A 72,089-nucleotide genomic window follows, 5' to 3' on the forward strand; every position below is an offset into this window, starting at 1 on the left:
CTCGCACTTTTCCAAATTTACCTACTTTCCCTTTTGGTAAAAATAAAAAAAAAATTCCGCTAATTCCATTCCTCAACCCCAAAAACGTATTCTTTCCATCCTTACTCTCGCACAATACCCTGCGCATCATTTGCATTATGGCTGCTAAAACAAGTAAAAAAACAAACACAGTTACACATCACATCAGTGGCGCCAGCAAGAGGAAGCGGACGACCGCGGTAATGGCGCAGGCACACAAAATCTAGCGAAGTCCACAACCATCTGTGCGATCCTTCTGCCAGAAAAGTGTGAGACACAGATGGCGCTCCAAACAGTAAGAAGGTGTTGTTCCCAAGCAACCACAGGTGGGCATTCCCACTACTTAGGACTGGTAGCGGCAGGCTAACCACCTACCTACCCTATCAGAAATCAAAACAGGTTAACGAAACCAAGTCAAGACTGAGTCACTCCCGAGAGACATGAACAAGGAAAAAAAAAACAAAAACTTGTCTAATTTTTTTTGTTATGATGGTACACTTTTCGTATCAACGCGTGAGAAGTTTCATTTCAATCTGTCAATTCATTCTTTGTTTACAAGCTATTTAGAACCGACGTGTCACAGGATAGTATTTTCTACAGTGGAAAAAATCAAATATCGTGCATTGATGGAATATTTATTTCTAGAAGTTTTAAACGCAAAGAAATTTTAAGAACGATTGTCGAAAGTGTATGAGGACCTTTCGCCACCAATTATAATAGTACAGTAGAAATATTGGTTGCTAAATTTAAACGTCGTCGTGCAAGCCTTAAAGACGATTCACGTAGGTCGTCCAAAAACAGCCACAACACCAGAAATCGTAGAAAATACGGGTTATCGTATTAGAAAATCCTCGAGTGAAAGATATTAAGTAGAATCCCTAGGCATCCCATAGGGATGTTTTGACTGAAGTATTGTGTGAAAGCTATGTGCAAAATGGTCACTCAAGCATCCTCAGAAACTTTGAGTTCATCCCCTCGTCGACGGACCAGTGTGTGCCTTCGCTAAGTCCAAGCGGAACTTTTTCCACCTATATTCCACCAAGGGAGGAGTGGAGCGAGGGCAACACCTGGGGACAGGGCGTCGTTAGCCTGTTCACGGATGGCTCGAAGTTGGATGGTAGAGTTGGAGGAGGAGTATTCTGCAAAGAGCTCCCCATCAAACTCAAATTCAGGCTACCGGATCACTGTAGTGTGTTCCAAGCAGAGGTGGCCGCAATTAAAGAAGCAGCTGACTGGTTACTTACTTGCGTAATAACTGCAAAAAAGGTAAATATTTACTCCGATAGCCAAGCGGCCATTAGGGCTCTAGGCTCTATTATGGTGCACTCGAAGCTGGTCAGGGAATGCCTGGTCTCACTCTCGATTGCATCAGAATTCTTCGATATTAAGATAATTTGGGTACCTGGTCACAGTGACATTGCAGGAAACTGCGAAGCCGACGAGCTGGCCAGACAGGGGACCTGTGAGGCAATGTGTCCGCGAAAGGAGAGGATCGGGATCCCCTTGACAACCTGCGCTCTACTCCTGGACGGATGGGCTATGCACCAACTCAGCGAACGCTGGGCAAGTACACGAACGTGTAGGGTCGCGAAGTCCTTCTGGCCACGTTTGGATAGGAGGCGCTCGAGGGATATCCTGGGGATGACAAGATGTCATCTCTCAAATTTCGTGGGCATCATCACGGGGCACTGTCCGCGAGGTACCCATGCCGTGAGACTCGGAATTACTTCGAGTCCTTTTTGCGTCAGCTGTATGGAGGATGAGGTCAGCAGCATAATGAGGTTAACACAACCGCGGACTAGTCACCGTTCGTAGTCCACAAGCACTCACCACTCCCCATCCCTTCCCTTCCTCCCCCCTCCTTGTCCTTCAATGGTAACACAAAGGACGAACCAAACTATTTCGTCCAAGTGGGCCCTATTGGGCAACCATTACAACCTAACCTAACCTATGTGCAAAATGGGCGCCGCATACGCCAACAATGGAACAAAAACACATTCGAAAGCTACTTTTTAGCAGCATTTAGAGCGTTTTCGAGAAGAAAAGAAGTGAATTTTGTGCAACGGATCATCACTATGGATAGGTCTACGGTCTATCACTATAATCCCAAATCAAATCATGACGCTAAAGAATGGTGTGAACCTGGTTCTTCGGCTCCGAAACGAGTTCGTGTCCAGAAATCGGCCAAGCAGGTGTTAGCATCAGTTTTTTGGGATGCAAAAATAATTTTGTTTCTGGATTGCTTGCAAATTGGTGAAATAATAACTTCTGAATATTATTGTAACTTTTTAGAAGAAAAACCAGCTGAAGGAAAAAATCCGTGAAAAAAGACCCAGTTTGCAAAAGAAGAAAATTATTTTTCATCAGAACATTGCACCATGCCACGGGAAAACTTTGACTATGGCTAATATCCCTGAATTAAAGTTATATTTGTTGGAACATCTCTTAGCGACTTCCATCTGCTTCCAGACCTGAAAAATTGCATGCGTGGAAAGCGTTTTTCAACAAATGATGAGGTCATAGCAGCTGCGGAAGCGTATTTTGCAGCCCTTCCAGATTCTCACTTCAGGGATGGAATTCATATTTTGGAATCTCTCTTTCTGGAAGACTATACTGAATAACCAAGTATATTTCGAATGGCGCTAAAGTAATCCTCCTATCAGAAAATGCTATACATTTTGCGATTGGCCCCTAATGTCAGTTCTGTTTTGACATTTGTGTAGTAAACACATGCGAAATACACGTTAATAAACAATGTTACGCTACACTGCTCCAGAACGCGGAATATTGCTGACTATTTATTTGACCAACAACGTGAATTTCGTCGCAGATTTCCTCGCCGTACAACGCCTACTGGTGAAACACTGCGACGTTTAGCCGCTCGCCTCGAAGAGACTGGCACAACACGAGATGCTGCCAGGCGTGGCAGACCCCGGAGTAGCCGTTCTGCAGAGAATATTGCTGCTGTAGCCGAGGATGTCATGGAAGCGCCGTCGACATCGACCAGACGACGTGCCACGCAAATGGGTATCAGTCGACGGTCTTTACAGCGAATTTTGGTACAAGATTTGAAGATGTTTCCGTACAAAGTCCAGACGGTGCATCAGCTGTTAGCTGCTGACCCCCAATCGCGTCTAACATACGCTCAAGCCATCCTTAATCACCACCAAGAGGAAGATGATTTTTCATCAAAAATAATCATGAGTGATGAGGCCCATTTCCATCTTAGCGGGTACGTAAATAAGCAAAATTTAAGCTTCTGCGGCACTGAAAATCCGCGTGTAACCCACGAAGAGCCATTACACCTGCTCAGAGTCACTGTATGGTGTGCTGTTTTCGCTGAAGGAGTCATCGGACCTTTTTTCTTCGAAGACGTCGAGGGCCAAACGGTTACTGTGAATGGTGAGCGCTACAGAGCAATGATCAACGAGTTCTTTTTGCCGCAACTTGATGGATTGGCATTGGAAAACATGTGGTTCCAACAGAACGGTGCAACGGCACACACTGCACGTGCCACAACCGATATGCTGAAGGATGCATTTCCCGGGCGCCTAATCTCCCGTTTTGGCGATTTGCACTGGCCAGCAAGATTGCCTGATTTGACCGCTCCTGACTTCTTTTTGTGGGGCTTTTTGAAGTCGTGAGTTTATGTCAACAAGCCTTAGACTCTTGCAGCTCTTAAAGACAATATCCGTCAAGAATGTGAGGACCTATCGCCGGAAGTTTTAACCAAAGTGATGAAAAATGCCATAAAAAGGGCTGAAATGGCAATCAACTGTGGCGGCGTCCATTTACATGACATCATATTCTCGACTTGATATAAAAAAAAAACTAAAAGACCAAATAAAAATAATCCACAAGAAGAATCAAAGTTTTTCATTTTTTTTTTTAATAACGGCCAAAAAACATCGCAAGGTTACTTTTGCGCCACCTTGTATTTGCAAAAAAATTTTCATTTATTTTCCACTCACCTTAAACGCAGCTATCATTTTTCCTCTGTGTATCTACCGACTGCATTGAGTGTTGTTAGTTACTTGCCGCTAGCATTAAGCCATACTCGAGCCCCAACTCTTTGCTTTTAACTCCTTTCCTTATCCTGTAGCTGCGCTGCTTTGTTTTTAAGCTTCAATGCAGGTTAAGGGAGGTGATGAAGTGGCGCACTTTATCATTTGCATTTATTAAAGTGGAAATAAACACACACACACACACATGCGTTTATGCAAATCACAGTAAAGTGATTGAAGCGAATGCAATGAAACGTGTCGTTAAACGTTTCAGATACATGTAAAGGAGTAAGGAAAGAAAAATAAAACTGTCATATGCAAGTAAATATGCAGCGCAATAAAATTCAAAGATTTTTTTAATGCTGCCGTAGACGCATACGTGAGAAATGAGTCGAATTGAAATGGATTTGAAAGTAACCTTTTGTTGAAGGTTGTGCGGCATTAGGGACCTGCAAGATTTCATGATTTTTGCTCAGCATATTTATTCATATTTTAGCACTAAAAGGCATGTATTGCATTGATTAGTTCATGACATATTTTGATGTAAGCTACTATTGTAGTAATATTTTTTAGTTCATGTTTATATTAGTTCTTGGAATTCATGGAACCTTCTCATATTTATTTCTAAAGTTTGTGGAAACAGACCTTTAAGAATTGGACACTCGCAAAAGCTTTCGCTATTTTTGCTTTTGATATAAACTAGCGCAAAAGGGACTATACGAGTACAACTCGGTTTTGTAGTTGAATAATTTTCCATAGTTAGGAAAATATAATAAAAACTAAATTTACCAGATCACTTATTAGTCGAAAATAACGGACAGTAACCGGTACTCCACCGCATCTGTAGCTACATATAACTGAGACTCTCTTCCTTACGCGGCTGCTGCCTGAGTTAATATTTATTCCGCTCCCACCGGCTTAAACAACAGGTTGAGCTCTGTGATTGCGCCAGTTATGAGTATTAGTTCCATACAAATGCCTAATGCTGCTTCTTCTTTTTTCAAATCCGTGACTAGTGCTACCGCTTCTCATTCTCTCGCTCAGCCATAGTGGGAAAGTGCAAAGTATTTTTATTTTTTTATTTTATTAAATTTATATAACAAAACTAATTTTATTACATAAATATCTAAACGCAGCACTGGCTACGAGTCCTTCAGCCGCCACTTTAATTAAAGTTACATATGAGTAAAAACTATTTACTAAGTGTTAGTGCAAGTGTTAGTATCTTAAATATATTTTAACAAGTCATTGTTTTTCAAGAAGTTGTATATTGTCATAATATTTTCATCCGAGGGTGTTTTAAGCAGTTTTATGATATCAAGGTTGTCATAGCTGACTGATGAATTGTGCAGAATCGGGCAGAGAGTAAGCAAATGTTTGATAGTGACGGTGTGGTCACAAAGAAAACATTTGGAAGGACTATCCGCTGACAGTAAGTGGGCATGTGTTATGATAGTGTGTCCAATTCTTAATCTGGTAAATGCCCTTATGGCACTTGTGTGTAAATATGATGTATAAGTCTTTTTGTCTTCATTAATTTCTGTGTAATGGTGTTTGTATGTCTTCCAATCGCTTGCATCTTCTTGGTACCTTATATGTTTGACTAGGTTGAGAATGTCGGATTTGGTTAGAATGTCTTAGACTAAAGCAGGTGTCCTTATAACGTTTTTCGCAGCAGCGTCTGCAAGGTAGTTTCCTTTTATTCCAGCGTGACCCGGAATCCAAGTAAGCTTAATTTTTCGAGGAGCACCGATGACCATGTCTCTAATTGATTCAATTATTGGATTGTGGTTGGACGGAGACGTTATTGCTGACATACATGATTTACTATCCGTGCATATTAGAGAAATTTTCCTTTAGTTTTCCTAGCGTAGTGGACTGAATTTAGAATTGCAGCCGCTTCAACGGTAAAGATAGAACACATTGTAGGAAGAAGCCAGGTACAGATTAATTCGCCAATGTCAGTAACAACTGCAAACGAGGTAAATTCTGCAAACTTGGAGCCATCCGTGAACAGTAACTTCCAGCCATTACTTAGGTATTTGGATTTTAGTTCAGTAAAGGTTTGTTGAAAAACTTCGTTTGGTGTGTTTTGTTTAGATAACATCAACAGTTTGTTAGGAGGAAGTATGTCATTGATCTTCCAAGGTGGATGGCTTTTTATAGTCTTCAGCTTTATGTTGGATAAAATATTGTTTTTTGTAGCAAAATTTAAGCACCTCATAATGGCTGAATGCATTCTAGGTATTTTCGTTTTGCGTATGGCACGTGTGAAAGTTCTGTAAACTAGTGGATTAGTGTTGTCGACCGCTTTCGCAAAAAGTTGGCGCGTGAGATCAATAATTCTATTTGGAACGCTGGGTAGTCCTGATTCAGCAAGAATGGTGTTGGTAGATGAGGTTAGAAATGCCCTGAGACTCCGTCGTATTGCGCAATGGTATGGTGCATTCAATATTTTGATATTAGATTTTGAGCAGTTTCCGTATATAGGGAGCCCGTAGTCAATTTTCGAAAAAAGCAGAGCTCTGACAACATTGATGAGTGTATTCAGATGAATATGTGATTGCTTACATGAAATAGGTATATTTTACAATGTTTAACCTAGTCATTAAAGAACTTTTAATGTAGTTACAATGTGAGTTGAAGTTGTACTTAGAGTCAAAGGTTAAACCTAGTATTTTTAACTGTATTTCACATTTGATGTTAGTGTTGTTATGTGTTAGAATTATCCCAGTGCACTTGTGTTTCCTACAAATATGAAGCACATGGGTTTTTTCTAAAGAAAGTGAGGCACCAGACTCCAGCGACCATGTATCAATATCGGCAAGAATATTTTAAAATAGAGATTGAGCTAAAGGAACGTCGGAAACTTTCGAGTACATTAAAACATCATCTGCATAGATCTGGTGCTCAATTCCTTTATATTTTTCTACTCATTGTAGTTATTAGAGAAGCCGTTTAGATTCCATTGCAAAATTGAGATCATATGAAATAAGATTGAAAGGAAGAAATAATAAAATAAAAAAAATAAATAATTGGCGCGTACACTTCTGTTAGGTGCTTGGCTGAGCTCCTCCTTCTATTTGTGGTGTGCGTGTTGATGTTGTTCCACAAATGAAGAAAACTGGAGAGAAAATGGAGAGATAGAAAACTAGAGAATCAACTTGTGTGAGCAGTCAGATGAGCAGAGTGTCACCAGTTGAGAACTATGTTAAAGGAGAATGAGAGTAAGCTATGGTTGTAGAAGAAAGTTGTTTTGTGGAAAATTTGGCGTCAATTTCGTTAAGCTTAGTAGAATTATATGCGATATTAGAGCTTCGGGAGTAAGAAGGGAACTTGTATTCATTAGTATTTATTACTGAGGGAACATTTATGAGTGAGGAGGGATTTGTTGTTGGGTAGTTTCCAAAGTTAGTACGATCAGTAAGAGAGGAAATGTTAGAAGAGTTATTGGAATTTTCAGTTGTTTTTGCTAAGTTATTAGATGTGTTGTATGTAGTGTCTTTGTTATTGTTATTTTGAGTTAGAGTGAAGGCAGCATTATTGCCGTTATTTGAAACCGTTGATATTGTATTTTTATTGCTTTCATTTGAATTGAAAGCTATGGCAGCGTATGAGCTATTAGAAGAATTTATAATGGCTTGCTGTTGCTTATGAAGTTTGATGGCTTCGCGCATTGAACATTTATTTATAGTTTTAATTTTTACGATTTCTTTAGCCTGTAAGAATTTAGTACATTCTATGGAGGAGGAGGGATGTTCTTGGGAACAATTAGCACAAAAAATGCGACTACAATCAGATGGTGAATGGGGGGGGGGAAGGGCGCAATTATCGCAAAGGGGAGTACGATTACACTGTTTCGTTGCATGCCCTAAAAGTTGGCACGATTTGCAGCGCATGGGGAGTGGAATATATTGCCGGACTAACACTTTGCACCAAGCAATGTCAATTTTTACTGGGCAAATTATATAGATTGAAAGTTAGCAATAGAACTCCGGAGGGGCGAAAATTTCCGTCTATTTTTTTTGGAATTTATAGGCTGCTACAACTCCTTGAGAGCTAAGTTCACTAACAATTTCGTCTTCCGGGACGTTATTTAGAAATGGAGCGAATATTGTGCCTTTCATGTGGTTGAGTGATTCGTGTAGGGTTGCTGATATGGGACATACATATATTCCCTAGTTGCTTTACATTTCTGAATTTGTTGGCGATTATACTATTCTTTACTAGAAGGAGTAAAGGTAGCAAACATAAAATTAAGAGTGCGTTTACACGAATATATTGTGCTGTACTTCAAGGTTTATTGTCTTAAAGTAAAGTTAAAAGAAATGAAAAGAGAGAAAATAAGAATTAAAGTAAAAAAGTGAAATAAGTGCATGTGTACATAGGTAGATGCTAGACTACCGCTATTCACCTCAGATCTGACATGCAATATTTTTAATACAGTATAGTTCCTCTTAACCCGTCACCTCGGGACTGCATACCTGGCCGGTTAATCCGAAGTGTACTTGTTTAATATATTGTACATATACATATAAAAAAATGGAGAAGCATTTTTTACATATTTATGTATTTCATATTTACATATATTAATGTGTTACATCAATAAAATATAAGTGTAATAATTATTTTTTGAAAAAGTCTGTGATTTTTTTCTGTTTTTTAACCTTCAGTGAATTTCGACATCCCTCCATTTTCTAATCACCAAAACGTCTAATGCTGTTCACTCATATTGCTGCTCAATGTATTTCAATGCAATTTCCATCACATTTTTGGCTTCTTCATGAGAAACTGTTTTCTCCTCTTCAACGTCACTACTCTCATCATCTTCCTCTTGTTATTTGTTTGCTAAATCTATGATTTCGTAATCATTCAAAAATTCATTTTCAAGGTGCTCGTCACAGTTTATCATCCAATTTTCCACATCTTCTGCCTGTAGTGATTCGTTACCCTATAACTTTTGAAGGTCTTGTAAAGTAGATTTGTTTTCTTAGATTCTCAACATCTGGCCAAAGTTTTCTCCAAGACTTAACAAACGTTGAAGAGGGCATTTCTTGAAATGCTGTAGCTAACATATAGATAACGTCCTTGATATTGATCTTTTTGATGACTTCTAAAAGACCTTTGTCTTCACTCTCCGAATGTTGCAGAATTTCAGAAACAAGTTTACGCCTGTATCGTCTTTTTAAGCTTTCGATCACTCCTTGGTCCATTGGTTGCACTAAGCTTGTCACATTAGGAGGAAGATAAACTAATTTTATGTCATCTACAGCGCAGTCATGAGGATGGGTTGGATCATTATCTGACACAAGAATTGCTTTAATAGGCAAGTTTACACTTTTTAAATGTTTTTTAACTTTTGGAACAAACTCCAAATTAAACCACTCTTTAAACAAGTCTGAATTCATCCACGCTGATTTTTGTGACTTATAATAAACTAGAAGGGAAGATGGATTCAAGTTTTTGAATGCCCGTGGTTTAGCAGACTTGCCAAAAACGGAAAGAGGAATTTTATGAGTCCCTGCTGCATTCGAATAAACGGCCACTGTAATACGTTCTATGCTCTTTTTGAAGCCAGAGGCAGACTGTTCATGACTGCCTAGAAAAGTTATTTCTGGTAACATTTTAATGTTTAGCCCGGTCTCGTCCATATTATAGACTTGTTCTGGAGATAATTCCTCTGTTTTAACCATTTCACCAAACTTAGTCTTGAATTCTGTCACACCAGAAGTATCAGCAGACATTTTTTCTCCACTTACATGTGCGAAATGAATTCCGTGTTGCTTCTTCCATCGATTAAGCCAACCATCACTTGTCACAAAGTCACCTCCAATATGAATCTTCTGGTGGATAGCCAAAGCTGTTTCTTTCAAAATTCGGCCGCCAATCGGTACCTCTTCGACGTTCCTGAAGAAACCAGATCCACAAAGCTTCATCGACGACCTCGCAAATCGGTTTTTTTTCTCATACAACGGCTACCCAGATTTCTATCAGATTCCATTTTCGAGCAAAACTCCTCAATGGAACGCCTATCTCTTTGCCAGTCATTTACAGTGCTTTTTGCAACATTAAATTCTGCACATATTTTCGCTACGGATTCACCATTATCAATCCGCCTTAGCACTTTTAAACGTGTATCCATCGAAACCACAATTCGTTTGCGCTTTGCACTCATTTTTAAGGAAAGAACTATGTTATGTCCGTACCCACAGCAAAAACAAACCAAATTGATCAAAACGACAAACGACAAAATCCTATCTAACATCGTTTATAGTTTACTTCACCGGGATCTCCCCGTAATATCGGGGGAATCCCAGCCGCATCGCCTCGCCGGTGAATTTCTTGGAAATTATTGCATTGCGCTCGGCTGTTGTAAACAGGCCGGTTAATCCGTCGACCGGTTAATGCGAAGCCGGTTAAGAGGAATTATACTGTTAGTAATTATTATTGAGAGCGGCTAAAAACAATAGGAAGACGAAATTCCCATCTATCCATCTGATGCTAAAAGCCATAATCAGTTTGTTTATTCCAAAAATTAACACCTAGTCTAAATTTTTACTATTTTACTAAAACGTGCGCGGGTATAGAAATTTACTTATTTTTATCAAACTGTGAATTATAAATGCATAGAGGATAATGAAATTTCCATAATATCGAATGTGATCTTCGTGCACATTCAAACTGTAAATAAAACGCCAGCCACACGTTCGCCCCATAACTAATTAGTGCTAGAGTTGATTTTGGGAAATTCGCGCGGTAAATAAACAGAAGGGGTTTTCAGGGGTAATATCAGACGCTGATATCAGTAAACCTGATGCACTATTTCGATGTGACTAAATTTGGAAATCTGTTGGAAATGCCCATTGAAACTGGTTGTCAACTGAATCTGAATTTTGTTTAAAGGATTTCAAAGTTTCCAGATTTAATAAATAAGTTAAAATCTTAAAAGAATCTGATGTAGATAAATAGGTATGGAACGGAATTGAAAAAGGGAGGAGGGAAAATATAAAATGAGTTTTGTTCAAAATGCATTTCGATGCAATGTGCAAGCCGTTAGTTGTGGAATTCGATATTGTACTCCTTGGACCACCACACGCAAGTTGCCACAAATCGAAGCTTAAATTACAGTTTTTCACCACTCTTCTAGATGGTCATAAGCCAAGGATGATAGATTACTAGATTTGGCCAATAACTAGGGTGAAAAACCAAATTGCATGTGGAACTTCCCCAGCCGAATTCTGCCCATGTATTTACAAACTCGTCCAATCAGTCGTTGTTCAGACGGCAACGAAGTGACGTCGACTTAATTTTTTTCGTAGATCACTAACGCATTCTTAGTTTTATCGTAAACAACCAGAATCAGTCCATCAACGAATTCTGTCAAATTCGCCGGTTAACGGTCTGATAATGGTTACACCATTAACAAATTTTCACCATGAGCTGTGGCCTTGAGCTATGGTGAAAAACGAAATTGAGCGAGTAACGTCACCAGCAGCCACATGCTGCCCGCTCATATCACAGATATTCCGGCCAGATGGCCAATTAGCTTTGTTAAAATTAATGTATGACCGATGATCCGCGGAAACAAAGTCGGCAGGTTTCACGATCGAAATGATAATGGGCAAGTGGTCTGATAGAAGCGATTAGGTCGTCAGGTTATGCTATTTATCAGACCAGCGTTGGCAATTGTTATGTCAGGTGAGCTGCTGAAATTGCCCACTATCCTGGTGGCGTCAGCAGCGCTGAATGTCGAATCGTCTTTCTGCTCTGACAGTAGTTGCCCCCTACGATCATTTGGCAGGCTTGAATACCAAAGATCGTGATGCGCATTGAAGTCACCTACAACCAATCGGTTTTCACCTCTGAAGAGTGCACTTATATCAGGGTGATATTCTGCTGGGCCGAAGTTGACAGGGTGTATGTATCATACATATTAAAGATTTCGAGCTTGGCATCGCCTGACCGGACAGCTATCCCTTAACATTCTAAGGTGCTGTCCTGCGGTCGATGCCTTCATTAATGAGACGATACTGACCATGAATGCTAGGCCACCACCATTGTCTCGGTCGCGATCATGTCTGTGCACATTATAGCCATCTCTGGCGATCAGAGAGTAGCTAGCGTGCAGCTTGGTTTCTTGGACCGCAGATATTGGGATACTGTGTCGGCTCATAAAGTCAACAATCTCGTCGACCTTACTCGTGAGTCCATTGCAGCTGTATTGTAGAAGCTTAAAGCTTCTTGGTAAGGCTGTTGTAAAACGGGGAGTGAAGGACGCGTGTGCTTGCCTAAGTTGGGCCTGCTGTGCATTACGCTGTTGTTGTTGCGGTCTGATGGTGGTGGGCGGCCGCGCTACGGGGGGCGATTGTGGGTGCAGAGCTCTGCAGCAAGTGGCAAAGTAGTCAGTTGTCCACTCACGGGTGGTGCGCAGGCCGGAACATCTCCGAAAGTGGCACCAGCCATTGCAAAAATTGCATTTAACTGATGCCAGATTCCGAGGTATTCTGGTCTGACACACGGAACAGACTGTGCGGGGCACCAAGAGCTGCTGATTTGTCCCCGCACTGGAGTTGGAGCAGGAGGAAAGGGGATGGGCTAAGTCGGGGTAGTTGTATAGGCTCCTTTCTGTGGAGATATGGGTTGTGGTGGCGGTTGGAAGTGCCGGCCTATCAGGGGTAGTAGCAGCCGTTGAGGGATAAGATGCCTGCTGGCGGGAGCAACACGTGGCCACATGCTGTGTAGACCACTCCCTATGTGACTTAAGGCATGAACAGGTCTTAAGGTGGCTCCACCCGTTGCAAATGTTGCACCTAACCGAGGTGGAGTTCGGGTGAAGCCGTTTATGGCATACGCAGCAATAGAATACTTCTGGCCCAGGGTTGGATTCAATACCAGCCCTAAAGAGAAGTATTTGGAGCAAAATTGCTGCGAGGAGTTGCTCCTGTGACGTAAAGGGTGGGATGATAAACTGTTCACTAGACAGGGCTAGTTAACCTGGGCCGCAGCCCTTTGTCGGGAAACACCCGAGTCATTCCGGTACCGTAGAACCGGCTGCTATGGGAATGGCTGATTTTGTCTTATCGATTCGTATTATGGAACGGATTTTCGAATCTAAAACATTGTGTAACATCGTGAATAGCGTTGAAATATGTAAGTGAACCCCACCACAGATCTACTTGAACCCCACGGGGAAATGTATTGAGAAGGTGCTTTCAATAGCCGTTATTCGGCTCTGAGGGCTGACGTAACAGGGCATGTTTTACAAAAAACTAAGCCTGTGTTACTGATATACGAAACAAATCAACACAATGCCACTTCGTTGCCGTGTAAACAATGGCTGGTTGGACGACTGTGTGAAGATGTGTGAAACTATCTTGGAAACTTTGACTGGCGATAACATTCTGTTACTGATGTACGAAAAACAATGCGACGCGACACTTCCTTCATGCCGATTTCTTTTGGTGTATACGAGCAAAGACATCGTTGCTCTCCTCTACAACTCGTCGCAATGATTTTCCTTCCCTTTCCGTTTCTTTTCATACTTCACACTTCACTTTTGTCAATCTTTTCAAAAATCACTACCCGTACACAAAATATTTTTATAATTTCCTCAAAGATTCACGCCACCTAGACCTACAACCTTTTCAAGTGGCTTTACAGTAGGCCATTCGATCAACCCAATTTTTAAGCACATTTTCTAGATTGTTTGGGCTCCAATTTCATGAATGGCAACTTCGATTTCGTGTTTTAAAGCACCAATCGTCTCTGGATGGTTCGCATAGCATTTGTCCTTAAGGGCTCCTCACAAAAAATAGTCCAACGGGCTTAAATCACAGCTCCGAGGCGGCCAATTGATATCGGAATTCAAAAAGGGTAGCCAAAAGTTCGAATGTAACTTTGGCAGTGTGACAAGTTGTACCGTCCTATTGAAACCAAATGTCATCCATGTCATCCTCTTCAATTTTTTGAAACAACTCGTTGAGCATGTCGCTGTAACGCTCGCCATTTACTGTAACCGCGGCTCCTCGTTCATTTTCGAAAAAAATGGCCCGATGATGCCGCCAGACCAAAAACCGCACCAAACAGTGGCTCGTTGTGGATGCATTTGCTTCTCTACAGTAACGTGTGGATTTTCTGAGCCCCAAATCCGACAATTTTGCTTATTGACGTAGCCACCGATGTGAAAATGAGCTTCATCAGAAAAGAAGAAGAAGACTCACCACTTTGGAAATAGGTTTTCAATATTTCCCAATTTTGTTCAAGCGTATAGCGTGACATTTCGTAAATGTCAAACCTTTAAGGAAATTATAAGCACATTTGACATGTCATTTGTGTTACCATTCTCAAAAAAATAGGTGATTTAAAAAGCAAACACTATATGGCCCACCCTGTACTTCGGCTTCACCGATTAAAAAAAAATCGTGAATTTTCCGTTTGTCTAATGTTGGCTGAGTTTGCCTTCATTCCGCGAAGGTTTTGGATATGGCGTGGATGTTTTGATGGCAATTGCTATGCCATCCGCCCATGCGAATAATTGGGTAGTTCTGTGTAAAATGCATCCAGTCCTTTTTGCGTCACTTCCTTCATCGATGGCACAGCACAGCAAAAAGTTGAAGAATGTTGATGGCAGCGTATCCCCTTGTCTTACTCCAGTTTTAGTTCTGACGGACTTAGATTTATTGTATTGTATCATCACTTTAAATACGGTTTCTTTCAAATTCATCATCACTATTCTGGTTAGTTCATCTGGGATTTTATATTTATGAAATATTGTGTGGATAGCCATTCTAATGATGCTATTGAAAGCTTACTTAAAATCAATTTTCCTTGTGAATGGAAAGTATTATTGCTGTGTTCCAGTCCCCTGACAGTATTTCATTGTGCCATATCAGTGCAGTCAGGTGATGATGCATCCCACGCAGGGCCACGATACCCATTTCACACTTTGCAAGTTCCGCCGCAAATTTCATTCATTTTGCCAGGTTGAAGCGTGGACCCCATATTCCAAGAGCCGTGTTTGCATTCCCTTTTCCTTTTTCGATTTATTCGGGTAGTTATCGTTTTGCGTTATTTTGGGTAGTTATACGAGGCTTTTGTGCAGCTTTGAAATTCAGCCATATGGTTATAGAATTATACTGCCCAAACTGGGTCCTTAGTGCCTTGTTTGTTATCGACAGGATGTACCAACGTGTAGGTGATGTTGGCAGTAGAACAGGGGAGGCTTTATCGTCCGCGTCACTATCGCATGAACTATCCCCGACAAGGGATATACTAGCAAATGCTTTCCAACAAGTCAATAACGTTGATAGCTAAAAATCTAACACCAAGCGCGGTGCCATGAACGCATACGCACGTCCTCAAATGCTTGCTTACACACCAGAAAATCGATACTTTTGAGTGGCATATTTCAGACGCACTTGTCATTTGGATTGTGTGCCGAAACTCATTTTTCATTATTACGTTTATGAAACTGTGCACGGATTATATTGAAAAAAAAAAAAAAACTTTTATTCTTTATTTCAAATTGCCATCCCACATTTCCTAAAAAGCACCCTTACCTACGCACATATTTGCCTGTATTTTTTAAGTAATTTCGCTATTTCTTAAATAGCCAGGTTTAAGCTCTATTGAAATTATTTGCTCTGCTTCAACAATACTTTTAAGTAATCACCGTTAAATCATTAAACAATTCCAGCATCATAAATTATGCTACAGCTGCTGTCTTCTTGCTTTCCCCTTGGACTCTTATCTCTCTCGAATATTCTCTTAATGGTTATTTTCATTACAACATAAAGTGCATAGTTGTAGGTTTTTTTGTTTGTTTGTTGTTGTTGTTATTTTATGTATTTTCATGCCTGCCACATCGAACGCAGCGATCATCTGTCATTCGCCACCTCTACGCACCCATCCTTACAGTTATAATACAAGTCATTTAGTTGGTCCTCCACACGCACACACACCCGTTCCTTTTTCACCTCACGCGCCCATAACAAAAGCAACATTATTTATTTTTGTAGTACATATATTTACATCCATACTTCCACACATACATACAAATGCATTTACACTGGTGAGGCAAATATCACTGAGCTCCCCTTCTTTGATTTGTTGTAAAATGTTCACACGCCTGTGCTCATTGTTTGCATGCCGTTACTCTCGTTGCTGTTTGTTGCAATTGTTTTTGCTGTTAACATTTCAAGTAACTACACGTTTGCGCGCGTTGGCCCATACATTATTACTACGGTCTCTCGGCTACTTTTTCAGACTTTGAATTATCGCAGCGGCAAGATTTATTTTTATTACAACGAATGGAAGGTACGTGGAAAGGGGTCGCGAGGCATGGCATGAAATGTATGCGGTAATGACTGGTAAGTGAGCTTTTTGGTCACACCACAGCTTGCAAGTAACGCAACTCACTCACCTGTAAGTGTGGGGGAGTGCGTGGTAGGCCTGCTCAAGCATCGAACCTTTGCGTAGGCACATTTACGCACATACCGTTTTATATATATACATATTTATACACAGATATATAATAGTATATGTGTTATGATTTTTAACCAACTATAAGCTGCTTAAAGGCCTACCGTGGCTTTGTGTTTGAGGTGCTTACTTTTCGTATTGCCTTGCATGTGTGTGTGTCACTTGCTTTTATTTCCATATTATTTTTTCGGCAACAACCTTATTCGGCTTCAAGCTTGATGTACAAGTATTTATATATATATGTATTTGTGTGCAGAAAATTTGGGCGTATCCCAGCAAAGAACCCTTGAGTAATTTTGGCTTCAAAGGTAAAACAAAGTTTTCGTACTAAAATGATCGACATCCAATGACAGGACTCGCAACACGAATGACTTTATTTTAGATAAATTTATTGACTGTTCACTAAGGGTTTATTTTTTATTACACATTTGCGAGGTCACTTCCGCACTTTGTAGCTTTTTTCTGGTTTTGGGTGATTTGTTATTCGACAACATATAGTACATACAATACCAATATGTGGGTCCGGGTTCGAAGCAAACCGTCGACGTAAAATATCAAATGTTGGAAATAATACGCCCTAATAGTAGTCCCCTTTCAGCAGGCTGTAAAAAATCTCAGCTGGTATTTCCCACATGAAAAGTATTCTCCTAAAAATCATGGATCGTTCGGAGGCGGCACATAACTCCAGATTCCTTCTTTAGCAGAGCAACATCGAAACGTATAGCCCTCGTGCAAGCATCTTCATATACTAGGTTGTTCAATAAGTTTGCAATTCGATAAAAGAGGACGTTGCTATTAACCAAATTTTGTCTATGTCATGGTGGGATATTCTTTCTTTAAACGTATTCAAAGCTTCATTGCAATCTGGCAATTCATTCTTTGTTTACAAGTCATTTAGTATCGATGTGTCAAAGTATTTTCTACAATGGAAAAAATCAAATATCGATCAGTTATTGAATTTTTATTTCAGGAAGGTTTAAAAGCAATGGAAATTTATCAACGAATGTTGAAAGTGGGAAGAATAAGGACCTTTTGCCATCAATTAGTAGAGTAGCCGTCAAAGACGTCCAAAAACTGCAACTGCACAGCACCAGAAATCGTAGAAAAAGTACAGGATATCGTTATGAAAAATCTTCGAACGGAAGAGCCCTTTTTTATCCCTAGGCATCTCACTGGGCAGTGTAAGCAATATTTTGACGGTGGTATTGGATTTCAGAAAGCTGTGTGCGCAATGGGTGCCGCATTCGTTTTCAATGTAAAAAAACATATGCGATCGAATGCGACTCTCTCCGCAATTCTTAGAACGTTTTCGAAAGGACAAAATCAATTTTGCGCGTCGATTCATCACTATGGAGGAGATTTGGGCCTATTACCATGATCCTAAATCAAAAAAGAGGCTAAAGAGTACCTGGTTTCTTGGCTCCGAAATGTTCGTGTCAGAAATCGGCCAAGAAGATGTTAGCATCAGTTTTCTGGGATGCGAAAAGAATTTTATTTGTTTTACTTGCAAGCTGGTGAAATAATAACTTCTGAATATTATTGTAACTTTTAGAAGGAAAACCAGTTGAAGGAAAAAATTCGAGAAAAAATGTCCAGTTTGCAAAAGAAAATATTTATTTTTCATCGGGACGGTGCACCGAGTCATTTTGTCAATGTCAAGAGCATTTTCTCAATGGCTCAAACCCATGGATTAAATTTCGAACTGTTGGAGCATCCACCGTATTCACCAGATTTAGCCCCAAGCGGTTTCCATCTGTTTCCAGATTTAAGAAATTCATAAAAAATGCTTGAAAGTGTTTTTCATCAAATGATGAGGTCATAGCAGCTGTGAAGCGTGTTTTGCAGCCCCTCCCGATTCTCACTTCAGGGATATAATTCACTGCTTTAATTTCTATGGCATCTGCTGGAAAATAGCATAGTATTTGAATAGAATAAAAGCAAGGCTACTGTTGATTTTCAGTTAACTACCAAAGTGGTTGAACGCCTTTCCGTCAACTCATAAAACTCCAGATATTTAATCTTAGTTTTTGTTTTTATCTAAAAAAACAAATATAGACAGGAGAAAGGAGCTCACATTTTTATGTGACCAAGGTTCTATAACTTAATTTTAAGGATTTTCTGAGAGATAAATTGGAAATTGGGTTCCCCATGAACTGAAGCCGAGAGACGTTGAAAGGCGAAAATGCATGGCCGAATTGCTGCTGGAACGCCACAAATTGAAGTCGCAAAATATCATACGTGAAGCCCGGGCAACCAGCGAAACCGAAGCCGAAGAGGAAGATTCATTGCGCCAAGGTAATGCTCTGTATTTGGTGGGATCAGAAAGATGTGATCTATTATGAGCTGTTGAAATCAGCCCAGACAATCACAGGGGGCCTCTACCGAACACAATTGATTGGTTTGAAGAGAGCAATCGCCAAAAACGGCCGGAATATGCGACCAGACACGAGGCCATAATTTTACAACATGATAACGCTCGGCCGCATGTTGCTCAACCGGCCAAAACATATTTGGAAAACAGTGGATGGGAAATTTTACCTCACCCGCCTTATAGCCCAGACATTGCCCCGTCCGATTACCATTTGTTCCGGTCGATGCAGAACGCACTCACTGGAATACGATTCACTTCAGCTGTGGGTATCAAAAATTGGCTCGATTCCTTCTTGACAGCCAAACCGGCGCAATTCTTTTGGGACGGTATCCACAAATTACCAGAGAGATGGGAAAAAGTAGTGGCTAACGATGGACAATACTTTTAATAAAATATATTGTACTAAATTTTTATAATAAAGCTTCAAATTCACTCAGAAAATCCTTAAAATTAAGTTATAGAACAATAAAATACGACAAAATTAAACTAAAAGAAATCCTTCGTAGACCCTCAAGAATTAACTGATAAAGAATCAAAATAAGATTAATTAAGAACTCCCTAGACTAGGTACTTCGGAGAAAGTATCATATATAAATATTCGCGTATTTCAGAAATTGAATCCCAAACTTCAATCGCAATTTCCCAAAAAATGTAACAAAAAACTTTAATTTACGATTCATTTACAATGATATGTATTGGTGATGTCCCGGGATTACGATATTTACATATTTTTTAAGTCCCGAAAATTTAGGAATTTTTTTTGGTGGGTGAGGTAGGGCTTAAAATGCTATCGCGCTCACAGTGACCGTCGTCAACTGTGTCGAATGGTGCTGCCTGCACTCCACGCGTTGCAGGTGTAGCATTATGATCTTTGCTAATCTTTTAACTGCGTTCCAACAGTTCATTTGCTCAGCTGTTCACCCAAGAATAAAATATCATTAAAAATCATTAAAACGATCGCAGAAAAATAATGCAATAAAACTAGTGTCATCTATGTGTTAGGCGCGGAACTTTTCAGCCCATCTGTTATGAGAATGTTGTCAGATTGAAATGAAATGGAAGACGAATATCTCACTACGTATATCACCATGAAAGCGTTTAAGGTGACGCAAAAGCAGATTTACAGCTTTGAAACATGCCTACATAATTTGGTTTGTTGGGTGGTAGGTTTAGTGTGAACGTGCTCGTATAGGAAACGTGATTTTTTTTGCTCTTAAATATGAACAATTGCAATTCATGTTATTAATGCCTCCTATGATTTTATTGCATTTTTTACGCTACTTTGACTGTTTTTGCACGACGAGCGATGAATTCACAATCACATTGCAGTCCGGATTTGATTTAAGCCGAAATACAATTAAACATTTCAATTTGCCATTTGTGTCACGAATCTGTAAATTGTGTTGATAAACGATGGAACTGGCGTATCAAATGGGTTAATTGAAAACCGATAAAAAAATGAACAGTTTTACGGCCTTGTGAATACAGGGGTTATTTAAATGGCAACTGTGGTTAAAAATAGTGATATCGAGGCATTAAAGGTGCGGGAATACGCGTGTGTAGAAAAGTTTATGTAAATTTTGAAAAAAATTCATATTAGGATAAGTGTTAGCATTTTGTAACAATGTCAATATTGAATTTTAAGCAAATAACAGGGATATTTACAAATTAAAATCAAATGATAAAATTCAAGAGATGTGTCATTTGATTTTGGAGTGCAGGAAAAATAGGCATTGGCAAATTTTCGCGCTTGCTAAGGCCGAAATTAGACGAACAAATACAAAAATACAACTTAGCATTACTTTAGCAAAGAACCAAGAAACGTGAATTGAGACGTAAACAACAACACATACATTAGGCCGGGTCGATTTGTGGGGGTGCCAAAAAATCGCCCATTGCTCTGTGAAAATCATATTCTAGGGATCAGAATAAGAAACTTTGCCGAAGGAACCATACGTCTAAAACGAATTCTGATGTCCCCCAATTTGGGTCGAACTTTTTAGCTTGTTTTCTCATGTAAAGGCCAAAAATGGTGATATTTTGAAATTATTGTATGGGGAACCCCCCAGGGGAGTTTCAGGGGGTGTGCCACTGGCATGGGTGGATCGGCCGTCCAAAGTTAGTGGGGGTCGGTCATATATTTGGACTCGATTGGAGCACTCTAAATGGGTCAAAGTGGGATTTTTCGTTCGACCCAAATTGGGGGACATCAGAATTCGTTTTAGAGGTATGGTTCCTTCGGCAAAGTTTCTTATTTTGATCCCTAGAATATGATTTTCACAGAGCAATGAGCGATTTTTAAATCGACCCGCCCTAATATACATATATGATACTTATGTCAAATTTTTGCTAAAATGAATCATGAATCAATAAACAACAGTTATAAGATAAAACAGCAGCAGTGTTGGTCTTCACACTTCCATATAAGTAGAGACCATGATGGAAAGAATAATGAGATGGCGCCTATCGTTACGTCGTTTTAGCACCGGTATGGCCAGATTACCATTTTCGTAACTTGATTTAGCATTTTTTTCTGTTATTAGGCTCGCAGTTTTAGTTCTTTCTTCATGACATTTGTCCAGCCTGTTCTAATTAAAATGTACTGTTTATAATTTTGTAAAGTATACATTTTTTTTAAATTAGTTCAATAATTCACTCAGTTTTATTTAACTTTACTTTTTTTTCAACATCTGGTAGCATTGCCCGTGATTGCAGTTGTTTTTGGTGTTCTTCTACTTTCAGCAGTCAAATCTCTCTCTCGCTTCTGCAGTGTTGCCTAGCTTTGGATATAAAAACGCACCAAAATGCCCGTTAGAAGAAAATGAAACACCACATTTTTATTGAATTACTTTAACAACTTTGTATGAGTGACAAATTGTCTTTAAAATGTGTGTCTTTTCAAATAAATGTGTTGTGTTATGTGCAATTTAATTTAAGAGTTTTTTTGTTAAAAGAAACGCTTTTGTTAAGGGAACAACTTTTTTGCTATATTTGAGGTTATGTGACTAGATAAGGTACTCTTTTTTGTAAAAATGTCATTATGGTTTTTTCAGTATTTTTTGGTATTTTGTTGCCTATTTTTACTGTGAATACACCTCTTGATGCCCTATGTCCCACTAAGGTTTGATGACCGGACGAAACGATTACACCTCTATGGTTTTAATCCGCATTCAGTAAATTCAAGCGCTTTTAAAAATGTGTAAAAGGGTTTTCAATCTTAAGAAGAGTTGAGAGAAGAATATTTGATATTCTTGCATAACCTTAAAAGAAACAAAAAATTAAATTTGCACTTTCAAAATATCAAATTTTATAAGATCAACAAATTTTGATTAGTACTAAGATGAATTCTTCTCAGAGTGGAATTTTTTAACCTTCTTTTGTATAATAATACAGTTTCTTTTAACTTAAAGTTTCGGTAGCTTTGAATTAAAAAAAAACGAAACAAAAACGAAGCCTAAAATTTTCGCATTTGGGGTATAAAATAGCACTCAATTTATTCCGAAAAGTAAATGGTTGGTAACACTGCACAACTCGGAAAGCGTTACGTCACGCACTCTCTGGTGGGCGCAATCTTGTTTCTATCATTCTTGAGTAGATACTTATATTCTATCACTCACATATGTAGATAGAGTAGTCACTGTTGACGTACGTGACAGCACGTGAGAGTGAGCAGAAAGTGAGAGAGAGCGCATTATTTAAATTACACAAACCAGTTATTTTAGCAAATGCAATTAATACAATTAAAACAACAAACGTAAGGAAATAACTTAGTGAAATCAGAAGCAATCATCTCTGTTAATGTGCGGTTAAAAGACATTGGATGTTAAGTTAAATAGTTTAAAATTAAGTTAATTAAATAAAAGAAATTGAATTAAAAAAAAAACTAAACCGAATTAAACTAAAATAAAATGAATTAACAAAATAAAGAAATAAAAAAAATTATTAATTTGAGGAATATACCAGCATAAATTAAAGTAAAATAAGTTAAATGAAAATATAAAAATTGAAATAAAAAAACCTAATTAAAATGAAATAATACAAACTAACGCAAATTAAAATAACTTAACAAGGAGCACTAAATTAAATTAAACTAATATAAAGCAAAAAACAATTTAAATTAATTAATTAAAAATAAAAATTTAAATAATAGAAACTTAATTAAATTAAAATAATATAAGGCAACACAAATAAATTAAAACAGAAAAGAAATTAAAATAAATAAAAATAAAAAATAAAAATTTAAATAAACAAATAAACCAAATAAATTGAAATGAAATAAGATAACATACCAAAAACAAAAAAAAAAAAAACGAAAAAGTAGAAACAAAAAGATTAAAATACAAATAATAATTTTTTAAAATAATAAAACAAAAAAAAAAGAAAATAAAATAAGTTAAAATAAAATTGAAATAATTTGAACTAACATAAATTAAAATAATATAAATTAAAAAACAAAACAAATATTAAAAAAAATAAACTTAATTAAAAATTAAATGAATTAAGATAAAATAAGTTAAAATAAAAAATCAAAATTTAAATAAAAAAATTTATTAAACTAAAATAAATAAAATTAAAGAAATAATAATTGAAATCAATTTAAATAAATTAAGTTTAAAAAAAAACTATAAAGTGAAATAAAAGAAACGTAATTAATATAAAATAAGTTAAAATAATAAAAAACCTGAAAAAATTAAATTAAAATAATATAAATTAACATAAATGAAAAGAAGATGAAATAAATCAAAATTAAAAATAAAAATTTACGTAAAAAAATAAAATAGAATGGAACAAAAGAAAATAAAATAAGTTAAAATAAAAATGAAAAATTGGATAGAAAAATTTAAATAACATACATTTTAATAAGTTAAAATAAAACAAGTTGAAATGAAAAATAAAAATGATTTAAACAAAAATTGTTTTAATTAAATTAATATAAAGAAACACAAATAAAAATAAAGAGAATCAAAATTAAATTCAAATAATAAAAAGCAACATAAATTAAAATAAGATTAAATTTTTTAGAAAAAACTAAAATAAATTAAAGTAATATAAATGGAATGAAAAAAAATTAAGTTAAAAATAACGTGAACCAACATAACTTAAAATGCGTTAAAATAATAAAAAAAACAAATGGTGAAAAAACGTAATTTACAATAATAAAATAATATAAAAAAACAACAAATTAAAATAAAAAAAGTTAAAATACAAAAAAGTGGTTCACAAAACTAAATTAAATAAAGTAAAATTAAAATAAAAATTTAAATGAAGTATTTTGCTTGTTTAAAAGTTAATTTTAACAAAAGCGAAATAAAATAAAGGAAAATGCAATAATATGGAATAAAATAAGAAAATGTAAAATTAAGAAAAAATGTTATTTAGTTTGTATATATGCAGTTTGTTTGAATCAAATATTTAGATCAGCCAAAAACATTAAATAAAATAAGGTTATACAAAATTAAAATAATAAATATAAATAATAAAATGAAATCAAACAAAACTTAGCAGAACCAAAACAACGAAAAAGAAGAAAGCCAAAATTTTAGGTTAACATCATCAATGAAATTACGCCGAAATTATAAATATTTCTGCCGCGCTATCAGAATAATACACATTTGTTTATCATTTTGCCTAAAAATACCAATCAAAGCAAACATCGTTCTTCTAAATACGCCCACATTAATTATACGGATCTATGTTATTATATAATAAGAAATACAACAAATAGTGAACCGCCCTAATGTGTTGGCAATGCACCTGTTGGTATGGAAATGCTTTGAAATATGCAAAAATGACGGCATACTTATCATCAGCGTTTTCATCCAGCCACTTCATTTCATGCGATCTCTCAACGATCGTGGGTAACAACACTAAGTGATAGCCGTTTTCAACTCAGTCCACTGACGGTTGTAGACAACAAAAGAAGCACAGATTGCGATAAAAATGTGCGCGTGCACCGCATTAGACACATCGGCGGCAAGAAGTAAAACAACAACATTACTCGTGAAACAATTATCGCGTTTTATTTTGAATATTTCTATTTTGTTCACGGTTTTCATTTATGTTGTTGGCGAAGAAGCAGTGCTGGTGCCAGATGGCATTGAGGCACGTGAAGCGGTGTCGACAACCGATGGTGAGCTAGTGAAACGTTATCGTGTATGCGCATAGATACTTACACACATACACACCAATGTAAAAGAGTGAAAGCGAGCTTGTTTATTTAGTTGATCAGCTTTTGTTGGTTAGGCTGTAATGCCATAACCTTAATCTTAATGAAAATTCTTAAGCAGATAATTTCGGATGATACAGACATATATAAATAATTATACATGTATGAAAAAATGGAAATTTAGTAAATGTTTTCAATGGAATATAATAAAGCTTGTCACTCAAGGCAATTGGATTGGGTTGAGAAATAGTTTTGAGAGATAAGAAAATATTTATCTTTAATAAACGTTAAAATGCAAAAAATAAAAATAACTTAAACTTGAATATGTAATTTAAAAAAATATTAAAATTAAAATATTAATTCTTTGACTGGCGACCATATAATCCTGCAAGTAAAGTGTTTTTCAAAACATGCGCCTAATTATTGTTTTAAATTAGAAATAAGAGTAATTGAGATTAGTTCGGGCTTCACTTTTTCTATTCTGAACAGAATATATTATATATATAAAGGGTGGTGCAAAATTAATCGGGTGGCGCAAAATAACCATTCAACTTTTTACTAAAAAAAAAAATTATTTTGAATGACGGAAATCTTTCTTTTGACCCTTACGTGCTCCATTGCTTGTCTGTTTGTATGCTGCAACTGTCTAGCTCACAAGTGTCAAATATGATTGCCGTAGGGCGATATTTGCAAATATTATATTATAAATCTTTCCTTAATTGATTAATTTTGCGCCACCTGTTATATAGAAGCCTGAACTAACATCAATTACTTTTTTTTAGTTTATAGTTTATATATATATATATATAGTTCATTTATATATATATATGTATATATATAGTATATATAAACTCAACAGAAGGTCCAGCTTTTGGTCTGCCAGTCCTTTTTTCTTCCTTCTTCTTCCATTCTTTGAACTGTCAACTCATTCGTATTATTATTTCTACCAAAAAAATCACGAAATTTGCTGAAATTTGTTCTTAAAGATCGACAATTTTCATAATAAGTTTGAATAATTTTAACGTAGTAGTCCGGTAACTTACACGTTTTTTGAGGCCATGTTTGGGACATTTTTTGGAAGGGAAAATAAAATTCAATGTTATTAAAGATATCAGAAGGTGTACAAAAAAATTTTTTTTTTTTTAATGTTTTGATACTATTTTAGTACACTGCAGCAAGCGGCAAAAAAAGAGGTACAGTGGCTGGCCGGCGTGATTTCATCACTTGTGGTCATCTGAAACAGAAAAAACAAATTGCTTATTAATTAGTGTGCTTGTCGTTCTGGCGGGTAGTAAGATCAAATGAGTTTGACAAAAAATAACAAAATGGCGGACTTCGTAAGAAAATTGCCTTTTTTTAAAGTGGAAATCGGACTAAAAAATGGAAAGTTAGGGACGAAATAAATTAAATCTACTACCCGCCAGAACTGTTGTTGTGTAGAAAAACATATCTAAATTTCAGCTCAATCCGTTAGATAGAAAATTTGTTTTCACGACGGCCATCCGGAAAAACGTTGTTTTGAGAAAAACGCGTTTAAAGTTTTAGCGGCTTAGCGCGTGCAAGTACGAGCCGCTCTCATGTATGTGCTATAATTTCGTCAATATTTCGAATTTCGGTCTAAAATTTGTACAGTATATTACCAATATATCGCACTTTCAAAATATGTAAAAAACCGAAATTCGAAATTTTCAAAATAAGTTACCACACTACTACCTTAAAGCACTGTTCTGTGGTGCAAAATTTTACATCTACTTGACACATGTGACATAAAAATAAGTACAGTCTAGGAATCATTCACTACTAACATCTAGGCGTCACTTTTTAAAGACCCTTTGTCTTAGTTAACCATGCAGTAAGTAATTTTAACATTTCAGATTGATGACAACTTTATTAAAACAAAGAATCTTAGGTAACTAGGGATTAAAATATTCAAGATCGTGCGCGTATTAGACAGAAAAGTTGTGCCTAAGTTTGAAGCCCATAGCCGAGTCTTGCATCCTGTCTATGAGTTTGCAAGGACGTAAACAAATTAATTCCATAAATACGACTTTTATGAAGACCTTGACGTCACAACTTCATACAGCGCTAATTTTGTTTCAAAAAACATTTAACCTCTTGTGCTGGAAATTAGTTTCCAAGAGCCGGTGGCTGTATCGAGTAAGCCAATTTATAACGAGCTCTTGGTTGGAATAGCTCCTATTAAAGCTTTTAGCAGAGTGTGCTTAACAAAGCATATAGTCACAATATTTAGTTGATTATAAATAAAATTAATAATATTTTACAGAACTTGATTAATAATTTTGAACAGCCTGATATATTTCAAAACAATCTGGGATGTGCAGTGCAACAAGACATATCTTTCATTCCACTTCACTGCGTTTATGCTGTTTCGCGCAGAACTTGTTAAGGTTTTTGATCACTTTGAATAAGAGGACTTTTTCTTGCGAAATGTCCCCACTGTTTTCCTTGCAAACGCAATGCTGAGTTATCTAAAAAAGTCCTTCGAAGTGTTGGGTATTCAGGAATATTAACATTTTGTGGAACTTCGTCTGTAATTTACATCCGAAATTAATATTTCTTAGAATTTGGTATTTGTTTTGCTTTTCGCAATAAACAACATGTTTTTTGACAGTTATTTCCGCTGGCGTACATTGCACGTCACTGTCAGTCTATAGCAAATAGCAAGTCGACCTGCATTGCACGCCTTTCCAGCACTAGAGGTTGATTTCTTCTAATGTATATTCTGAATATAAAAGCAATTGGACTCTAAACACATTTAAAAAAAAGGTTGCAATATTTTTCACTATTTTGGTTTGTTCTTAAATCCTCTGCATTGAAAAGCTAAATCACTCAGCAATCATTATTGCTCATGAACTGTTATTTAATGCAGAAAGTCATACGAAAGAAATATTTTTTTAAATTGTTTACTGTTTTCACACTTGTTACTTGTTACAGAAATCGAGAAGTCAATGTATAATAAAGAATTCACACTGGTAGCCTTTCTAGATATCGAGGGCGCATTCAACAACATCCTACCGGATACCATAATAAAGGCACTGACGGATTTCGGGATCTCTGGCGCTCTGGTTGAGTTCATCAAAAACATGCTTTTGAGCAGATTTGTGATTGCAACCCTAGGGCCTCAGAGATCAATAAAAAAGTTAGCAGAGGAACACCTCAAGACGGTGTGCTGTCCCCTCTCCTATGGGTGCTGGCATTAAATTCCTTGCTAAAGCGCCTAGAGGAGAGAGGACCACACGTGGTAGCATACGCGGACGATATTGCAATGGTAGTAAGAGGGAAATTTCCCAATACACTTAGAGAAGTCATGCAAAATTTACTAAACATGGTTGAAAACTGGTCAAAAGCAAATGGGCTAAGCGTCAACCCCAATAAAACTGAACTCATCCTATTTACCAGGAAACACAAAATTCCAAATATAGCTCCTCCGACTCTAGGTGGAACGGCACTGTCATTTAGTGATGAGGCCCGCTACTTAGGTCTAATACTACACCGAAAGCTAACTTGGAAGGCAAATGGTGAAGATAGAGTAAAAAAGGCGACAATAGCACTATACTCTTGTAAACAGCTGATAGGACTAAGTTGGGGTCTCTCCCCATCTATCGTATATTGGCTCTACACAGCAATTGGCAGACCAATCCTAACATACGGCATATTAGTATGATGGCCAGCTCTAGATTAATGGTACATTAAAAGAACCATGGCACACGTACAAAGAATGGCCAGTCTTTGCATCTGCGGGGCCCTCAGAACCACACCCACAGATGCACTAAATATTATGCTTAACATTTTACCAATAGAGCAGTACGGTAAGCAAACAGCTGCCAAAGCAACTCTCAGACTAAGAGAAATCGGCCTACTCAGAACGAACCAAAGAATACACTTTTCAATTTTAGAACAATTCCCCTGCATTCCCAGCACAATGGATTTCTGTAAGACCAAGGACATCAATTTTAATAAATCCTTTGTCACAGTATTTCCTTCCAAAGAGGAATGGGATATCGGGCTCATTGTTAAGAAAAATGACTTAAACATCTACACAGATGGCTCAAAACTGGACAACAAAGTAGGTGGAGGGGTCTACTCCGACAAACTCGGAGTATGCCAATCATTTCGCTTACCCGATCATTGCAGTGTATTTCAGGCGGAAGTCACTGCCATAAAAGAGGGACTTAAAGAAATAAAAACGAGAATATTATCCACAAATGAAGCGCTTGAATCAAAAACGCCCTCGTCAAAAACAGTTCTAGAATGTTTTAAACTACTAGATGACGTATCTAAGAGCTAAAAGGTGTACTTTATCTGGGTACTAGGCCACAGGAACATTGCAGGAAACTGCAAGGCGGATGAACTTGCACGAACCGGTACAACGCTCGATCTCAAACCGGATAAGGCGCTGATACCCATGCCCATAGCCACTTGTAAATTACTTATAGACAAAGAAACCATCAAAAAGGTAAATACAATCTGGCAAAACCTCACAACATGCGAACTAAGCAGACAGACATGGCCGAACTGGAACAGCGGTCGATCGAAGATCTTGCTAAGATTCAACAGAGAATCTATAAGAAAATTGATAGGTGTATTAACTGGTCATTGTTTAATAGGCAGCCACGCTAGAAGGTTAGGACTCCCGTACTTCGATTTCTGTAGAAGCTGTCTTAATACAGAAGAAGAGGAAACAGTCAGACACCTTTTATGTGAGTGTGAAAGCCTAGCTATGAGAAGGCTGCGCACTCTTGATACAGCATTTCTAACCGATCTTAAACTAACGAAGCTCTGCTCGTTTATTAAAGCTACCGGATGGTTTGAAAAGGAACACGTAGAGTAAGTATAAGCTCCAGTGGGATCACAATGGACCTGCGAAAGGTCTTATGCCAACCATCCTACCTCCTACCTTACTGTTTTTAAGTTTAATTTATTTGAAGTTGCTACCATTTAGTTTCAGAATTAAAAAAATTCGAAAAACATTTTCATTTTTTAAAATAAAATAATATTAAATAACAAAAAATTTAAATATGAAAAGAAATTTCATGTTTAACTTCACTTCATTATGATATATTTTTAAACTTTAATTTATCAATTTTTATCTGCTCTTTGCAACCGTCGAAAACTGGTGATTTTCGTCATAAATTAGACTAGTCTCTTGTTTGTCTATTATGAACTACTTCTAGTTCGTTAGTTCGTTAGTATGATGCTGATGCTTAAGCTGACAACTAATATTTCATAGCGATGTATTAAAAATTTCCATTAAATATCTCGCATTAAAGCAAAGCAAACCGTTCCACAGTGTTCAAAATGACCGATCTATCCGGATTTTATTAAAATTTAAAGTTGTGAAATGGCATCAAAATTGTTTTTTCTTTCAGGGATTAGCACTATCTATTTTATCTTGCTTTGCATATTCGACCAGTTGCGAACTTTCAGACATAATAAGTGTTGTGTCAAGGCCTTTTTATATTGCATAATGAAGCTCGCTACATTAGTAAATAAATTCAATTTTAATTTAATTGAAGTGTTTCAGTTTAAAGTAAAAAGAACGAAAAACTAAAAGACGTGCTTTTTGATATGTGAGCATTTTTTTAATTATAAATTGTAGTCAAAGTTTCCACTTTTAATAACCTTGTAAAATTACTTAATGCTAGTCTGTCGGATAATGGAAATTACGAAATACGACCGTATTTAAGCTAACCTTTATTTTTTCATTAATGCTATTCGCTGTGATCGTAAAAGTGGAACATTAGCTGGAAACTTTTGGAAACAATGTCGGCTACCAAACAAGACTTATTTGTGATATGGCATGAGTCCTTTATATTTGCTAATATTGTCGGTACGATTAAATATAATGAGAACCAATGCCGAAATATAGTATGAGAATATGAAATTCCAACAAAAACATTGTAGAGAAGAGAAAAAGTAGCCATAGAAGTATTAAAAAATTTTATGAAAAAACGAGTAGATTAGGTAGCCCTCTTTTGTTAGTTGATTTGACATTTAGTCCTAGTCGACAGGAAAAGGAGTTCACACGTTGCATATTCAAAACAAGTTTTTCCAATATTAACCAAGCCTCTACTGATGAGTTCGCTGTAGCAGCGAACTCTCTTCTATATACTACTATGGGCAAAAAGTAAGGTGAATGCGGTTGTAAAATGAAAAATCTTTATTTATTCTTGTAAATCAATTTCATCCCCTTTAAAATAATCCCCTCTCGATGAAATACACTTATGCCAACGATTTTTCCAATCTCCGAAACCTGCCAAATATTCCATTTCCGGTATAGCCATCAGCACCTTCCTCGATTCAGCTTTTATCTCCTCAATCGACTCGAAACGCGTTCCCCGGAGTGGTCTCTTGAGTTTTGGGAATAGCCAGAAGTCACACGGAGCCAAATCAGGCGAATACGGTGGTTGCGGAACGATATGCGTGGAATTTTTGGCGAAATGGTCACGAAGAACGAGTGCAGTGTGAGACGGTGCATTATCGTGATTCAAAAACCAAGAGTTGTTGGCCCATAATTCTGGTCTTTTTAGACGAATTGCTTCACGTAAACGACGTATAACGCTGAAATAATATTCCTTATTAACAGTTTGGCCAAGTGGAAGGAATTTATAGTGCACCACACCACGAAAATCGAAAAAAACTGTCATCATGACCTTAATTTTTGAACGACTTTGACGTGCTCTTTTCGGTCTGGCCTCGCCTTTAGCACGATATTCGCTTGATTGGTCGGTTGTTTCAGGGTAGTAAGCATAAATCCAAGTCTCATCTCCCGTAATGATGCATTTGAGCTTGTCCTGATAGTCTGAAAGCATTGTTTCACACACATCAACGCGACGACTTTTTTCCAAAAAATTAAGAGTTTTCGTTATCAAACGAGATTTGACTTTTCGTAGGCCCAAATGGTCTTTCAAAATGGTTTTCAGAGATCCTTCTGATATTCCGATCATATCAGTAAGGTCTTTACCAGTCAACCGGCGATTTTTGAGCACTAACTCCTTCACTTTATTGACGTGTTGGTCATCTGTTGACGTCGATGGTCGTCCGGAGCGCTCCAAGTCATCAACACGTTCTCGACCCTCTTTGAAGTCTTTGTACCACTTATAAACATTTTTCTGCGACATGGTCGAATCACCAATTGCCTTCTGTAACATGCTAACCGTTTCCGCAGCCGAAATTTCATTCCGCAAACAAAATTTGATGGCACTTCTCTGCTCAATCAAATCAGACATTGTAAAAATCGAAAAATGCACTCTTGGTCGTTTGGTAAGCACAAGCGTAAATAAATATATTACAGATAACGACATTCACATGAAAGTTGGCCCAGATGTTATTAACAGTGCTGCCAACTCATGAAAAAAATAACTAGAGCGAAATTTTAATCCCGCGAAGTTTGACAAATAAATTCACCTTACTTTTTGACCACAGGTATAACTGGTAAACGAAATATGCCTAAGGTTCTATCGAAGATGTCTAGTAAAGGTAAATTTAGACTTGTCTTTGTTCAGATGTCCAAGTTCCCATTATGTAGGTATACACAGAAGTCTAACTAAACTAACAGTGGCAATATAGTCAGTTACTTATTGCATCAACCAGAACTAGCATCCCAATTAACGGGAAGGACTGACTTATAGAGTCACCTTAATTTTACGATCCATTTCCTGTGGATATCAAATTAATATTGATTTTTTCGACAAGACGCAAAAATAGCGGAACCCTTTCTTACAAAATACTCATAGTTCCATATGCCAAGCTCTGCATATAAAATTTTAACTCACGAAGCTGACATTATAAATGCTGTTCCACTTCCAATCGGGCAAATGTCAGCAGAAGTACTGGAAGCTAAAAACAAAGACTTCTGAAATTATCTCGGGAAGGAAAATTATTAAGACTACTTCCTAAATTACGAGTTGGTGGTTAAAACTTAAGCCCTTTGTGTGCCGCAAAAATAAATGGTTAACGGTACTCACTAGTATTTTTGATTCAGCTAAGCAGAAAATCGGACAATGTTTACTAGAAGATTATGTGGCAGTGACACATTGCACGGAGCGTAGTACGAGATGTGCAAATACTTTAGTTCAAAATGAAAAAAATCAATCAATTTACAAATCAAACCAATGCAAATGTCTCAATGCTCTTTATCTCTTTTATCGAAGACAGTGCATAAGAGGAGCTCGGGAATAATATTCAAAACGAAATTATCAATTTTACGGCCATCAATTGGGGTGGAGTAGTCGAAAAATCCAATCAATTGCTTTACACGTTCTTATGGTGGGCATTTCAGACATATACCTAGGACCCATAAGTGTACTACATGTGGCTTACTTTTCAACCAGTTATCTCTTCTATTATATATTTTATTTAAATACAAAAAATTAATGCTATTTGAATATATTTCTCTAAATGAAATAAATCTTTCTTTTTATTTGCTTTTAGGTCCTCCGTGCTCCATTGATGTTCAAAAAGATTTGCCTAAGGCCAACCTACCTCAACCGCTATACTTGAGACCGAACTCATCGAAATATTGGTTACCAAACGCCGATGGCTTCCTACAGATACCACGCGGCCAAATAATAGAGCTTACGTGTACCGGCCCTTTTGCGAATGCTTCTAGGGAGGATAGGCCACGAAACACAAGCAAACAACAGCGCACACAAAGTATTTTTCCTCGCTGCTTGAAAGGCACTACTTTCCTGCTGAACGATACCAAATATGAATTTCGTGACTTTGTTTGCGCGCGGACGGTCAAATTGAGCGTCAAACGTACACCACAGCCCTGCGCCAATAATACCGCCCAGCTATATCGCATTGGCTACAATCTGACGAGGGACCGTTTTATTGAAACTATGCAGGCTTGTTACAATGTTTATGAACTCCGTACATCCCACGTCTGCTACACGCTCGGCCCTGCTAACGCGCATTTTCAGCGCGGTGTGAAGCGTTGGAGCTTTTGGAAACCTGATTTTTACGGCTCAGTTGATATGAATTTCCTTTATATTCGGAAGAATCAGCTCTTACAGGCCGCAAAATTGTTAGGCAGTGACGAAGAGGCACTGCAATATTTCAATGGGAGGTCAAACTTATTTTCACGTGGACACCATGCTGCCAAAGCAGATATGATCTATGCGTCGCAACAGCGTAGCACGTTCACTTTTCCAAATGTGTCACCGCAATGGCAACAATTTAATGGCGGCTCATGGGCATTGACGGAGGACAAAGTGCGTTCGTATGTGGTCAAGGAGAAACTGGAAGTGATTTGTTGCACCGGTACGTTGGGGGTAATGGACTTCTTTGTGGGAAATGTGAGTCGGCCATTCTACTTGACCTACGATGAGAACAATAACGGTAGACACCCAGTGCCGAAGCTATTTTTTCGCACCATTTCTGTTGTTGGCAGCGCCAAAGGCATCGTGATTCTGGGCGTAAATGTGCCATATGTAACCATGGATGAAATACGGGAAAATTATATTATTTGTGAAGATGTGAAAGACCAGGTGCCCTGGTTGAGCTGGATGCAGAATAGTGGGAAGAAATTGAAGCAAGGTTACTTGTATGCGTGCCGAGTGGATGAGTTCGTGAAGGCGGTGCCCTCTTTGGCAGAGTTGTTTCCTAATGTGACAGAGTTGCTGGTATAGAATTGAGATGAAATGAATTGATGAGTTGAATGAAATTATGCTTTGCTGGCAAATATAACTAATATTATTTATAGTTATTTATTTATTAGAACAAACATTAAATTAATAAAAATTTAAAAGTGGAAAACGAAAAATTTAAAAAAAAGAAGGAGATTTCTGTTTGATCAAAATATTGACCAACAGGGTTCCCTAAATTATTTGCTAGTGGTAGATATCTAAAACTGCGTTGTACAATTCTTCGAATTTTTTTTTTCAATTTGTAAAGTTTCTAGGCCCTATTTTGAACCGTGACTTTAGCTGTGTTATTAGCTGAGTGATTAGCTAAGGAAATGTGGGAGATCAAGAATAGCGGAAATATTACCTGAACTAAGCTCGTACGCAGCTTTATCTGTTCGTACTTCAAAAGCTTGTGGAGGATGGAGACCAAATACCCTTTTTAAATTGATTTAGCCTTATAGCTCAGGGAGCCTTGTAATAGTCTTGCTCTAGGGAAAGCTCACGATGCAAGGGTTGAGTCTGAGGTGCGCGCTTTGATTTTACCATTACCATAAGCCATCGCAACACCTTGAAAGGATATTTCAACCCCATGAAATGAGTGATAGCTCTATCCCACTTTCTGTTGTCCATGAATCCTGTGCAATTGAACCATTTACGCTCACGGAAATAATTTCTCAAATCTCCAAGCTGAAAACGAAGGGAAGGTTTTGACCTGATCCACGTTGGGTAAATTAACAATGAATTCATGCATTCCTTTAAAATATATAACATTGCAATGGCAATTCTCGGAAACTATAATGAATCCCAAGCCAGAAAAAAATACAAATAATACAGCCTCTTATCGCCCAATCTCATTAGTTAGATTGTTGAAAAAACTTTTTGAGAAGCTATTTGCCACCCGCTTAAAAGGAATTATCGCGTTCGAAAAAGCCATACCTACTCACCAATTTGGGTTTGGAGAAAAACATTATACGGTAGACCAAGTGCATGGGCTAGTCTATACAATAGAAGAAACTCTAGGGCAAAAATGCGGCTGCTTCGCCATTTTCCTCGATGTCGCAAAGGCGTTCGACAAAGTCTGGCACGAGGGACTAATCTACAAACTTTAAACAATACTTCTGACGCAGTTTAGATATCTACTAGCAGCCTACATCAATTATCAATATTTTCGAATAGCGCATGGACAGGCACGGTCGAACATAAAGAAAATTTCATAATGCAGGCGTCCCTCAAGGCAGCATACTCGGACCTATGTTGTAGTTGTTACACGCTTCAGATATTCTCGTTCCTGAATCCAGCAAAATCGCAAAATTTGTGTACTAACCGTTGGTGAAAATGAGCGGGCATCAACTGGAAAACTACAAACATCGATTGTTAAAATAATGCAATGGACTGGAATGTGGAACATAAGTCTGAATGAAACAAAATCAGTACCCATAAACTTTAGAAATAAAAAAATCTCCAAAGGTAGTATGGACCTACGACGTGCATATGTGGGGATGCACAAAAAATAAAGTTGAACGCTTTCATAAAAGGTGCTCCGAAATATCGTCGTTTGTTCGGAATGACGATATACACAGATATTTGCAAATTAACACAGGCAACGACTCAATAACCTCTTTCGCTGCTAAGCATCCCACAAGAATACAACAGCAAATATATGCAAGAGGGTTGAAAAGGAACAAGCCAATGGACCTTGTGGTTATCCCATTGTTATAACATGCCCATTGAAAAGAAAAAACAGATTACTTGCTAATTTTGTTAACCAGGAGGAATAGCAAAACAAAACCCAAAAAAAAAAAAACAATTTGCAAAACAAAGATTGCAGCTTACGGCATATAATTAAGTTATATTTTTAACAACTTCATTATAAACTTCTCGGTCTCTTCTTGATGTTAATAATATTCCAACGTTTTGGATTCCAGCCTCATGTTTCTTAGCCAGGTCAACTGTTTTCTGCCGATTCCTTCTGTCTTTCCTTGCAGCACACGATATTTGTCATTTATCATAATATGTCGCAGGTATGCAGCTTCCGATGCAGCTATAAGTCACATGTGTCATTCGATTAGTCCATTTTTTGTCTACTTTTCCAATAAATCTGGTCTTATGGCATCAATGCTGGCTGGCATTATTGGCTTTCAATGCTTCAAGAGTTGTTGGTTAGTCCCCATAAGCCAATGATTTAACATAGCCCCATAAAAATTAATCTAGAGGAGACAGTGAAAAGGACCACTTCTGGAGAGAAAGTTGCGCTGTCTTGTTGGAACCAAATATCGTCTAAATATCATTAATTTTTGTAAAACAAAAATTCTGTGAGCATGGCTCGATAGCGCTCTGCATTCACCGTAACGGCAGCTCTTTCTTCATTTCGAAAGAAATAAGGACAGATGATGCCGCCAATGCTCTATGAACTTCGCGAACAGATTTCAATTAAGTAAATTTCCACAATTTGGAAGCTGATCGCCGAATTAACGTCACAGATGGTGTACCTATCAAATTATCACTTTTTTTATTTTTATTTTTTTTTTTTTGATGTCATTCAAATTTATATTTGCATTCAATATATGCCTTTTTTCTATCCTTAAAACACTTACTGCCAGTATTAATAAAGTCACACGGTACAAGATCCAGCAAACAAGACGGATGGTTGGATTTATTTATATACCTGTAGATCTGATCTCGAGGAAATGTAACATAAAATTTCACAATTTGTGAAGCCATCATTGAATGGTGTAAAGCTAGAAGTAAGATACAGTGCCAAATGGTGTAATTCTCGATAAGAAACTAAATTGGAACACGAATGTAGAGGACAGGTAAGGAAAGTGGCTCTATTTTTATGAAATATACCATGGAATGCAAGAGGGTCTTTCTCCGGCTGTATAAGACTGTTGTCAGATCCATCCTCCACGACGGAATTATAGTGGACGGCTCACGACAGGACTACGATTAGAAACAGGCTTAGAAGATTCAACGCAAGGCGCTTATATTCATCAGCGGCACTATCTCTCTGATGATCTGAATAAACTTTTCTCCTTACTTCCCCTAGTAGGTAACACTACTGCTCGGCTTGCCGCAACTAATTTATGACACATTTTAGGGGTTGGATATTCGGCCATAACCTCGGTCTGCACCCAACGAGTCCTTTGATTATTGTTTTCAGATGAAACATATTTTAATATGTTATTTAGTGGCGGCCGCCGTAGCTGAATGGGTTGGTGCGTGATTACCATTCGGAATTCACCGAGAGGTCGTTGGTTCGAATCTCGGTGAAGGCAAAATTAATAAAAAAAAACATTTTTCTAATAGCGGTCGCCCCTCGGCAGGCAATGGCAAACCTCCGATTGTATTTCTGTCATGAAAAAGCTCCTCATAAAAATATCTGCCGTTCGGAGTCGGCTTGAAACTGTAGGTCCCTCCATTTGTGGAACAACATCAAGACGCACACCACAAATAGGAGGAGGACCTCGGCCAAACACCTAACAGAAGTGTACACGCCAATTATTTATTTTATTATTATTTAGTGGAACAACATTAAGACGCACACCACAAATAGGAGGAGGAGCCCAAAATGGGTGTATGCGCCAATTAAATATATATATAGGTTGGCAAAAAAGTCTTGCGGTATTTTTATTGAATTTTCAATTGTTCATAAAATTGGTTATAATAATGCGATTTAAGTCAAATATGCGCCGTTTTGTTCGATGACGAGTTCCCAACGAGATGTCAACTTCATAATGCCCCTCTTATAGAAGCTCGCTTCCCTATTGTCAAAAAACTCGGAGAGCCAATTTTCACAGGACTTTCTTGTGGACAACTTCCGACTACCAAGCTCGTTCGCCATGGACAGAAATAGGTAGTAATCACTTGGTGCGAGATCCGGACTATACGATAGATGCAAAAGAACCTCCCATCCGAGCTCCCGGAGCTTCTGGCGCGTCACCAAAGATGTGTGTGGTCTGGCATTGTCCTGATGGAAGACAATTCGGCCTCTGTTGAACAAAGATGGCCTCTTCTGCATGAGTGCTGCATTCAAGCGGTCCAGTTGTTGCCAGTACAGGTCCGAATTGAGCGGTTGGCCATAGGGGAGCAGCTCATAGTGGATGATTCCCTGCCAATCCCACCAAACACACAGAAGAACCTTCCTGGCCGTCAATCCAGGCTTGGCCACCGTCTGGGCAGCTTCACCGCTTTTCGACCACGACCGTTTGCGCTTCACGTTGTCATAAGTGACCCACTTTTCCTCGCCAGTCACCATCCGCTTCAAAAACGGGTCGATTTTGTTGCGATTCAGAAGCGATTCGCATGCATCCATACGGGCAAACATGTTTTTTTGCGTCAAGTCATGTGGCACCCATACATCGAGCTTCTTTTTGAATCCAAGCTTCTTCAAATGGTTTATAACGGTTTGATAACTCATGCCCAACTCTTGGCCGATGCTACGGCTGCTACTATGCCGGTCTCTTTCGATCAATTCAGCGATTCTATCGCAATTTTTGACGACAGGCCCTCCGGACCGTGGCGCATCTTCGATCACCTCTGCACCAGAACGAAAACGTTGAAACCATCGTTGTGCGGTGGAAATAGAAACTGTATCGGGTCCATAAACTGCACAAATTTTATTGGCAGCATGAGATGAATTTTTGCCTTTATCGTAGACTTTTTTGCCAACCTTTATATATATATATTTAGTACTACAACTCCAGGTAGACGTGAGTGGGTTATTTACTGATGGTTCAAAGATTGACGATAAAGTTGGCTTTGACGTCTACTGTAGGTTGCCAAATGTAAGCATTTCGACTCGTCTTCCAAACCACTGTAGAGTATTTCAGGCTGAAATCCTAGTTTAAGAGATATCTACATTCATTCTGATAACCAAGCGGCGATTAAAGTCTTTGATGGAGTTTTTACTAATTCCATCATTGTCCGCAAATGCCGGGCATCTCTTAACGAGATGGCGCAATATTTTCGCATCCATTTGATATGGATACCAGGGCAAAGTCATATACCAGGGAATTGTAAGGCGGAGAAATTAACAAAAGATGGCATTACCACTCGTCTTCCTCTTGGTGTAGGGAATTTGGCCGAAATGGGGCATCAAGCACTCAAAGTTCGGCCAAGAAAAAACGTCTCTATGTTAGTAGCTTTGATCACAGGCCACTACCTCCTGGGTTGGCATCAAAGATTGAACGTATATCATTTCGACTATTACAAGAGCTGATGAATAAGAAGGAGGAAGAGTATGTAAAGCATCTTTTCTGTCCTTGTTCTACGTGGCATGCCACTAAGTTTATATTGATGACCTTAGGGATATATGTAAGTGTCAGCCAGATCAATGGGCTTGCACTTACAACAAGGAGTAGCAAAAAACCTGTTGATGTGGTATCACAATGTGTCGGTAACAGACTAAGTGAGTATTGGGTTCCGATGCCATGAGAATGAGTAATATTCGTTCGCTAAAACTGGAGGATATTTACAGATTTGCCAAAGAATCTGGAAAATTCTCACAGGACTAACTATCTCTATTTCTGTCTCTATTCTTTCCTATCTCTTTCTCTGATACTTTTCTCCTTCCCTCCTTGACTATCTACCCCCTTTCCAGAGCTTTAAATACAATGGGCTCTTTAGCCTGAGTGTTTTAGGAGCCACCAAATCTCCTGGTGCTCCTTGGCTCGACCTTTTCAAATTCAAGTGAGTTGGTTAAGAGACCGACTGCCACTTCTACTTATCTACCTGTCATGTTGCCTTCTTGCGGAACCCAGACTTTTTTCTTCACGGTTTGGGTGTTAAATGAAAGGTTCTAATATTTTTATGAGCTAGGTATAAGGAATTTTCGGATTATATTATCTGTGAATGTTTGGCCAACGCTAGCAAAGACCTGAGCTCCCAGGTAGAGTGACCCAATCAAAATTTAGCACAAGCTTTTTTTATACAGCGTTCATTAACTATAGTACAATAACTTATTAAGAAGATTTGACAATTTACTTCTTATTTAATTTCAAAGATTTTTTTATGAAAATATAATTCATTCTACTACAAAAGCCATACAAATCCAGATTTCAAACTTAGAGCAAATTAAAAAAAAACTCCTAAAAATTACAAAATAAAAAATATTTCTTACATTTTTATCAAAATTTTCAGATTTCAGATTTCAGTTTTTTATAAAGTGCAAGTTTCAAGTAGCTCAAAAATCGTGTTGAGTTTTCACAATTTTTTTGTTCTGACGCAACAGCGCATTTGCCCCATGTAACAAAAGTTCGACATTTTTTAATATAGAAGAAAACATGTTTCTAAAAATTCCGATTAAAAAGTGTGAATCTTTTAAGAAAACTTGTGGGATGTTTTTATTTTTATTTTTTGTTTTTTTTTTTTATTTTGTAGTTTGTATAAAGTTAGAAAATTCTCCAAGCTTCAAATAAGTTTTGTGCTCTAGCGTACAGTGTATTTATATTGGGCCAACAGCTAATCACATAAAAACCGCATTATATGTACTCTCGTAATATTAGTACTATTAAAAATAATGAAGTTACAAGTAAAGAAAAAGTAGAAAAGAGAAGGAAGTAGAATTAAAATAAGACCGTCGTGAGGAAACTTCCAAACAGAATTAGAATAATGTGGTTAATTTGCACATGTGAGCCGGAAGTAAAATGGTCCATAAGTAAAGCAGCAGTGCCAAATCCCAGCCAAATAAAGCACAGCCAAAAGAAAAAAAGTGAAAAAGCAAATACCAGAATACGAAAAGCAAATATCAAGGCCAACCGCCAACAAAAGAAAGTAACAAAACCGAACAAAAGCAAACTGTAGAAAAAGAAATGAGTCGAGAAAACTTTTTGGAAAAATTGACTAAACGATTTATGCAGCGCATAAAGACGGAAAATAGTTTCATGTCATGAGAGGAGAGCGTGGGCACACAAGCGTGAAGCAATCAAAGCTGAGCGTCAGCATGGATGCCAGTGAAAAATAATTCTCTAACGCTGATATTCATAATATATTTAGTGAAAATCCATACTCGTATAAGTAGGAAAAAGTTATGAACTGGTTGAATTGCAAATACGAAATTTCCATAGCGAGAAAACGGGAAATGAGGAAATCAAGACGTCTAAGATTATAATAAAGTGTTATAAGATCAATTTTTGTTTACTTATTATTCTTAGATACTATCCATTCAGTTGTCTATAAGAGAAAGTGTCATTCAAAAGAAAAGATATTGTTTTAAAATAAAATAACTAAAAATTTAGACCCTTTCAGGGGTCACATATGTAGAAGGATGATACCACTTCAGTTACTGCATTTCGCCGTTTAGCTTTAAGCGCATCCCGCAATATTTTATCCTGCCAGAACTCATACACTACCATCTTCACGATGTTTGCACTAAGAATGGGGGTCGCCTGATTTGTTTATACGTAGATCCCTTATTGCTGCTTCAATTTCTCTTTCTTCTGAGCTCTCTGTGTTAATGCCCATCGCATCGCTGTGCCAATACTGTGCATACTCTGATGGTCCCTTTTGTAGCGCCAAATTTAAATTATGAATGATGATAACATAAAACGAGACAAAAAATTAGAAAATTATATAAACGGCCAAGTACTTAGAATGCTTTTGAGAAAAAACTTCATTTTATATTAAGTCGACTTAAGCTACTATGGTATACGACCACAGTTATGATACTCGTATATGCAACTAAGTTAGAAAACAAATGGTTAGTTTCCAAACGACAAAAATCAAGGAGAGTGAAATTTTTGACTAATTTTGAAAATTACACATCTTTAGTGATTTCGTAGTTAAAAAAATTATATTCATCACAGTTTCACGTTTTCTGATTACGAGAGGTGCCTTGTATATGTCGGGATTTGGCAACCCTGGTGTTGCAATCTGGCAAACTGACAGCTGTATCGCAAAGTTTGACATTTTTTGGCTTTTACGTACTCAGAACGTTTTGAAATACCAATGCTATTTGTGTTATTTACAGTAACTTAAAAGATTCATCTCGGTCCAAAAATGGAATTAAATCGTGAACATTTTCGTGCGATTATTTTTTACAACTTTCGACGTGGATTAACTCAGCAACATTGCATTGATAAACTTAATTCATTTTTTGGCGATGAAGCTCCATCAAGGACCAGTGTTTATCGATGGTATGGTGAATTCAATCGTGGTCGTAGTTCACTCCAAGACGAATTTCGTGAAGGTCGTCCAAAATCAGTTGTTGTTCCGAAAACCATTGATGCTGTGCGCGAACTGATATTGCAAGATCGTCATGTGACCTATCGTGAGATTGAGACAATTTTAGGCATTAGCGGGACCAGCATACATTCAATATTGCATAAACATTTGACTGTCAAAAAAATTTGTTCGCGTTGGATCCCACACAATTTGTCAATCGCTCAAAAAAAGGCTCGTGTCGATTGGTCGAGGGAAATGCTCAAAAAATACGATCGCGGGGCTTCGAAACACGTCTATGACATCGTGACAGGTGATGAATCATGGATTTACGCGTATGAGCCCGAAAGTAAACAGCAGTCGACTGTATGGGTGTTTCAAGATGAGCCAAATCCAACAAAAGTGGTTCGCGCACGAAGCACTTCCAAGCAAATGGTCACCTGTTTTTTCGGAAAAACTGGACATGTCGCAACCGTACCACTAGAACAACGCAGAACAGTAAATTCTAAGTGGTACACAACCATTTGTTTGCCAGTTGTCTTCCAAGAAATTAGGAAAACCAATCGCCAAAGACGGATCACTCTTCACCAGGACAATGCGAGCTCTCACACATCGGCTCAAACAACTGCATTTTTGAGCACCCAAAACATCGAATTAATGGGTCATCCGCCGTATAGTCCTGACTTGGCACCGAATGACTTCTTTTTATTCCCGTACGTAAAAAAAACAAACTGAGAGGTCAACGTTTTTCGACACCTGAAAAGTGCTTGAGGCATTCAGAATGCATGTTTTGGAGGTACCTCATTCAGAGTGGCAAAAGTGATTCGACAATTCGTTCAAACGCATGCAAAAGTGTATAGATCTTCATGGAGAATATTGTGAAAAACAATAAAGTGATTTTCGATGATTAAAATTTGTTTTTGTTCTCTAATCGCGACATATAAAAGGCACCCCTCGTATAATCATTAGAGAATTTTCCAGTATGCAGTTTTATTAGTTTATTCATCAACATCATCGGGTAGCTTGACAGCTCGGGATAAGCTTTAAGCTCGGTAACAGTTCTCCAGTTTCTAAGACCCAATGCTCTTAGGTCCACGGTATTGTATCACACGATTTATTTCTGGGGGTGGTCATATCTCATGCGAGTAATATGACCCAACAATCGCAGTCTTTGGGACTTGACGTAATACTCGATATCCTCGCCATTAGCTGACCAAACACCCTTCGTACCACTTTTTACTCGAATTCTCTTAGATACAATTCATCTTTACGAGTCATTGTCCAGCATCCACAGCCGTATGCAAGAACTGGTACTTGACTGGTACAGACGTCAATTGCAATCTCTCGTAAGAAGTTTAGCTTTTAATCGTTTGGTATAAACAAAATATGCTCTGTTTCCTGCTGCGTACTGTGTCGTATGAGCTATTGTCATTTTGTACCGTAACGTCCAGGTACTTAAACGATTGAACACCCTCAAAGCTGAAACTACTAGTTACCATGTCTTCTCTCCATCTTGCGTGAAGTCTTCAGATATTTGATTTTGAGTCCTATTCAGTGCCTTTCACGATGTTGAGAAAAGCTCGGTCAGGTTTTTTTTATTTCGCGTGATTATCGCGATGTCTTCGGCATGTGCAGTGGTTAGCCCTGAGTTGTTAAAGATAATCCCAAATTTTATCTCATATCTAACGTAGTAGCAAGTGGAAAATGGTTATAGAGATATACTCGCCTTGTGTGACCCTACAGGAAATGTGAAAGAGAAGCGAGACTGGACTACCACTTTTTCGGTACTGTTTGTCAGGGCTTATATGGATGAAATTCGCAATAACGTTAAGAGAAATCATGATAAAAATCAACGGAATTTTCTAGTAACTTCAAACTTTTACTTGATTACATATGGCATATTAAAATTGAATAAGCTGTACAAATGCACACCACAAATCTGTCTCGAAATTGTAATTAAAAACCGTGGAATTGTGATGTAAATTTTTTGCAATTTTTTAAATTCTTTTCTAAAATTTTAAAATTGTATTTATATGGTTTTAGATAATGAGGTAAACTTATGCAAAACATAATGGGCATTCAAAAAAAAAAAAAACGAAAAACTGATAAAACTGTCGAAATATTGAGGTACTATCGTTTTGTCGCCGGGTGTACATATATTTTATGGCGACTGAGGTCATATGATACAGCTCATGCAATTGACATTTTTTATACATTATGGAACTTTTCCATGTTCCAGAAGTTTTGTGCTAAGTCTTTCTGAATTTGTGTTGAAGACTCTTGAAGATACAGGTCACCAAGCAACGACTCGGTTCAGTGTAAAACAAACAAAAAAGCGCTCGTAAGGTGTTGAAAATTATAATTCAGAGATATTATTATGCAAATTTTTAAATGATACAGTCAACCTCTATTTTGAATTCTATAATTTTTATTACTAACGCAAATATCCAACCTTAGTACTACATATAACTACTCAAAAGGAATCACTCGGCGATTCACGCGTTTCTCTGCCAAACTGATTAGGAATTTTAAGACTCTTCTGAAAACCCCATTAATTCGACACAAATTTTTGTCGGAAGCTCTCAGTTGTATCTAACTATGTCCTATTATTGCCGTAAAAGATCAATGATATCGTTGCTTGTGTGGCACGTAGCGCCGTCTTGTTGAAAATAAACGTTGTCCAGATGAATACCATCCAATTCCGGCCATAAAAAATAGTTAATCATCTCTCGATAGCGCAATACATTCACCGTAACTTTTGTTCCAGCTTCATTTTCGAAAAAGTAAGGTCTAATGACTCCGCCGGACCAAAAACCGCACCAAACAGTCACACGTTGAGGATAGAGACGCTTTTCAACAATAACTCTTGTATTCTCTGAGCCCCAGATCCGACAATTTTGCTTGTTGACGAAGCAACCGAGGTGGAGATGGCCCTCATCACTTAAGATGATCTTTCGATGGAATTCCGGATCATTTTCATGCATTTCAACGATCCAATCAGCAAAGACACGACGTTGTTGATGATCGGCTGGCTTGAGTTCTTGTGTTAACTGGACTGTATAAGCCTCAAGACCCAAATTTTTATGCAAAATACGTTGTAATGACGTTTGTGAAATGCCTAATTCCAAAGAACGACGAGGAATGGACAAACCTGGGTTTTCTTCAACACTTTCGGCTACAACAGCAATATGTTTGGCTGTTCTTGAGCGACGTGACGGGTTTATTCATCACATCACTAACTTGTCCCGACAGCTGGAATTTTTTCACCAATTCTGTATTGCGGTCCGACAAGCTGCTTCACGATGACCCAAAATGTTCGAGTTTTTCGAACCGTCTCTGCCAAATTTTCACCATTTTTATAGAGAATTTTAATAATTTCGTTGCGTTGTTTCAGCGTATACTCGTATCGTTCCATTTTTGTTAATGGCGTAGTTTCTATTTGTAAAATATCAAAAAATGACAGCTTCAAAAGTGACATCTACCGAAATAGCGGGCTATTCAAAATAACGCCTATTATTGGAAAACCCTTTATTATTATTATTATTATCAATTACTTACCGAATCGATTTAAACTTGTCAAAGTAATGTTTGCAGATGTTGTAAAATTTCTACTTGAAGTATGTAAACCGTCTGACAACAAAACTCTGCATTATTTTTGACGTAAAGTCATCATTCTCAACCATATTGCCTTTATTGTCTCCAAAGCATTCGCACTGATCGGTTTCACTAGTGACTTCAACGATCCTCAGATTTTGAAGTCCATTTAATAGGGCTATGAATAAGTTCGTGCGGTTTTACAACAGATGGCGTAACTTGATTATTATTCCATCGATCCACATTTCCAAACATTCATTGGAGAGCTACTGTCGTAAGGCACAAACGTCAGTATAAGTTTTTTATTTGAAGCGTAAACAACAATATTTTTACCACACTTGAAAATGTCGAATTTCGTGCCAAATAATGTGTTTTTGCGGGGAATTCTTCTTCATTATTTTAATATGAAGAAAAAAGCAGCCGAAAGTCATCGTATCTTGGTGGAAGTTTATGGTGAGCATGCTCTAGCTGAGCGAACGTGCCAGAAGTGGTTTGCACGCTTTAAAAGTGGTGATTTTGGCTTGGAAGACGAAGAACGCGAGGGTGCGCCGCCAAAGTTCATGGATACCGAATTGGAGGAATTGCTCGATCAAGATCCGGCTCAAACGCAAGAAGAGGTTGCAAAAACTTTGGGAGTTGATCAATCAACCATTTCCAAACGTTTAAAAGCCATGGGAATGATCCGAAAGGTAGGCCATTGGGTGCCGTATGAATTGAAGCCAAGAGACGTTGAACGCCGTTTTATGGCATGCGAACAACTGCTTCAACGGCACAAAAGAAAGGGTTTTTGCATCGAATTGTGACTGGCGATGAAAAGTGGGTCCATTACGACAATCCAAAATGTCGGGCAACGTATGGATACCCTGGCCATGCTTCAACATCGACGTCGGCGCAGAATATTCATGGCCTGAAGGTTATGCTGTGTATCTGGTGGGACCAGCTGGGTGTTGTGTATTATGAGCTACTGAAACCGAATGAAACGATTACGGGGGATGTCTACCGACGACAATTGATGCGTTTGAGCCGAGCACTGCGAGAAAAACGGCCGCAATACGCCGATAGACACGACAAAGTTATTTTGCAACATGACAATGCTCGGCCACATGTTGCACAAGTGGTCAAAACATACTTAGAAACGCTCAAATGAGATGTCCTACCCCACCCGCCGTATAGTCCAGACCTTGCGCCATCCGATTACTATCTCTTCCGATCGATGCAACATGGCCTGGCTGACCAGCACTTCCGTAATTACGATGAAGTCAAAAAATGGATCGATTCGTGGATTGCGGCAAAACCGACCGAATTTTTCACAAAGGGAATCCGTGAATTGCCAGAAAGATGGGAAAAAGTAGTAGTAAGCGATGGACAATACTTTGAATATTAAATTTGTAACCATTTTACGTCAATAAAGTTTCAAATTTCGAAAAAAACCGCACGAACTTATTCATAGTCCTATTATTTTATCTTAGTGAGAAGTCGCCTCGAATATTGCTCGTTATCAATACTCTGAATTCATGCTCCGTAACGCATTCTAAAAAAATTGGAATAGCGCAATATTTCTTTACCAAAGTTGCTTTGAATAGTATTGATTGGCCAAATGGTCTTCCTCATTTTATTAAACAAAAAAATAAATAATTGGCGCGTACACTTCTGTTAGGTGTTTGGCCGAGCTCCTCCTCCTATTTGTACAGTTTCAAGCCGACTCCGAACGGTAGATATTTTTTATGAGGAGTTTTTCAAGGCAGAAATTCACTCGAAGGATTACCATTGCCTGCCGAAGGACGACCACTATTAGAAAAATGTTTTTATTAATGTTGCTTTCACCGAGATTCGAACCAACGACCTCTCTGTGAATTCCGAATGGTAATCACGCACCAACCCATTCGGCTACGGCGGCCGCATTTTATCAGTTGACGGAAATTGTTAGTCGTACAGTCTTTGTCTGATAGAAGAATCTAATTCTCATTAATTTTTGTTTATAATGTTATCAATGGCAACATTAACTGCAATGAGTTCACCAATCTCTTTCAAGCTCAGATCTCGCCTCATAGTCTTGGAAATAAACGTTTGTTTGCTCATTCAACTAACAAAACCAAATTATTTAATGAATAAGCCTTTTATGCGATGTGCCCGATTATGTAACAATAACAGCTATTTTATAGATTTTAATGTTACTATTTTGAAATATAAACTAAATCTTTTCGTAAAATTTTAGTAATTGTATTAGTCTGTAAGACATCTCTCTGTAAACAGAAATAAATATACTTAATTTCCACCAATTTTGTGAAAAAACTCACCAATGTGGCAACTCTAATGGTCAGTAAAGTTAGTTCGAGCTAACAATTGCTGTGTGTGGCGAAAGTAATTTTCGATTATGAATAAATGTTTGTGGATATGTGAGCGCAGCTATTGAGCTGTGTGTTTTTTTAAGTATTTATTTAGAAAGAAAAATGAAGGGAATGTTGATATGGCTTCTTTTTTAGATGCAGAGACTACATAAAAAATAACGATGACGTTGCAAATTCGAATTTTAGTATTAGTCTGGAAGTAACGTGCGAGTAAGCTTTTATTTACTTACTCTTTCATAACTAATACGAGTAATATAGATGTACGTATGTGTGTGCGTATTATGTGTCCATATGACTAAGGGTATGCGATGTTTTAAGGAGATGCTTGACTAAGATGAAAGTCAATTGGGCGTGGTTTGAAAATTGCTAAATTTAAGTGAAAATTGCTGATGTCTAAAATGGCCTTTGGCAAAAGAAAGAGTTAACTACTCGTATAAGGCAACATGTGGGTAAGAGGTTCACTTGGGGTAAAAGTAAAAAACGGAAAATAGAGAAAATGTGTGAAGTAATGTGTGTGTACTCTTAAAGAATTGGTGTGAGAAAATTTAGTTGCAAATTATATACAGAGAGCTTGGATGAAATGAGTCCAAAAACTGTAAAAGTGTATTTAACCAAAAAAAAAAAAAACCAAAATACACAACATACAAAAATATATAGCAACATACATTTGGCTTACAGTGAAATGTTGCTAGCAACATTGATTATCAAATGAGAACAAACGACAAATTTATGAGCATCGTCCCTGCAGAAATTGGCAACTTTTTGTAAGAAACGTGTTGTTAAACAAATTAACATGTAAACATTGGTACAACAAAATTTGAAGAAGATTTATTTACACTCTTTGGGAAAACGTTTCGCTTAAAAATTCCATATCCTTACAATATTCGAACTCTGACACTTCATTCGCAAGTGAACTGCCAGTTTTCGCTCAATTTCAAATGACCTGCTCGTTTTAAGTACATACAGTTAGTAACAGAAGTAAGTATACACCGGATACGTTTTCAATTTTCCCCCAATCGATTCCTTCAAACAACCTAAGTTATAACAAAATTGTGTTTTATTTACATGAATGAAATATAAAAATCATATTTAATCCAAATAATGACCAAATTTTAAAAAGCAACCAAATTATAGCCTTTTATATTAAACTTTATAAAAATTCATGACTCAAAAGTAAGTATACAGTACATCATATTATTAATTTTTGAAATCAAACACATAATTAAAATCAAATCCTAGTATTTGGTAGGATAACCATTAGACTTTACAATCGCTTTAAGTCGTGATGGCATTGATTTCACTCAGTTTTCAGTTATAGCTGGTGGTATTTTATTCCATTCCTCTTGAAGGACGTTTTTCAGTTCTTCCTTATTTCTAATGGGATGTTAACGTATTTGCCGCTTTAAATGTTCCCATAAATGTTCGATTGGGTTGGTGTCCGGGGACTATGGGGGTGTTTTCAGCTGTTTTCGCACATTGTATAACAGCCACTCTCGTACAATGTTGGATGTGTGCTTGGGGTGATTATTAGGCTGGGTCGATTTGTGGGGGTGCAAAAAAATCGCCCATTGCTGTGTGAAAATCATATTTTAGGGATCAAAATAAGCAACTTTGCCGAAGGAACCATACCTCTAAAACGAATTCTGATGTCCCCCAATTTGGGTCGAACTTTTTAGTTTCTTTTCTCATGTAAAGGCCAAAAATGGTGATATTTTGAAATGATTGTATGGGGAACCCCCCAGGGGAGTTACAGGGGGTGTGCCACTGGCATGGGTGGATCGGCCGTCCAAAGTTAGTGGGGGTCGGTCATACATTTGGACTTGATTGGAGCACTTCAAATGGGTCAAAGAGCGAATTTCGTTCGACCTAAATTGGGGAACATCAGAATTTGTTTTAGAGGCATGGTTCGTTCGGCAAAGTTTCTTATTTTGATCCCTAGAATACGATTTTCACAGAGCAATGAGCGATTTTTAAATCGACCCGCCCTAATGATTATGCTGCTGGAAGATAAACGTTCCTCCAAGGGCGAATTTCGTAGCGCTTTCTTTTAAAATATTTTTCAAAATATTTAAGTAACCATATCGGTCTATAATATTTTCGATAAATACCAAGTTTCTAAACCCCGTTCGCAGCCATACATCCCCAAACCACCACTGAGCCGCCTACATGCTTCACAGTGCCGGTCATATTGTTTGGATACAATTCCGCGTTAACTTTTCTCCAAACTTTTCCACGGCCATCAGATCCACAGATACTTAACTTACACTCATCAGAAAATATGACTTGGTTCCAAAACGTTTGGTCATATTTTTCATGATCTTTTGCGAATGAAATCCGTTTACTCCGATTGGCACTACTCACGAAGGACTTTTTCCTAACATTGCGCCCATGATAACCAGCACTATGCAAAACCCGGCGAATAGTTTGGGTGCTAAATTGTTTTCCAATCTCATTTTCAACTTCAGATTTCAATTTGGGGCACTTATTTTGGGGTTTGTCCTGATTTTCCGTACGACTAAGCTTTTTTCGAATGGACTTAAGAGCGGCGGACGCCCACATCGCTTTTTATTAGTGGTGCTTCCCGCACTTTTATAAACAATCGATTTCTCGCAATGATTTATGTTCCTTGTGATATTTTATAATCAGTTTTTTTAAATCATCAGAAAGTTCTTTTCCTCTTGGTGCCATTACTAAAAATGTCGCAAGAATTAACACAAAACGTACTTCCTTAAATTTTTATACTCACTTTAATTATTTCCTTTTAGTAGCTTTAACTTTTTTAATCAATACGTAAAAATAAATGTTATGCTAACTGAACAATCGTTTGCTGTATACTAAACTTTTGTGACATAAATTTCGCTGGCATCAAAGACAAAGCAAAGCGTGGATAACGGTACCTAAAATTTGCAGATAAATTAAGACGCATATGAAAGCTTATCCCAGTACTCAATTACCATGAGTAAAATATTTTGATTACATATTAAGGAAAGCGTTAGCATCAAACAATTCCATAAATCAGGCTCCTGTATACTTATTTATGTTTTAACTGTACGTGTGAAAAAATGTTGCTGCGTTTTCACGGCGTGAATTGAGTACTACTATGTCGTGAGATATATACGAAATTCCATGTATGTATGTATATGTCACGACAATGCAATTTGTACGGACAGTACTAACATGAGAAGGTTCATTTCAAACTGTCAATACATTCTTTGTTTACAAGCCATTTAGTCTCAACGTGTCACAGTACTTCCTAGAATGAAAAAAATTAAGTATCGTACAGTTATTAAATTTTTATATTCGGAAGGTTTAAAAGCAAAGACAATTTATGAACGACTGGTAAAAGCATATAAGGACTTTTCGCCATCAATTAGGATAGTTGGTTGGTTGGTTGGTATCCATCTTGGTTGCTGAATGCAAACGTGGCCGTACAAGCCTTGAAGCCGATTCATGTCAAGGACGTTCAACAACGGCAACAACACCAGAATTCCTAGAAAGAAGTGCAGGATATCGTATGGGAAAATCGTCAAGTGACTGAAAGAGATTTATTAAAATCCCTAGGCATCTCATTGGGCAGCGAAAGCAATAGTTTGACTGAATTATTGGGTTTCAGAAAGCTGTGTGCACATTGAGAGTCGCATTCGCTAACAATAGAACAAAAACTCATTTGAATGCGACTTACTCTGCAACATTTAGAACTTTTTCGAAAGGATAAAGTGGATTTTGTGCATCGATTCATCACTACGGAGGAGACTTGGGCCTATTACCATGATCCTAAATCAAAACAATAGGCCAAAGAGTGGTGTGAAGCATCCGAATGTCGTGTCAAGAAATCGGCCAAGAAGTTGTTAGCATCAGTGTTTTTTGGATGCGAAAGGAATGCTGTATGTGAATTACTTGCGAACTGGTAAAAAATTGTAACTGAACCAGGTGCCTGTAAACTGTTCCATGCGATGAATTTAACCTCTGAGCTATCATATCGACTGTCGAATTTGGCTCAACTTCCACGAGTTCGAGCAAGGCGTCGGACTTCAAGACTTTAGGACGACCAGCACGCGGGGCATCCTCCACGTCTCCACATTTGAAAACCACTTTTGCCCAGTCCTTACACTCACGGTATCCTCGCCGTGAATAGCGTTTATTTCTGGAACAGAATTTGTTGTTAAAACCGCTCATTGAATGCACAATATATCAAAGAAAATATAAATAGTTCCGTTGTATTCCGCGAATAATTTTCTGTATGCAAAAATCGTACAAAAGTGAAATTATGGGTAAAATATGCACGAACTTATGGACTGACCTGATACATATGGAAACTACGCATGTGACAAATGCTTGTATTCTGATAGAACGTAAGCGTGGGCGAACAAGTTAGGTGTTGCCACTGGTAAATGAAATCATCTGGGGTCGATGCATTTGTCTGATCTTTCGTTCGCAATAGAGAATGAGGCTGTTATATAACCAAGCCTTTGCTAGCACCTAAAAAATATTTTTGACGTGATAACGTCTTATAATTTGATGTAGCCGGCTGCACGCACCAAAAACTGCGGCGTTATCTTGCTCATGTGACGTTACCTTGCTTGAACTACAAGCGCGAGCTCAGAACGAACGACAAAGAGGCACAATCGGCCCCCGCGTTCGGCAACGCTCGAACTCTGGCTATCTCCTACTTGAGTGAGCATATATAGGGTTATTCAATAGGTGCGCTTCAACGAACGCAATATTTTTTATTTTTCGCTTATCATTTGTAAACTTCATTGGTATACATTTCATCATGGAACGCTACACACTTAAGCAACGATTGCAAATCGTGCAAATTTTTTATGAAAATAATCGTTCTGTTGCTGCTACTTTAAGAGCATTACGGCCATTTTACGGTCCATTTAACAAGCCGTCCCGTTTTGGGGTTATGTGAAGTCATTGGTCTACAGTAACAAGCCGGCGACGATTTGTGAGCTCAGAGCCAACATTGAACGCGAAATTGCTGGAATTTCGGCCGATTTATGCAAAAGAGTGGTCGAAAATTGGGTTCAACGATTGGACTCCGTAAAACGTGCACGCGGTGGTCATGCAAAAGAAATCGAATTTCATACTTAAATGTATATGTTCAAACTCGATAATAAAAAAAAAAATTAGTTAAAAAAGTCAAACCGTTTGTGTTTTATTCAAAAAAGTTCAAAAGTTGAAGCGCTCGTACTGAAAAACCCTTTAATAATAAGGTAAAATTTTATCATTTTAAGCACTGTGTTTCCAAATTAATTGTTCTGTATACTCAATGTATCTAAATTCCATAAAACCCAGAAAGACCGCAACTTTTCATTTAGCTCCAGTGCGAGGTTTTTGACTGTATTTTTCGCAATGGGCGTTGTGGCAACGCCGGCTCTGCATACGTTCAAACTCTACACTGAACTCCCATTGCGAAAGATTTATTAGCCAATTTTTGCTTTCCACTTAACACTCTACTTGAATTTTTGCCTTTGGGAGTTCAGTTATTTAAAACTGCTTCCTTAATGGGGATAAATATTACGTTTTTTGGTTTTAATAACAGTAAACTTTTTTCACTTTAGCTTGCCATATTTGTTAACGAAAAATTTCAATTAGGACCATATTTGGCTTTAATATACAGGCAGCACAGCGGAGAGCAATGAAACTTGAAAACAAATTTAAATAAAAAATGTGTTGCGTATACGCCCCATGGCTTTAATAATTGAAGTACAAGGGGAAGCGAATTGGCATAGCTATAGTTGAGTCTACAAGTTAATGCTTGCTCCCTGGAATTTCTTGAATAAATTGAATAAAAGCAAGGCACTCTATGTTTGCTCATGCAACCGTTGCTTTGAGATACGCAATTATTACAGGAACGCCTGCAATTTCCTTGGTTATATTATATTAAGGGCTAACACCACTGTACACGCGTAAAATAAACACGATTTTTAAGGAATTTTTTTGTATAGAAGGAAAGGGGAAACAATCACTCTGATTTGGGAAGTTATTACTTATATACTAATATAAAATACAAAACTACAAAGTTTTATCGAAACATTTTACAAAATGGGGGCATTGGAGACATTTTTGTAATGAGGTTTCTCTTGAAGGAGCTCCGCGGCACGCAGCACAGAGGGTGCAAATTTTAATCTGGAACAAAGAAACATTTTTTTCTTAATCTAGCTAAAAATAGCTAGAGAAACACGTACTGAATTTAAAAAATATTTATTTTTGTGGAACTAGCAAGCATTTGCTAACTCTATTTCGGACTAAAAAAACGGCACTTAAATAATTATAACAATCGTTTAAATTCATCTATCGAAAATCCCTTACGCTCTTCTCTTAAGATGGTTATTATATAGACGTATTGAAAAACCTGATTAAAAATATTTAAAATTGTTTGAGTTATGCTGTGTGCCAATTTCAGAAAACGTGTTTTGAGAAAAACGCGTTTAAAATTTGGAAATGTGTAATACATACGAAAAAATTAAAAATGTTAATATTAAAAATTTTTTACCATTAATCTGCAATTCCTGCACCGTAAAAAAGTCCTTCTGCATTAATATATTCTTCTGCTTTTTCTTTTCTGGACGATTGAAGGTTGGAACGCGCCTCTTTTGCTCTATCCGTCAGTGACTGCTCAGCGTGCTGAATGCGCTTAGCATCGCTTTCAAGACAAAAATTGTAGGACTGTAACCCAATTTCCATTTCTAAAACCTTCATAATTTGTAATATATTTTGGAGTCCATCATTGAAATTGCATACGGTGATATCCGTTGCAATATTTAAGACTTTTTTGCCACTAGAATAAGCTTTTGGAGCTAAACTCCACATAGCTGCGTTAAAGCTTTCATTACTATTTTGCGTAAATCCTCCCAAACAAGGGTTTAATAAATCGTCTGTAGTAAGGTCGTCATAAATGGGTTTAATAACATTAAAAATTTGTTGTGAAAGAGGTAACTTATGATGGTAATCGGCTACAGAACCTGCGGCTTGCGCTTTTTTCCAGTTGCACCAAGTTTCTGAGCACTTGTCATGCTGTGGATTCTCATCGGTTGAGAGCTTGTGAAATAAGGTTGCCCAAATTTCATTTTTCATTTTTTCCACAGAGTATGAATTTCGACGGATTGCTAAGACATAGTAAAGGGTTAATTCATCAATTAATTTCGAAGTTTATTTACCCTTTCCTCCAAGACCTTTTGTGTTTTTTTTTTTTAATTTCGTAACCGAGTGCCCGTCCTCTTTTGCACATGGTCAATACATTCTTTCTTTTTTACTAAGAAATTTTCATAAGGTTCTGCCTCGAGTATGCTTTTGAATGTTTTACTATCGCCGTCTCCAGTATAATTAGCGTATTTTAGTCCGTGCAACATCTCAATTGCTGCGTCCACTTCCATTTGAACCTTCGTGGTTCGCTTGACAATGATCAGTATATGTTTCAATCCATTCATTGTACTCAGATGTCCCAGACTTACTTTTCCAGTACTCGCAAGCCTTACAATACTTGGATTTTACCTCAACATCAACGATTTTTCCTGTGTACCACCCAATTAGTGACGTTACTCCGAAAAGTGAAGAAAATCCACGTTTTCTCCAAGAACCATCTCCGGAAACAGTTATTCCTTCAAGTTCTCCGTTTCGAATACAAATTTCATTCTCTTTCTCTGCTGCTTTTCTCATACTAGCGTCTTTGACAGATCCAGTTGCGATCGACATAGAATCTACTAATCTGTCGTAGAAAGATTGGAAAATTGGTCTTGGCAATTCCATGAAAGCGCGAAATTTCAGAATCCCATTTAGCCCTACTCCTATTAGTCTCATAGCTAAAACTATTCCAGGGTTGATTTCGTATCCTTTGTTTATAAATTTACAACTTGGAATAAAAACGTTTGGGCAATTAGGACAAGCAATTACTATCTTGAATCCTAAACCTCGAGGACTTCGATTTCAGAATCGCACGTTTTACACTTCACATGTTGAGAAATCAATGAGAAAACGGTCACAAAATTCAAAATTCTATTGCCAAAATCATAATTAATATCGAAATCTTCGTTAGCCATGTTTAATTTCTTTGCAGATGCACTTACTCCTGCCGAATTGCCTTCAGTTTCATATCTGTTCAACGGATACGATTTTTTCGTACCTTTTTTGCTTAAATACACTGTTTTATTTTCCATTTTTACTTCAAATCACTACCAAAACACAAAAAACCTGTTCACAAACTACACAAAAGCGTATGTAAACTTGGAAAGAAGTTTCCGTCGAATAATTTAAAAGTAATTGTAAGTTGTAAAATTAAAAAAAAATTAAAATTACATTTGTTTACTATTAGGTTATTACCAGGGCCATAGAGAGCATATCCGGGCCCCGGAGGAAAACTGCAATGCGATCCCTTTCCAATTAGGTCTAATTCATATAAATACGTATAATCTCGAGTCCGGGCCTCTCTGAAAACTCCGGGCCTGTGGGACAAAGTACCCGATGCCCCCCCCTCTCGTCGGGCCTGGTTATTACCATTAGGATGTTAGTCATTAGGCCCAGGAGATGAATCACTGCGAGAAGTCGTTAGGTAGCAGTCACTAACGCTTGGTTAAAAGCTTAAAATATTTATAAAATAAGCTTAGGTAACGTATAAAACTTTTTGTTCTGTATTTTAAAAGGTTCAAAGAATTGTTTAAGCTTATAAAAAAAAATCAATTTTTTGAAATTTCTACAGTGGTGTTACCCCTTAAAGAGTTGCTATCGTGAAGAGTGATATTGTGATGAACGGTGCGTGTATAAACCTTGCAACATATTTCAATTAATTTATCGGGATTTGAAATAGCATTATGGAGAGTGTTGAAAAATACTAACTTAATAAAAATATGAAATAAATTAATAACCTTAGGTGAATCATCATAGAAAAAACAAACACTGCTCCTCCATTAGCCTTTCAAAACGAATTCGGAACAATCGGGCACAGATTCACTAAACTTAATTTTCAAGAGTTACTTTACGCGAAATTTCCCTTTCGAAAGATGTTGGTAATGACAGATGTACGTAGATCTAATGCAGGTGCACACTGGCCAGTGACAATAAGAATGAACTAGAAACTTCCAAAAATTTCTGGAGGGACTTTAGCTTAAGTGCGACCGTAAGCCACGCTAAACCCAATCGTGGTGTGGGCTATTTCATGTGCGCTAATCGAAGTAGTTTGCACATTATGGACGATTTTTCTTAAAATGGTTTTTTTTTTATTTTTTTTATTTTATTTTATAAAGGTTTACATAACAATTAAATTATTATACAAACTGAAAGTAGTGTAGCGCTAGCATCGGAGGCTTACGGCTGGGTTTATTTGTAGGGTTGATAATAATAAGAAGAAATCTGAATACATTTTGAAAATAATTTAATAATTTGGATATTCATTCAATGTTCAAACTTTTGCTTAGAGTTCCTTGAAATTAACTATTTTCAGTTCCTTTTAACTCTTCAACTTTTTTTTGAATTTTTATTAATAAAATATTCATATTAAAAAGAAACTTAATTTTTTTTTTTTAATTCATATTTTTTTGTCATATTTGAAAGTGACAATGTTGCGACACAGTTATTTCAATATAACACAACCATTTTGTGAGCGTGCTATGAAACTTTCAGAGATTACTTTGCATAGTCTCTGTTATTAACGGAAGAAATAAGAAAACCATCTGAGAGGTGAATGGTTTTCTAAAAATGAATAAAAAAATTTTCCCACAAATTTTGAACAGAAACATAAAATCCTTTTCTAAAAAATTAAATGTTTCAAAGTGCATTTTGTTCTTAAAAAATTATAAAATGTTTAAAAAATCGAAATTATTACCATACCAAAATTTTCATTATGGAATAAATCTCAATATTATAAAATTTTCTTCAAAATTTTTTAAGTTTACTTCTTACTGTAATGAATTCCACAAATAAATAAATTTTCAGAAAAATTAACGACAATGTCGAAAATACTTGAATAATTTGTTATGGAATGGCTTCCATGTATTTGAAAGCTGGTTTCAATAAAGGCAGGTTTGCACACTCCTTAGGTATTTAATTTAAGCAATTTTATATTCTTCACAGAATCCTATGAAATTAGAACTCAGTATAATGTTATTGTTGCAATTTTTTGTTTAACTGTAAGTTTATTTTTAAGTGTATGAAATATAGATTTAATAGAAAGATAATATGGGACCTTGGTGACTGGTGAAATTACCGCATTAAAATCCATTCAATTCAAATTGGCTAGATAGTTAAAGAAAATGTTCCTAAGTTTGTGATTCGAGAGTCTGCTAATGCGAAAGATGAGACTAATTGCCCTCCACCCATTCAGCTGCAACAAATATCATTCGGAAGAAAAGCAATGCACTTTCCGAGTAGCACGACCTTAGACAGTTTTCCGTAATTATACCTACCACTGAACTATTTGAACAGCGTTCAAAAGAAATACGAAGCTTGGGTTATTACCTTGTAAACTTGCCCGCGGTGCAGTTCTCAGGCAAGTCTCTGTGTTAAGGGGATTTATAAAACCTTTGCCCCTCAATTTAAAGGCAGCTTGTTTACGCAGTTCTTACATTCCAACATTATCACGGAAGTAGTATTGTTGCATTGTTACTGTATCGCAGCGTTAAGAAACAGGGACCCAACTTATACTTTTATAACTCCGTGATAAAACATTTAACCTCATTTGTCACACTTGTGGAAATCGATAAGTATGCGAAACGAGGACTTAAATATAATAAGATTGCATTTTCAGTTTTTGCGCAGAACGTCTGAATTTTTTTCAAGGCCATTAAAGCTTTAACAAGGGTAGTGGTTTAGCCTGAAGTCTAATCGCTTCTCGGAGTTTTTTGTAGGAGATATCTTTTAAGTCTAGAAAAATGGGCTAGAATAGTAGTGGGTAGGATAGTTTATCCAGCTCCAGAACTTTTGGGCGTGCAAACAAAATTTCTCTCTAATTCTGAATTTCATTCAATATAATTGCCTGGTGACTTGCCTGGATAGTGGCACATAAACTTTCCCTTTTTCACATGCAGTTCTTACTTCAAGCAATTTCCGAGAGTCATATTGCTCTCAAAAGTTGTATATCTGTTCATCAAAATAAGGTGAAGTAAGAAATGTTAAAAGTCGTCCACTGTGTTTAGGGAGCTATAGCTCAAGATGCATACATTGTAAGTAGGCGGTTTAAGGAGGGAACTCAAAAAGGTCTTTGCTATTATAGTTCGATGTTTGATGAATTCGATTGGTGAGCATTGTGAAATGAAAGGTTCTTATCGCATGCTACACTTAATTTATATCATTAACGCGAAATGCGCTTGAGTTGGTAATCATTTTATCTTTGTTTTTAACTGATACGCTAAAACTCATCCTTCCTGGGACAGTTCAAACAGGAAAAAATGTCAAAATTACATACTACTGTGGGCAAAAAGTAAGGTGAATTTATTTGTCAAACTCCGCGGGATTAAAATTTCGCTCTAGTTATTTTTTTCATGAGTTGGCAGCACTGTTAATAACATCTGGGCCAACCTTCATGTGAATGATATTATCAGTAATATATTTACGCTTGTGTTTACCAAACGACCAAGACTGCATTTTTCGATTTTTACAATGTCTGATTTGATTGAGCAGAGAAGTGCCATCAAATTTTGTTTGCGGAATGAAATTTCGGCTTCAGAAACGCTTAGCATGTTGCAGAAGGCATTTGGTGATTCGACCATGTCGCAGAAAAATGTTTATAAGTGGTACAAAGACTTCAAAGAAGGTCGAGAACGTGTTGATGACTTGGAGCGCTCCGGACGACCATCGACGTCAACAGATGACAAACACGTCAATAAAATGAAGGAGTTAGTGCTCAAAAATCGTCGGTTGACTGTTAAAGACCTTACTGATATGATCGGAATATCAGAAGGATCTGTGAAAACCATTTTGAAAGACCGTTTGGGCCTACGAAAAGTCAAATCTCGTTTGGTACCGAAAACTCTCAATTTCTTGGAAAAAAGTCGACGCGTTGATGTGTGTGAAACAATGCTTTCAGACTATCAGAGCAAGCTCAAATGCATCATTACGGAAGATGAGACTTGGATTTATGCTTACGACCCTGAAACAACCGACCAATCAAGCGAATATCGTGCTAAAGGCGAGGCCAGACCGAAAAAAGCACGTCAAAGTCGTTCAAAAATAAAGGTCATGATGACAGTTTTTTTCGATTTTCGTGGTGTGGTGCACTATGAATTCCTTCCACCTGGCCAAACTGTTAATAAGGAATATTATTTGAGCGTTATGCTTCGTTGACGTGAAGGAATTCGTCTAAAAATACCAGAATTATGGGCCAACAACTCTTGGTTTTTGCATCACGATTATGCATCGTCTCACACTGCACTCGTTCTTCGTGACCATTTCGCCAAAAATTCCACGCATATCGTTCCGCAATCACCGTATTCGCCTGATTTGGCTCCGTGTGACTTCTGGCTATTCCCAAAACTCAAGAGACCACTCAGGGGAACACGTTTCGAGTCGATTGAGGAGATAAAAGCGGAATCGAGGAAGGTGCTGATGGGTATACCGAATGGACTAAATGGACTATTTGGCATGTTTCGGGGATTGGAAAAATCGTTGGCATAAGTATATTTCATCGAGAGATATTATTTTGAAGGCGATGAAATAGATTTACAAGAATAAATAAAGATTTTTCGTTGTATAACCAAATTCAACTTACTTTCTGCCCACAGTAGTAAACCAAAAATTCAGTAGCCCTTTTCTGTAAGAAGTCCCCAAAATTGTCGTTTAACTTCACGTCGTTTTGATCCAAATCGCACGATTGGGCGAGGAAAAGTAGTTCAGCAAATATTAATCGACAAAATGGGGTACAGTGGGAGAAATGGTATGCCAATCGACATGAAATGTGTGAAATTGAATCAACATTTGTGTTTTTCAACATTGAGAAAAGTAAGCTTGAAAGCCAAAATGTGTGTAAAAAATTTTAGTATTGATAAATAAATATTTGTACTTCCCCAAAAATGTGCAATCATTTTGTTTGGTGCTAATTACGGGGAAACTATGCCCGACGTTTTCTTTTGGGAAAACGGAATGTTGCAGTCCCTTATGCTAAATGAATTCACTGCCAATGGCTCTACAGGATGGCTGCTTGAAGACTCTGGAAATACGTTACTGACGCGCTGCTAAGAACTTCACTCAGAAATGTTGAGAATATCAGTGTTGAGAAGGGCAGCGAATACTGCTTAAAATAACTACTTTTGCAATTAATTATTGCACATTTTTTTCAATTAATATTTAAAACTTAATTAAACAATATCTCTGTAAATGTGCAATATATTTCCTGAAGGTAATTTTATGTCCACTTATGTCGACTGACATTTTGGCGGCTGCCGTAGCCGCATGGGTAGTTGCGTGACTACCGGTACGCAGGTTCGAATCCCGGATGCGAAATATCAAACGTAGAAAAAATTGTTTCTAATAACAGTCGCTGCTCGCCATTAAAAATCTTTTCATAAAAAGCCGTCTCTCCATTCGTGTGGAACAAATAAATCAACTGCAACGTATTTATGCCAGCGTTGATCCAGCTCTTGAAACATGCCTGGAACTCTACTTTCTTTATAACCATCAAATTCATCTTTCATCTCGTTCCCATTAGTGGTTTTTTGAGCCGATCAAACAGAAGAAAACCGCCGGGAGCCATATCAGGCGAATTCGATTGCTGCTATTATTATTTTATTATTAGTTTCATTCTTGGCCAAAAGTTCACAGATAATGATAAGACGAAGGTGCGTTATCATGGGTAAAAATTCGCAAGTTGTTTTTTCCCAAACCCTTTTTTTTTGGCGAATTGCCTTACGTAAGGCAAGCTAAGCTAAGCTTTCTATTTTGACTGAAATTGCAGTGCTTTTTTAGGTTTTGGTTTGTTCAGAGTTCTCCACTCACTCGCCTGATGTTGGGATTGCATTTCGTACTCATAAACCATCGATTCGTCTCCAGTATGGTGCGCTTAATCAAAAAAATCATGTATTTGATGATATCAACGCGGTCTCTTTTTTGTATGAGATTCAAATCCTTTATAACGAACTTTGCAGCAATAAATCCATAAGCAATGTTTAACTCCTCTGTCAGCTCTCTGATGGTTAGGTTAGGTTGGACTTGGCTGATCCTGATCGCACGTAGACCATAAATCGGTCCATAGAGATACCAACTGTTCGTATAGAGAGTTTAAGAACTTTATATTTTGGATTTAATACACATTTGAGATAATTTAAGTAGAGTGCTAATTCTTTGATCAGCCACGCCTTTCGAAGGTTGAAAATGATGCAGAACCTAAGCAGTTATTCATGTTTTGCTAAGTGCAGGGCAGTGGAGGTGTAGATGTTCCAGCTTTTCTCTAAATTTATTGATGTTTTTGTTAGCTTTCGATGTCGATGGCATGCCACCACGTGCGTCATCCTCGATGGACTCACGATATCTTCTGAAGCGTCCATGCCAATTGAGAATATTTGAATTCAATTTAGTACAAAACCCTTCGTGGTGAAATAAAAAAGGGCACGTCAGTAGACAACCCCTGAATTGAATTTGAATTTGAAAAGGTCGAGCCAAGGAGCACCAGGAGATTTGGTGGCTCCTAAAACACTCAGGCTAAAAAGCCCATTGTATTTAAAGCTCTGGAAAGGGGGTAGAGAGTCAAGGAGGGAGGGAGAAAAGTATCAGAGAAAGAGATAGGAAAGAATAGAGACAGAGATAGAGATAGTTAGTCCTGTGAGAATTTTCCAGATTCTTTGGCAAATCTGTAAATATCCTCCAGTTTTAGAGAACGAATATTACTCATTCTCATGACATCGGAACCCAATACTCGTAGTCGCGCTCTAGCAAAGGCAGGACACTCACAGAGAAAGTGCTCAGTGCTATCCGCCTCCTCCAAGCATGACAGGCATACCGGGTCCTCGATGATTCCAATGGTGGTCATATGCTGACCCCATGGGTTGTGTCCTGTAATGATGCCGACCATCAACCGAATGTCTTTCCTTCTAAGTTTTAGAAAGTTTGACAGTTTTCTGTTCGGATTTGTCACAAAACACTTTGCAGTTCTGCAGCGTTCTAGACCGGACCATTGCTCTTTATGTAGATTGCCTACATAATCGCTGATCCAATTCTTGATTCCTGCAGAACTGATTCCGATTATTGGCTCTGGCCCCTATGGGGGCATCGCTGATCCACGGTTGGCCAATTCGTCGGCAATTTCGTTTCCTTGAACACCGGAGTGTCCCGGAACCCATATAAGTACAAGCCTGTTTTGTCTTGCGACAGAATTAAGCTTCTTCTTTACATGACAACCCCTACTGTCGATAAATTTGACAAATTTTTTTACAGACATACAACAAGTTAGAGTGATGCCATTGTGACGTCAAAGAGAGATCTTCAGCAATAATAGTTACAGAAATGTTATTTCAATGCAAATTATATTAGTTCTACTAAATTTGCTTCGAATTTATTACTGCACTTTACAAAATAAGTCCTCCTCATACATGCCACTTAAATAATATATACTCGTGCCGTAAAAAGAATTTTAATTGAATTTTTTAAATAAGCATCTTTTCACCCGCTCATTTACTTCCTTCAACTTTTGCTTTCTCTTTACTTGTTCGCCTCTATGCAATTACAGCTTTTAATTTATATGCCACTTAAAGTAAAAGCTCAAGACAACGCAATAAAAGCGCATTTGAATAAAAAATATAGATGGAAATATTGAAACTGACACACACACACACACACATAATTACACTCTAGCCGAATGAAGAAAAATGAACTGTCAGTCATGGTTGTGGCATGTCGGCAACAGCATAAGTCAAGCTTACGTACGTACGTCCATATGTCCAGCTCCAGTTGTTGTCCCGCCTTAGGCATTGTGCGGAACTAGGTTGGCTGATTGAGGGTCAGCATAGAAATTTTGCTGGTCACATTTCTATTTTTCTCTTTCGCTAATGGCTTACTTTCAGTTTATTCGTTTATGCTTCATTCATTCGCTTTTTTGCGCATTTTCCTTTTAAGGAAATTAGACTTCCGGATATACAAACATACGTACATACAGCTTCACTACTTCCTTTTTTCTTTTGAAATCTCCGCCTTTGTGTATGAATAAGATAAATTATATAAATGGTTAAATAATTGGATGGAGATAATATTGAAAAATTACTTATTGTGATGATGTAATGCAAAAGTATTAACTAAGTAAGTTTACCATTACGTGGCTGACAGCTTCGCATAAGCGGTTTTATGCCGATCATTGGGTATGGGAGCCTACGCTGCCAAATGTTTCCTGTTTACGACTACCTCTTTTTCTACCTGACTTACTCCTTATGTAAGTTTGCCAGTAATCTAATATGCTCAATACGTCCGCGGTGTGGGTAATGGATGTGTGGGCCCAGAGCCCAATTTCTCTTATGATTGAGACCAAATAGCATCCAGGGTACAAGACTGAATGAATTACTGCCGTTTGATGACGGTACATTGGCCTTCCATTGGAGGATGCAGAGTGAGCTACCCTTAAAGTACCTATCTCCCAGCCACGATATTTTGCGGCAGTACTTATAACGAAAGAAACTACCGGAGAAGTTCTATCCTTGTGTTCATTAAGCGCAAAAGAGCTGAAAAGTAGGAGTCTGACGTTCGCTAATGTGCATGTGCGGCTGCCTTCATCATTCGAATCAGCGCCCAAGCCGTGATCTGGGTAGCGTACCAGGCGATCACTCACAAGTTCTGATATTATCCTCCGTAGACAAATCGGGGTCTATGCGTGCTAAAAGAAAGAGTCGCAGGGTAAAGAGGGGAAAGTCTGAGGATCACAAACGACGGATCCTGCTTCGAAAAATATCTGAACATATGTAAACGGCGGCCGCCGTAGCCGAATGGGTTGGTGCGTAACTACCATTCGGAATTCGCAGAGAGAACGGTGAAACACCAAAATTAAGAAAACATTTTTCTAATAGCGGTCACCCTTCGGCTGGCAATAGCAAACCTCCGAGTGTATTTCTGCCATAAAAAAGCTCCTCATAAAAATATCTGCCGTTTGGAGTCGGCTTGAAACTGTAGGTCCCTTCATTTGTGGAACAACATCAAGACGCACGAAAAAATAGGAGGAGGGGCTCGGCCAAACAACCAAAAAGGGTGTAAGTGCCAATTATATAATATTGCAAAAGCTAACCACTTCTGATTGAATTTTTAAAGTAAGATCTGTTGAGTTTAGAAAGCGAACTTGTAGTTTTTCTTTGAATGTAGGCATCCCACATCCTCACTCTAAGTTCGTTCACCATGGATAAAGTGGGTAGCACCAAATGAACGAGATAGCGCTGTTAGTTTATTTTTGGCATAAGAACCTCAAAGTATGTTTGGCTTGGAGCAATCGGCTCGACACATAAATATTATCGGCTATGTTTGGTATCCACCACATTGTTTTATGGACTGTAATTGGAACCTGATGAATTGAATATGAGCATATGAGATATTTTCATCGTTAGGAAGCAAGAATACGATTGCACAAATCAAGGCCTGGTCTTCATAAAATATTGCACCGCTTGCAGCAGCTGCTACACAATAAAAAATAATTTCGGCCTCACATACTGCCTTCACCCCCAGGACTGCAGACTCTCTACTAGGGCGGGTCGATTTAAAAATCGCTCATTGCTTTGTGAAAATCGTATTCTAGGGATCAAAATAAGAAACTTTGCCGAAGGAACCATACGTCTAAAACGAATTCTGATGTCCCCCTATTTGGGTCGAACGAAAAATCCCACTTTGACCCATTTAGAGTGCTCCAATCGAGTCCAAATGTATGACCGACCCCCACTAACTTTGGACGGCCGATCCACCCATGTCAGTGGCACACCCCTTGGAACTCCACTGGGGGGCTCCCATACAATCATTTCAAAATATCACCATTTTTGGCCTTTACATGAGAAAAGAAACTAAAAAGTTCGACCCAAATTGGGGGACATCAGAATTCGTTTTAGAGGTATGGTTCCTTCGGCAAAGTTTCTTATTTTGATCCTGAAAATATGATTTTCACAGAGCAATTGGCGATTTTTTTGCCTCGCCACAAATCGACCCGGCCTACTCTCTACTCTATCAAAGTAGTGCACGCTAGTTCGGGTACTTTTACGAAAAGTTCACTCCTTCCTTACAGAGGGCATTTTCAGCGCCTACTATCGAGTGTTTTTTGTTTTTTTGCTGCATGACAACTATCGATATCATTAACTATAGTTTGACAGGTAAGCTGTGAGAAAGGTAAACTGTGTTGATATTTCAATTCAATAAAGTTTGGTAAGTCAACATGAATCGTTTAATGTCCGAACAACGCTTCCAAACTATGGAAATATCTTTGAGAAAAATAAATCTCTTCGCGTCGTTCATAGATCACAGGTGGCTTTATCGGCCCTTATTTTCTTCGAAATGAAGAAAGAACTGCCGTTACGATGAATGGTGAGCAGTATCGCCATGCCGACTGAATTTTTGTTTGCAAAAATTAATCAGTTAAACATCGAGACATTTGGTTCTAACAAGGCGGCTATATAGCGCGCCTAACAATTGGACTGATCGAAAAGACCATGTAACTCTTTGCCCCGGTGGAGCTGTTATCATGTTCATAAAATAGTGCCAAGAAATTATCTTCCAGATTATAATTTTAAAAAATAATTCCAACAATGCCTCTGTTCTGTGTTCTCATTTTAAGTTCTCAAGCGTTTAAAAAAACACCCGATATAGATTCTGTCCTATCACCGACCTTAGCTTTCTTTTCTAAAAACTCCAATACTTCTTCAAATCCAACCAGAACTTCTGGTGAAGCCGTTTCTAAATCTAAATGGCCCAGGTTCTCGTAGAAATCGCTCTTATAAAATCAAGAGCACATTATTCGAAGTGTTGGACTTTCAAGCACTTTTCCTCTTACAGAGATGACCAAAATAGGCGGTGATTTAGCCAATATCCCAGTAGGATAATCGCTGGCTTCGGGTTGAAAACTTGCATACTAAGCTAATCACGGTGTTTCAAACAGAAGTCAGACCTTCAAAGACTTGTATGTCTTCCTCGTTTTATATCACAGTGTAGCTAAGCCCAAAGCTTTTAACTCTCGCTTCGTTTTTCAAAGAACACTTTTTAAAATTATGTTACAATTTTTTTCCTCCCACTCGAGTTGGAAAATAGGGCGTCATAGGAAGATCCTTTTGGGTTGAATATGATTGTCTTATTCTTAGGAACTCATACAATTTCCTACGCATGTAAAATGTGGCAAGATGATGATTATTTTTACTGAATGACACAGTAAAACAGTTTCCTTTATGTCAGTATTATCAAAAAAAAAATAAAAAGTAAACACAAAATCAATAAGAATTCAATTATAACGAGTTTGAAAAAGCGAAGTTCGAATTTATCATCTTTCAAACCGGACACTAAAATAGCGCACTTTTATTGACTTGCAAGAAAACCAGAAATAAGTTATTTCAAATTCATTAAATTTATTTATTATTACTTACCGGATTAGTATTTTGTTGAGTATCGATTACTTTTTAAACCTGCCTAACATCTTCGAGGTTTGGGTTCGGTTTTCAGTCTTAGGTCCCTCCATTTGTGACACAACATCAAAACGCCATAAATAGCAGGAGCAGCTTTGCCAAACAGCTAATGGAAGTATAGGTGCCAATTATTTATGTTATCTCTCCAATGGAATAGAGTTACAGGCATTTTTAATTTTTTGTCCAACTTTAACATTAATATCTCTCTACAGATTTTCAATGGGGCTCAAGTCAATACTTTGTGCTGGCCAATTCAGAACTAAAAGCAAATTTTTTCTTCGGAGAGCTAATCGTTCACCACTTTTCCGGAATGCTTTGGGTCGTTATCATGCATGAATAACCAGTTTAGTGGCATGGACTCAAAAGCAAACTTCTCTAACATATATTGTCATTTATTCTCATTATTGATCCAACTCTGTTCCAAGAAAATAATCTCAGTCTTTCAAGTTACGCCCTTCGTAATATAAGATCTTTGTTGTATGCCAGGGATTGAACTTTAGAATTTTTCTCGATTAATCAAAGTCTTCCCGTCAGAACCAATCACATTAATTTGTTCGCAAATCGTATTCTTTTCTAAAATTTTCTTCTTGGTTGGTTTAAGGGTGACCCCGCATCGGAGTGGCACATAGACCGCAAGTTGGGTCCGTTGTGTTGCCCTAGAGCTCATTATTTTATATGATTTGCCCACCTAACCGAGATTTTTATTATAGATTTTGGTCCAAAATATTAATTTAATGAGAGATTCGATTTTCAGGCCCGAGAGTACTGAAAGATTGTCAATTGTTGGAGAGCCTAGAAGAGCGAGACGACTTTAGGCTAGGCCGGGACAACTGCACAGCAAATGTCTGCTCGATACTTCCTCATCTTCGTCCTCGCAGTATCTGCACAGGTCGTTTTGAGGAACCCCGAGCCGACGTGCGTGAGTGCTCAAAAGGCAGTGGCCGGTGATAAGAGATATTATATGCCTTAGCTCGTGTTTCGAAAGACTTATAAGGGTTTTTGTCTGTTTCAGATTGTAGGATGGCCAGATTTGTCTGGTCGTAACGCAAGTAGTTTCCACTCGCCACCTCCGATCAGCAATACTGTGAAATTCTCGATCAATGATCATTTTACATGTTGAGAGCGGAATGTGGATTGTGGGTAAGTTACTAACATTTGATTGCGCAGCTCCTGCTCTTGCGAGCTCATCAGCTTTGCAGTTACCTTCGAATCCACTGTGGCCCTGTATCCAGGTAACTTGAACAGAATTCTGAACACTTATCTAGTTAAGAGATAAGAGACATGATCGAACCACATCTGAGTGGGTATAAGAGGAGCTGAGTGCTCGAACGGCCGCTTGACTATCAGTGAAAAAGCGGATATCCTCTAATGATACTCTCTTTCCTAAGATAGTTTTCGCAGCTTCTTTGCTTTAATGGGCATTTGCCGAAGACAAACGAGCCCCTCTTATTTTTTTTCGACAGGAGTGTATTTTTTCTGTTAATAAGCTCAAATAACTTACTTTCACTATGCCGCCTTCGCACATGTATGCTGGACATATTCGGGCTATATTCCTCATTTATTTCCAGCATTAGCGCTTGAGAGAACTTAGAAGGGTCTCGCTTATAGTCTCACTTGTAGTCTTTCGTTCCGGCGTCTTTCGTACTTGCTTTCTTTTAATCATATTTGTGTCTGTACTAATACAGTTGATGACTTTATTTACCATTTTAATTCAACAACTTCTTATCTTTGGAACTTTTTTGTTTTGCACCTTTTTCGTTGAGGTCCCAAATCATGTGTTTTTCTTTTCAAGTGAGCAATGAAGTCCTCTTCCCATTTTCGTGCCCAATAAGATTTTGAAAGAATTAATTATATTATATTTGCCATTATAACAATCAACAATTCATTGAAAAAAAGCGCTTTAATTAGTTTTAATTATCAACTAATAATTGAAATATAACTGCGCTATTTTGTTGTCCAACGCCCAAAATAATAAGCATTTTGAATAAAAGGTGAAAAAAAAATTTAAAAATTAACTTAACTTATTGTGCGTTATTAGAGAGAAGTGATTCACAGCATAATATCGACATTAAAATATATACACATATCAGTTAATCTCCTAAGAAATAACAATTCGTACAGAGGACACTATAAGATAGCTATTTCTCTGTACATATCTATAATTGCAAGATTTTATCATAATATTGCTGTAAGTGATTTCTGCTTCACTGTATGTATTCGGGACTGGTACCGAGAATTATAGAGTTATAAAAATTATAAAAAATCAACATAACTTCGAACTTGCGCTAAACTAAAATTAAAACTAAACTAAAATTTGAAAGGCCATAAATTGCATAAAGCAATAGAGGATCCAAATCTTTCTAGAAATTCCAGCTGAAAACTAAGGAATTGATATGGAAAGTTTGCGAATTATTTTTTTTTTTAATTTTTGGTTAGCTTTAAATTTGACTGAATACACAACGAGCTATACTTTTATCTCGAGAAAAAGGAAAATTATGCTATCACTGAATTGGGTGCAAAAGAACCTATGTAGGACCTGTTTAGAGTATAAAAAGGGAAAGTTTTTTTTTGATATAAAAATGTTCAAGGATTTTAAGGTGAAGAATTTGAAGCCAAAAGCTGAAACATTTACTAGATAGTTTGGTAACTTATAAAATACGCCATTCCCAGAAAAAATGTTACCTAAGTGCATTTAAGCGGCTAAGGGTAGTCAGAATTTTGGATTTGAAATTGGATACCTGTAAAATTTCGAAAAAAAAAAAATTTTTTTTCAATAATTGTAATATAATCCTTTAAGAATATGTCAAAAAAATTTTAGAACGCAAATTTTTTTTCCCCCCATTTTTCTTTATTTATTGAATCTTTCTTGTATAAGAAACTAACAATAAGTTTACAAATCTTATATGGTATACTAGAGTAATATGTTTCCTTGCCAGTGCTAAGAATTATTTGCTCAAATGAATATATATTTACATATCGATTGATGATTAAATCGGTTGTGAATCTCCAATTCTTCATAGTTGGCAGCTGGAAAGGACGAGTTTCCAGTCTCCGATTCTTCGTAGCTGGGAGCCGGAAAGGCCTAGTTTCTAGTCTCCCTTAAAGCTTCCGTTGCCCCTCATGTCGATTGTGAAAATGTTGTTGTTTTTTGTTTTTTTTTTCAAATGTGATAGATGTGGTTGGAGGAAGTTGTGGACGGACTCTCGTGTGAGATGAGGTAATTAAGATAGTGCAGACTTGAAGATGTCTCTTTTTTTCAATCGTGTGTGACCTTCATCTAAAAGTAGATTTCGCGCTAGTTTATTGGGATGGTCTTCTAGCTTTTGTAAATATTTTTTGCTCAACCGTACTATTTCATCGGCTACACGAGGTATGCAAATATCTCTGTGAATGTTAGCGTTCTTTATATACCATGGAGCTCCCGTGATTATCCGCAAGGCTTTAGATTGCACTCTCTGAAGTTTTTCGATATTTGAAGGCGTAGCCGTTCCCCACATTTCTATACCATATGTCCATATTGGTTTTAGCATGGCTTTATATAGTAGCACATTGTACTCTAGAGGTGATGCTGATTTCGAATTAAGCATCCAATATAGGCTTTTCTTTTTAAGCTTGATATTCGACACTTTCTTTTCAATATGATTACGCCATGTGAGTCTTCTATCTAAGTGAATTCCAAAATATTTTATTTCGTTTTGCTGTGGTATATTCTGACCATTTATTGTAACTGCAGGGCAAGTTTCTTTTC

The 72,089-nt window shown here is 37.4% G+C and overlaps 1 protein-coding gene across 1 annotated transcript; it reads left to right on the plus strand.

The window, feature by feature from the left end:
• The first annotated feature begins 24,813 nt into the window (after window positions 1-24,813).
• Window positions 24,814-34,723, plus strand: LOC129242186 (uncharacterized). Its single transcript, XM_054878748.1, has 2 exons — window positions 24,814-25,003; window positions 33,494-34,723. Exons 1-2 carry the CDS (start codon window positions 24,814-24,816, stop codon window positions 34,690-34,692), a joined length of 1,389 nt encoding a protein of 462 aa, XP_054734723.1. The 3' UTR covers window positions 34,693-34,723.
• Window positions 34,724-72,089: the final 37,366 nt, after the last annotated feature.

The sequence above is a fragment of the Anastrepha obliqua genome, chromosome 3 (assembly GCF_027943255.1).
Source record: "Anastrepha obliqua isolate idAnaObli1 chromosome 3, idAnaObli1_1.0, whole genome shotgun sequence".
In the NCBI taxonomy this organism is placed as follows: domain Eukaryota; kingdom Metazoa; phylum Arthropoda; class Insecta; order Diptera; family Tephritidae; genus Anastrepha; species Anastrepha obliqua.

Bases quoted from the DNA above. Each gene is read 5' to 3' on its own strand.
- LOC129242186 (XM_054878748.1), top strand. From the start codon at position 24,814: ATGTGCGCGTGCACCGCATTAGACACATCGGCGGCAAGAAGTAAAACA. The intron at 25,004-33,493 runs GTGAGCTAGTGA...ATTTGCTTTTAG, and splicing joins AGCGGTGTCGACAACCGATG to GTCCTCCGTGCTCCATTGAT.